General features: G+C 46.0%; 1 long non-coding RNA gene and 1 pseudogene across 1 annotated transcript; one reads left to right on the top strand and one right to left on the bottom strand.

The window, feature by feature from the left end:
• Positions 1-31,688: 31,688 nt before the first annotated feature.
• Positions 31,689-32,973, bottom strand: LOC124656424 (annotated as a pseudogene).
• Positions 32,974-46,807: 13,834 nt separating this feature from the next.
• Positions 46,808-50,055, top strand: LOC124683367. The gene is made up of 3 exons (XR_006996655.1): positions 46,808-47,024; positions 47,570-47,688; positions 49,412-50,055. It is a non-coding gene; the product is annotated as an uncharacterized LOC124683367 (long non-coding RNA).
• The last annotated feature ends 18,350 nt before the right edge of the window (positions 50,056-68,405 follow it).

Genomic DNA, 68,405 nt, shown 5'->3' with positions numbered 1-68,405 from the left:
GAAGGTTCTAGCAAAGTCTGGAAGAAACCACCAAGGAAGGTGGAGTCCACATGGGACTCCACCTCCATGGCCGGCCAACCCTAGTGGGGGAGGAGTCCCAAGTGGACTCCCCTTAGGGGGCCGGCCACCCCCATATGGGAGGTGGATCTCCCACCTCTAGTGGGAGTCCTAGCTTGGCTAGGTTTCCCCTCCTTATGGAAGGTTTTTGGTTCGGGTCTTATTCGAAGACTTGGATACCAACACTTGGGGTTCCACCTATATAATGAGGGGCATAGGGGAGGGGGCCGGCCACACCAAGACCACAAGCTGGCCGCCCCATTGAAGTGGCCGGCCACCCCCTCCCAAACCCTAGCCGCCCCCCTCTCCTCCATATCTCCCGCGTAGCTTTAGCGAAGCTCCGCCGGAGTTCTCCACCGCCACCGACACCACGCCGTCGTGCTGTCGGATTCAAGAGGAGCTACTACTTCCGCTGCCTGCTGGTACGGGGAGGTGGACGTCGTCTTCATCAACAACCGAACGTGTGACCGAGTACGGAGGTGCTGCCCGTTCGTGGCGCCGGAACCGATCGTGATCAAGATCTTCTACGCGCTTTTGCAAGCGGCAAGTGAACGTCTACCGCAGCAACAAGAGCCTCATCTTGTAGGCTTTGGAATCTCTTCAATGGTGAGACTCGATACCCCCTCGTTGCTACCGTCTTCTAGATTGCATCTTGGCTTGGATTGCGTGTTCGCGGTAGGAAATTTTTTGTTTTCTATGCAACGTTATCCTACACAATGGTTAGGTCGTCCCGTCCACTTCCTCAACACCTAACCGCCGCACAAGTGGCGGGCCGTCAATTGGGCCGTGGGCATCTACTGGGCTGGGGCCTGGCTAGGGCCTCTATCTAGTTTGGTGCGAATTTTGGCACCGAGGTATGATACATACCTCTCTCGGTTTAGAGAGCATGACTTGTTTTTGGCCTTTGGATGGACGAAAATGGTGGACTATTATTGATTTAGGGGTACCACAAAAGAACTTATAAAAAAAAGAGGTTGGAAAAGGAAATTAGTCTAGGCCGTACGATGGTGACTGAATGGAAAGGGAGCACAGATGGAAGCAAACCTGCGGAACAGGCAAGCCCCGTCCCTCGGTAGTGGGAAGTGATCGAGTGAGTATAGGATCAGGCCGTTGTGCCTAGCATGTGTGCGCGCGTTGTGTCCTATTTAAGCACTGTAATCAGTTTGGTTAAGAACAATGAGAAGAGAGGAAAATGTAGCACTTGTGGGTGCCATGGGAGTTTCACAGCAAAGTTGTTTTTGTTCTCCTTGGCGTGCGTGTCTACAGTTTGTGAGCGTGTGTGTGAGAGAAATACAAGTGAGATTGTGAGGTTGAGAGGTAGAAGAAGATAGGGGCTGCAAGGTGAATCTCCAACACTAACAAGAATAATCTCTGTCTTTTTAGAACATCGGCACAATCACTACTAACAGTACAGGAAATAGAAACTTTGCCTAGTACCAAAAATATATGGTGAAGATGGAAAAAATGACGAGACTCTCGAAAACTCTCTCCCTCTCTCGTCGCTTCTGTGGGCGACGGGATGGGAACCCTAGCCACCCCCACCTTGGGCCTCTCACCTCGTCCCCTTCCTCCTCGCCGCCGCCGGACGGCGTCACCGGGCAAAGCCCAAGCGCTGGTGGCGGCGAGGCCCTTTTCCCCCTCGCGTGGAGACGGCGGCGCGGGCTGTGGTGGCCAGTGAGGGCGGTGCTGGCGAGGGGCGCGGCGGCGCGGTCGGCGCTCCGACGGCGTGGTGGCTTCGCGGTTCTCTCGGGCGTTCCCGTGCAGGCATCTGCGGCAGCTCTGGAGTGGCGGCGGCGTCTGATATTGGGCGGCGCGGGCTCTACGCCATCAACTGGCGGCGCGGGTCAGCCTGACAGTGGTGTGGCGGAGCGGGTCGTGCTGGCTAGGGGTGGCGGCGGCCATGGCGGCGCGGCGTGGAGCAGGACGTCACGGGTCCGATCTGGGCCTGATCTGGCCAGGCGGGCTAGATCTAGGCCCGATCTGGGCCTGGCGGGCTTTCACGTTTGGGCCAACCCTGGGTTTGCAGGGAGTGCGGCCAGAGGCCATTCGGGGCAAGGAGGATCTTCGAGTGGCAGCTTCCTCGTGCTTCGCTCGGCGCACTGCCCCCAGTTTGGTCGTTGACACCCTGCAGGTGGCCGTTGGTTGATGGTTAGAGTCTGGATGCCGGGGCGGCGGCCCTGGAAACTGCGTGTCTGGCTCTCCGGCGAGCGGCGCTGCGGTGGTGGTGGCTTCTCTCCTGGGTCGTGAGGACGGCATGGAGTGAGCGGCGGGGGTTCCTGGTATTGGTGGTGCTTCGGCAATGGCGACTCCCAGATCGTGTCATGGAGGCTTGGTTTGTTGACGACCGGATGATCGTGGTTCCTTGGCATGGTGGAGCATGATTTAGGGCGAAAGCCCAGCGCTTTGGCGCCAACGGTGACGACGCCTACGGGTGTCATGTCCCTCTTGGGGGTACTGTTGTGGTCGCCTCCCCATGCCAGAGCTCCAGGTGAAAACCCTTGACCATTTGGTCTCGACGGCGGTGCCTAGCGTCGTCACCCTCTTGGGGGCGTCGTCGTGGAGCTCAGTTGCCTCTCGATCGTTCCGCGTCGTCATCGGCAGGCATGCTCGGATCCTCTCTCGATGCTCTCCAATCCTAGCGTGGGTGGACTCGACGGCATCCTATCTTTTACACGTGGCATAGTTGTCTTCGCCTCGGTACTGGTTGGGTGTTGGCAGGATCGGCGCTCCACGGCCCGGAGCGGGAGGGCAGGCGGCCCTTCCCGGCTACAACTTGGTTGGTGCGAGACGACGTTGTCCGGTGGTTTCACAAGGAGGCGGGGTTTCACCTTCTGTTGGTTGTATTGGTTGTATCATGGAGGGTATGGCGACTTCTTGTTCTTATTTCTTATTTTTGATCTGCTTTGTAAGAGGTTCCCCTCACTACTTTGTATCGGTTTTGCTATGTGTGGCTTTATTTATAAAGCGGGTCGAAAGCCTATTTCGAGGAGGATGAAAAAAATACACGACAAAGGCTTTGTGTCGTTGCCTATTCGATGGTACTCCAGAGGAGGGATCCTCATGGAGGGAAGAAGAAGTAGGGGTGAGAGGACGAGATGTCGCCTAGAGGGGGGGTGAATAGGCGTTTTTAAAAACTCTTGCGGATTTGTCTTGTAAGAATGCGGAATTAAACTATGTTTATTCTACAAGCACAAACCCTAAATATGCTAGGCTAACCTAAGTGCAACAACAACAATTAGAGCTAAGCAAGATAGGCACAATATATATATAGCACAAGTGATAGCAAGATATATGTACTTCAAGCACGATGGCTATCACAACGAAAGTAAGCTCGGGTATAGAAATAACCGAGGCACGCGGAGACGAGGATGTATTCCCGTGTTCCCTTCCTTTGCAAGAAGGTACGTGATACGTCTCCGACGTATCGATAATTTCTTATGTTCCATGCCACATTATTGATGATATCTACATGTTTTATACATACTTTATGTCATTATTATGCGTTTTCCGGAACTAACCTATTGACGAGATGCCGAAGGGCCAGTTCTCGTTTTCTGCTGTTTTTGGTTCAGGAAATCCTAGTAAGGAAATATTCTCGGAATCGGACGAAATCAACGCCCAGCATCCTATTTTTCCACGAAGCTTCCAGAACACCCGAGAGCCGCCAGAGGAGGGCCCTATGGGCCCCAGACGACAGGGTGGCATGGCCCAGGCCTTGGCCGCGCCCCCCTAGTGTGTCGTGGCCTCGTCGACCCCCCGACTCCGCCTCTTCGCCTATATAAAGGTCCCTGACCTAAAAACCACAACACGTTCGACGAAACCAGAGAAAACCTTCGAGAGCCGCCGCCATCGCGAAGCCAAGATCTGGGGGACAGGAGTCTCTGTTCCGGCACGCCGTCGGGACGGGGAAGTGCCCCCGGAAGGCTCCTCCATCGACACCACCACCATCTTCATCAACGCTGCTGTCTCCCATGAGGAGGGAGTAGTTCTCCATCGAGGCTCGGGGCTGTACCGGTAGCTATGTGGTTAATCTCTCTCCTATGTGCTTCAATACAATAATCTCATGAGATGCCTTACATGATTGAGATTCATATGATGATGCTTGTAATCTAGATGTCATTGTGCTAGTCAAGTGGATTTTACTTATGTGATCTCCGGAGACTCCTTGTCCCACGTGTGTAAAGGTGACAGTGTGTGCACCGTGTGGGTCTCTTAGGCTATATTTCACAGAATACTTATTCACTGTTATGAATGGCATAGTGAAGTGTTTATTTATATTTCTTTATGATTGCAATGTGTTTTGTATCACAATTTATCTCGTGTGCTACTCTAGTGATGTTATTAAAGTAGTTTATTCCTCCCGCACGGTGTAATGGTGACGAGTGTGTGCATCGTGTAGTACTTGGCGTAGGCTATGATTGTGATCTCTTGTAGATTATGAAGTTAACTATTGCTATGATAGTATTGATGTGATCTATTCCTCCTTTCGTAGTGTGAAGGTGACGGTGTGCATGCTATGTTAGTACTTGGTTTGGTTATGTTGATCTCGTTATGCACTCTAAGGTTATTTAAATATGAACATTGAATATTGTGGAGCTTGTTAACTCCGGCATTGAGGGTTCGTGTAATCCTACACAGTTAGTGGTGTTCATCATCCAACAAGAGGGTGTAGAGTCTAGCATCTATCTATTTATTCTGTTATGTGATCAATGTTGAGAGTGTCCACTAGTGAAAGTATGATCCCTAGGCCTTGTTTCCAAATACGCAATCATCGCTTGTTTATTGTTTCTATCGCATCTTTACTTCTGCAATATTACTACCATCAACCGCACGCCGAGCAAGCACTTTTACTGGCGCCGATACTACTTGCTCATATTCATTCATACCACTTGTATTTCACTATCTCTTCGCCGAACTAGTGCACCTATACATCCGACAAGTGTATTAGGTGTGTTGGGGACACAAGAGACTTCTTGTATCGTGATTGCAGGGGTTGCTTGAGAGGGATATCTTTGACCTCTTCCTCCCTGAGTTCGATAAACCTTGGGTGATCCACTTAAGGGAAACTTGCTGCTGTTCTACAAACCTCTGCTCTTGGAGGCCCAACACTGTCTACAAGAATAGAAGCACCCGTAGACATCAGTACGTCACGTTTGGAGGAGTGGAGGTCCCACGAAGGATTCCCCAACGCCACAAAGGCTCACCCTATTCTCCGAGCCAAACCCACGAAGGATAATGGCCCTTTCCTTATGGTTAGCTTTTCCTCCACTCCGTAGATGGCAAGCTCCAAGACCACTTCACAAGCTCCATGAAGGAGAAGCCCGGGCCTCTTCACAATATTCCTTGAAGAGATCACCGGAGCACCAACCGCCAAGCCAACTAGGAGGTCTCCCTCCAAGAGTAACAAGCTCACGGTCTCTCACTCGAACTAATCGTGGTGGAGAGCTCAACACTATGCAATGAAGCAAAGCAAGAACACTAGAGGTGTTCAAGTCCTTCACACTCAAATCCCACCAAAGCAACAAATGCTAGGATGAGATTAGAGAGGACGAACAAAGAGGAAATCAACAAATGACTCCAAGATCTAGATCCAAAGGGTTCCCCTCACTTAGAGGAGAGATGGATTGGTGGGGATTGTAGATCTAGATCTCCTCTCTTAGATCCCTCAAGAATGAGCAAGAATCATGGGGGGAATCAAGAGAGAGGGAAAGTTCTTCAAAGTCAACAATGGAGGAGAGAGAGTGGAAGAACTACTCAGCCCAAGGTGGAAGAAGGGCTATTTATAGCCCAAGAGCAAATATAACCGTTGGGAAAAAGTTGGGCTGAATCAACCGTCGAGGAGGCCGGTCAACCGGGCCTGGGGCCGGGCCGTCCGGTCCAGGGCCCGGTCAGACCGGGCCACAGACCGGACAAGCCGGTCCAAATCGGACCAGGCGTTGGGTCGTGACCGGGGCGGGTCTTTGTCGCGCGGATCCTGCGCCGGGGAGGCCGGTCCACCGCCCGGTCAGACCGGACGAGGGGCCGGACCCGGCCGGTCCAAACCGGGCCTGTGACCGGGCCATGACCGGGACACTTCTGTGTCTTACAGTACATGGCCCGGTTGGCACCAGTCCACGGGCCGGCCGGTGGGATGGCCGGTCGCGCCGGGTGAGAAACCGGGCCAGCAGGAAAAACGTGTTATACAAAAATTGTGATAACTTTTGTGTCCGGACCCCAATTGACATGAATCCAAATATGGAGACTCCTCACGGGATATTTTTAGATGTTTTTAGAGAGGAAGTCTCCCACCGTCAATGTGGTGACCCTGCATACCACTGCATGTTGTAGTATGCCAGTCGTTGATATAACATTCACGAAGTACCATTCCGCAAATATTACATCCCTCAGAGTAGTACAACAGAACATAGCAGGTCCATAACTCATTCACTTATCATTACAAGCATAGTACACATATCGCCTCGGAGCTCCTCTTGGGTCCTAAGAGGGATACTCCTGGGTTCGAGGCGAACCCAACTTAGTTTACAATATAGAAGTCTCATTAAGTTATACATTTATTCTCTCGAGCAGCTAAGTATTAAGATTTCGTGCTGCTCGGCTACTACTACTACTCGAGATGTTCAGGCTTGATCTCCTCCGGAAGCCTCCCCGGTTCCGTAGACGATGAGATAGTCTACGCCTTCGATACCTCCAGAGAGGTCTGGTTCTTCATAGCCGATGATCTCGGCTCCTTCATTGTTGTTGTAGTCCTCCTCCAGACGATTCAGACAATCTAAGCAAGGGATTTAAGAGTGGGATGAGTACGAGCGTACTCAACAAGTTCATTATAGGAAAGAAGTGTTTAATGCACTAGCTACGATATTATACCAGAAAGTCTAATACCAATGCAGGTTTTGATAAACATTTCTTCAAGAGATTGCTTTTATTTCAAAGAGCTATGTCCGTCAGCCTTCACCGGTTTACTAGAACTTCATGGAGCTCCTTTCCGGCCGCGTTCGTAGTTCCATATCCCGGAACAAGGAGTGACAGGTCACAGTTCTTTACACTCTGCAGAGGTGTGTTGCTTTACCCATAAGAGATCTTAACCTTGGTGCCAACCGGGCAGCTTTCCCGTCCACACTTCCTTCGGTGTGAGGCCCGGTATAAGGTCTAGCCAATCATGTTCCTCCGCTACCTCGAACACCCACCCTTTGTTGCATGCCCCGACCCTGGGTCCACGCCGGTCCCATTATTCCTGTAGATTTCAAGGTGGACCCCGACCACGACGACGGTCTGCTGGGCTCTACCATACACTCCTACGTCGGTAGCTGCAACCCATCATAGACCGCAATACCGTGGGGACTTAGGACTCCCCGGCCTCACCGCTTGCTCCTTCGGGCGACAAGTGTACTACGGACTATGCCGTGGGGACTTAGGACTCCCCGGCCTCACCGCTTGCCCCCTTGGATTACAAGTGTACTACGGTAAAGCGCATCCGTTGATGAACGAGAGGTGGAAACACTTTTGCCTACTCAGTCCCACTCCGGATCTTATGGTTAACACGGTTATTACGGCACAAGAATCACTGGCGACATTTGTTATTTAATCCTAGATGGATATAAACCCTTGCAATGGAACCTCCACCATATCAACACAATCCATGGTTCCATTGCCAACCACATAGTTATGAAAATAGTGGTTTTGGTTTTTTATGCAATAGTGATAATCATAGTACTTTGCAAGTAATTTGATAAAGATACTCAAATGACATGAGCAAGTGATGAACTTACCTGAACACTGCAAAGTTTTGCAGTTGGATGGTGTGGACTGACCCTTGTCCTCTGTTTCTGAAAAATAGCATCATTGTCCGATAAGGGCAATGGTTAAAGAAGCAATTATGCATGATTCAGCTTTTAGGGTTGCTTCCCCCCTTTCCGGTGTTTTATTATTTTCTATGGAAGGTTAATACTAAGAACAATTTAGGGATACTCTGTTTAGGATAAAATACAACCTTGAAATGTTGTCGAGGTGTTTTTATAGTCCAAAGACATTAATGGACTGATTTTCATTATTGAAAATATTGTGTGTGATTTAAATGATTAAATAAAACATCAAATTAAGACTTATTCTTAATTGTCTTCAAAAACCTCTTTTGATATTTTATTTAAGTAGAGAATTTTATGCTGATCAATTTTCATATTTTTAATTATTATTTTAGAGCTATTAAATATTTATTGTGCATTTCCAAAGTTTATGCATTTTAATTGAATTGTGAAATGGCAAAAATGCCCCTGGGCCCACCTGTCGGTGCAACCCAGTGGGTTAGATCGAACCGACCGGTCCGGTCCGGCTCGACCAGCCCCATTCCACCCTCTTCCTCTCACGCGCGACCAAACCCTAACCTCTCGCGTCTCTCTGGCGATCCCGCGTCGCCGCTCCCTTCGCCGGATTATCCCGGTCAACTCCGGCCATCTCCGGCGCTGAGCTGCGGTGGATCTGGTCCGCCTCACGACAGCGCATCAGATCTTCCGGCTCGATCTGCCCTTCGCCACCATCTCCGTTCGCCCCCGACGCGTTCGCCCGCTCTGTTGTGCGGTGATGCGTCGCCCATCGGCGACTTTGGTGTCGTGACGCCGCCGTGGCGTTGACGTGGTGATGGAGCGCACGCGCTTGGCGATGCTAGGCCAGGCGCGGCTTGGCGCTGCCGTGGTTGGCATGTGCCGCCGTGCCGCCATGGCACGCCGGTGCTCTGCTCCAGGTACTCGCCTCCATTAACCCCTCCTTCTTCCTTCTCTGCCATGCTCCGCCACTAGGGCTTGCTGTGCATGCGTGTGGCTACTGCTGTGTCTTTGGCTAGCTGCTGCTGTTGCTCTACTGCCATGGTTATAACTGTTCTGCGGCTGTTCTTGCTACTGGCCCTACTGGCTTTAGCCAGTGTTACCCTGGCAATGCCAGTGCTTGCTGTTCTCTCCCATTTCCTGATCTATGCCTCTATTCTAGTTGCTATGCTGGCTGGAATCCAAGTGTGATTATGTGGGATACTCTGGCATGATTACTGTGTGCAATTTCTTGCAAGTTTGCAAGTGCCAGAGCTATTGTGACTTATTCTGGTGCTCATATTTATGGTTGTGCTCAATTGGGCATGAATTGGCTTTATAATGTTTATTAATAATAAATTGGTGTGTGCTTTGCTTGTGCATCTTAATCCAGTGGCTCATCTTGCATTTGATGTGCTCTGGATACATTCATGGATTAATATTTGATTATCTGTGAAGCATCTATTTATTATATGTGAATGTTTAATTCATCAAGCTCCTGTGTGATGCCAGTGATTGATTCTAGCATGCTTGGTATGCTTTAGCGAGCTCTCGGTGATCAATTGATCTGCTCGGCTTGTTGGTTGTATGCTTGCTAGCTTCCAGTGCTTATCTGGTGCTCCCTCTGAGGTCTGTGTGACACTTGTGCTTGTGCTGATGTATGTTGATGCTTGCTCAAGCATCACCTGATGCTTGCAGTGATCCTCTGGATCATTTGCAAAGCTCTGGTGTATTGATTTCTTGTATATTCATTTATCTGTGTTATTTTTCTTGGCTAAGTGGATAAATGATGTGAACTGCTGAGCAGTAATGATCATATAGTTTGATTAAATGAAGCTAGAGGGTTGCCAACATATGTTGGATACCCTAGCTCTTACTGAACCCCCCCCTTGGGTGATGATGTGCTGGCTGGATGTGTTGGCTGTGGGTTGAGGTGGCCTTGACAGCCACTTAGTGCTGTCATGGTGGCTCCCCTTTTTCTCTGTGGCTGGTTGTGGCTTGGTAAATGCATCACTGGACAATCTTTTGTTGGATTTTCAGTGATCTTTACTGTTGACAAACAAAATAGACATCATTAAGTCTATCTGTCTGATGGTTAGCTAGCTATGGTTGTGTCTTGTAAATCTGGCTGTCTAGACAGGATCCCTCAATGATGGATTCCTTTGTTTATACCACTGTATTGATATGACCAATGTTCCCTTGATGAATTCTTTCTAGCTAGGTCACTGGTTTGCTGGCACCAAATGGCTTGGCAGCCATATGATGATACAAACAGGTTTTTCCACCTATTTTGCTTCTGTGATGCAAGTGTATGCTGATTTATGAGCAAATCAATGTTTTGCTCAGGTTCTTTTGTGTATACCTCACTCCAGCTCCAAGAAAGTGGGTGTTGGTGTAGAGGTTCAGCTGTTGGTTGAGTTCTTGGCTTGCCCTGCTCCTCCTTGCAAGCTTGATCTCTTGGTTTATTTTCTGGTGATTGGGAATAGATGAAATAGCTCTAGTTGTTCACCTGTTCTTGGTGTTCTTGGCTGTTCTTGGTGCCTGGTGACTTACCCTGCTGCTTGGTCGATGAATGAGCTAGGGTTTGTTGTGGAAAAGTTTTTATATGGTTGGCCCTTACTTCTCTGGTCGACAGCTCCACCTTTCACTTTGGGTGACTCACTGTGTATGTGTGCTGCATGCACACAGCCATGTGAGCAGGCTGTGTGTGTGTGTCTGCTGATACTCTGTACATGGCTGTGAGAGTTGGATCAGCTCGGCAGACTTGATATTATCCACTATTTCCATTCTTTTTAACCTGCCAAGTGGCTATGCCACTTGGCATAACTTTTCTTTTGTTGTGTTTTTGTGCAGGGACAATGTGATGATTAAGATGAAGATGATCATGTAGTTTAGGATGTATTTTATTTACTTGTAATTTTCTTCTTCTTTTATTAAAGCAATTCTTGTAATGTGGTGTAATATTTATTTATTTACCTCATGAATATTGTACAAACAATGTAATTTGTGTGATGATCAATAAAGCTCAAGGTTTTCTCTAATGAGCTTTAATTATTATGTGTATTATTTATACTTTATCTCTTTATTATTTTCTTAATGAATTTCCTTATAATTAATTTATGAGATATTTGTTTTTATGTTTGAATTTGAATTTCAAATTCAACTTTGAGTTGAATTCAATCATACAACTTAACTTTGAATTCAACCAAGCAACTTAAGTTTGTGATGCAAACTTCCCCCTCTCTTCTCAAAACCCTAAACTAGTTAGGTGAGATACAAGTTTGTCGCACTCTCGAAACCCTAACCCTGTAAGGTGTCGAGAGAGAAACTTGTCCCCCTTCAATGCAGTTTTATTTAAAAGCGCGAAATTTCCCCAGAATTTGCAATGCAATGCACATCCCTTTCTAAAATCTACCCCTCGATCGTCTCTAAACCTGGGACATTACAGTCAAGAAACGGTGAAGACGTCCAAACTCGAAAACGCAATAGAAGATGTATGCGGATTCCGTTTTCGATGAACTTGGGCTTGTTGTAAAGCTAGCAACAAGCTCAAGAACCTCTCACAAAGAAACACCAAGAAACAATAGGGATATGCAAAGTATGCAAAGGATTGAGCTCCCTAAGACGATGTGATCAAGTTACCCAACCGAAAGCCCCTCTTGATAGTGCGGCTATCTATCCTATAATCCGGTCTCCCAACAACCACCTTGAGACCGGTAAAAGAAAAACCTAGCAAGGCCATACCTTTGCCTTGCGCATCCCGCTTGATCTTGATGATATCTCTTTAAGCTCCACTCAAGCCGGAATGCCTTACTTGATCATCGTTACTTCGTGAAGACTCACAAATGCTCCCCCATACATTATGATGGGAAAGCTCCATTGATGTACATCTTCACATGTCCATTATCATCACATGGACGACAAGCTTCAAGAATATAATACTCTCGAGATGCTCAACTTGAACTTGTCCAACTCAACCTTGATGACGATCACCACTTGCCGTCATCCTCTCATGGGCTATATGAGATCTCACTTTTGATGCATGCCCATGCATGCCCATGGAAAGATACCATGTGACTTCACGTGGCACATTCTCCATGCTTCATGTGTTGACCAAACTTGAACAATTCTTCACTCTTTGTATTGGTCAACCTTGTATCTTCTCATGCTCTATCATACTATCTTGATCGATGATCTTGATGCCAATACACAAGGTGTATCTTTATCTTCATGGCATCCATACTTGAATCCAACACATGGAATACAAGTAGTACCTATGGAATATTCCTTCATATAAACTCAATGAAAACATTAGTCCATAGGGGTTGTCATTAATTACCAAAACAACACATAGGGGTAATATACCCTTACAAGGGGCCATCGGGCGGAGAGTCCTCTGGACGGTGTTAGGCGATTTACCCAGCTTCGGAACACCTGCACGATGACAGGGCTTACTGCTGCTTGTCTGGAATTATCTGGGCGCTTTCGCGTTGTTACAATGAGTTGTGGTTGTGCCTCTAGGGCTCCTGAGATCCGGCTTATAAAGGCGCACAGATCTAGGGTTTACAAGGAGAGTCCTAGCTGGAATACAAGGTGTCTAACTACGGAATATTACATTGCCGTGTATGTCAAGGATTCGCTTTCCCTTATGCATCGTATTGGATCCGGATACTTCATGGGTCGTCGCGGGTTGATGTCTACGGGTGCTTCTAGAAGCTTCGTCCAATTCTAAGACTCTGGGCGTTGATTTCGTCCAATTCCGAGAATATTTCCTTACTAGGATTTATGAAACCAAAAACAGCAGAAAACAGCAACTGGCCCTTCGGCATCTCGTCAATAGGTTAGTTCCGGAAAACGCATAAATATGACATAAAGTATGCATAAAACATGTAGATATCATCAATAATGTGGCATAGAACATAAGAAATTATCGATACGTCGGAGACGTATCAGCATCCCCAAGCTTAGTTCCTGCTCGTCCCGAGCAGGTAAACGATAACAAAGATAATTTACGGAGTGACATGCCATCATAACCTTGATCATACTATTGTAAGCATATGTAATGAATGCAGCGATCAAAACAATGGTAATGACATGAGTAAACAAATGAATCATAAAGCAAAGACTTTTCATGAATACTAATTTCAAGACAAGCATCAATAAGTCTTGCATAAGAGTTAACTAATAAAGCAATAAATCAAAGTAAAGCTATTGAAGCAACACAAAGGAAGATTAAGTTTCAGCGGTTGCTTTCAACTTATAACATGTATATCTCATGGATATTGTCAATGTAAAGTAATATAACAAGTGCAATATGCAAGTATGTAGGAATCAATGCACAGTTCACACAAGTGTTTGCTTCTTGAAGTGGAGAGAGATAGGTGAACTGACTCAACATAAAAGGTAAAAGAATGGCCCTTCGCAGAGGGAAGCATTGATTTCTATATTTGTGCTAGAGCTTTGGTTTTGAAAACATAAAGAGAGCATAAAAGTAAAATTTTGAGAGGTGTTTGTTGTTGTCAACGAATGGTAGTGGGCACTCTAACCCCCTTGCCAGACAAACCTTCAAAGAGCGGCTCCCATGAAGGATGTTATCTCTACCAGCAAGGTAGATCATCCCTCTTCTCTTTTGTTTACACATGTATTTTAGTTTTATTTATGGATGACACTCCTCCCAACCTTTTGCTTACACAAGCCATGGCTAACCGAATCCTCGGGTGCCTTCCAACATTCACATACCATGAAGGAGTGTCTATTTGCAAAATTAAGTTTCTTACTGATGAATCAGAGCAAAACATGTGAAGAGAATTATTAATGAAGGTTGATTAATTGGGGGTTGGGAACCCCGCGCCAGCTCTTTTTGCAAAATTATTGGATAAGCGGATGAAGCCACTAGTCCATTGGTGAAAGTTGCCCAACAAGTATGAAAGATAAACACCACATACTTCCTCATGAGCTATAAAACATTGACACAAATCGAGAGGTGATAAATTTTGAATTATTTAAAGGTAGCACTCAAGCAATTTACTTTGGAATGGCGGAGAAATACCATGTAGTAGGTAGGTATGGTGGACACAAATGGCATAGTGGTTGGCTCAAGGATTTTGGATGCATGAGAAGTATTCGCTCTCGATACAAGGCTTAGGCTAGCAAGGTTATTTGAAACAAACACAAGGATGAACCGGTGCAGCAAAACTCACATAAAAGACATATTGTAAACATTATAAGACTCTACACCGTCTTCCTTGTTGTTCAAACTCTTTACTAGAAATTATCTAGACCTTAGAGAGACCAATTATGCAAACCAAATTTTAACAAGCTCTATGTATTTCTTAATTAATGGGTGCAAAGTATATGATGCAAGAGCTTAAACATGAGAACAACAATTGCCAAGTATCAAATTATCCAAGGCATTTTATCAATTACTACATGTAGCATTTCCCGTTTCCAACCATATAACAATTAATGAAGCAGTTTCAACCTTCGCCATGAACATTAAAAGCTAAGAACACATGTGTTCATATGAACCAGCGGAGCGTGTCTCTCTCCCACACAAGCATTTATTCAAACAAAAACAAAAACAAACAGACGCTCCAAGTAAAGTACATAAGATGTGACCGAATAAAAATATAGTTTCAAGGGAGGAACCTGGTAAATTTGTCGATGAAGAAGGGGATGCCTTGGGCATCCCCAAGATTAGATGCATGAGTCTTCTTGAAATATGCAGGGATGAACCACCGGGGCAGCCCCAAGCTTAGAGCTTTCACTCTTCTTGATCACGTTGTATCATCCTCCTCTCTTGACCCTTGAGGGTTAGTGCATAATCAAAAATTCACATGTTCAGAGGTGACACAATCATTCTTAACACTTCTGGACATTGCACAAAGCTACTGGACATTAATGAAACAAAGAAATCCATCCAACATAGCAAAAGAGGCAATGCGAAATAAAAGGCAGAATGCTGTCAAAACGAACGATCCGTAAAGACGAATTTTAAAGAGGCACCAGACTTGCTCAAATGAAAATGCTCAAATTGAATGAAAGTTGCGTACATATCTGAGGATCTCTCACGTAAATTGGCATAATTTTCTGAGTTACCTACAGAGAATTAGGCCCAGATTCGTGACAGCAAGAAATCTGTTTCTGCGCAGTAATCCAAATCTAGTATGAACCTTACTATCAAAGACTTTACTTGGCACAACAATGCAATAAAACTAAGATAAGGAGAGGTTGCTACAGTAGTAACAACTTCCAAGACACAAATATAAAAAAAGGTACTGTAGTAAAATAAACACATGGGTTATCTCCCAAGAAGTGCTTTCTTTATAGCCATTAAGATGGGCTCAGCAGTTTTAATGATGCACTCCCAAGAAATAGTAGTTGAAGTAAAAGAGAGCATCAAGAAGCAAATTCAAAACAAATTTAAGCCTAACATGCTTCCTATGCATATGAATCTTGTAAATAAACAAATTCATGAAGCATAATACAAGAAGCATAGAAAGATAAAACAAGTGCAACTTCAAGATTTTCAGCAAAAAGAGAGGTGTTTTAGTAACATGAAAATTTCTACAACCATATTTTCCTCTCTCATAATAACTTTCAGTGGCATCATGAGCAAACTCAACAATATAACTATCACATAAAGCATTCTTATCATGAGTCTCATGCATAAAATAATTACTCTCCACATAGGCATAATCAATTTTATTAGTTGTAGTGGGAGCAAATTCAACAAAGTAGCTATCATTATTATTCTCATCATCAAATATAGGAGGCATATTGTAATCATAATCAAATTTATCCTCCATAACGAAGCGGTACTAAAAGACCAATATCATTATAATCATCATAAATAGGAGGCAAAGTATCGTCAAAGTAAATTTTCTCCTCAATGCTTGGGGGACTAAAAATATCATGCTCATCAAAGCCAGCTTCCCCAAGCTTAGAATTTTCCATATCATTAGCAACAATGGTGTTCAAAGCGTTCATACTAATATGTTCCATAGGTTTTTTAATTTTCGCATCAAACCATCCATGTCTTAAATCAGGAAATAGAATAAGAAGCTCATTGTTGTCCATTATGCCTAACTAGTGTAAACAAGAAACAAAAAGATGCAATTGCAGGATCTAAAGGAAATAGCTTCGAGCACACACACAACGGCGTCAGAAAAGTACTTTACCTGGGACCGTAGTATGAGTGCCTTTTACCTTTCCTCCCCGGCAACGGCGCCAGAAAAGTGCTTGATGTCTACGGGTGCTTCTAGAAGCTTCGTCCAATTCTAAGACTCTGGGCGTTGATTTCGTCCAATTCCGAGAATATTTCCTTACTAGGATTTCTGAAACCAAAAACAGCAGAAAACAGCAATCGGCCCTTCGGCATCTCGTCAATAGGTTAGTTCCGGAAAACGCATAAATATGACATAAAGTATGCATAAAACATGTAGATATCATCAATAATGTGGCATGGAACATAAGAAATTATCGATACGTCGGAGACGTATCACGGATCCGACTTCCTACAAGCACTAGTAGGAAAAGCCTCATCAGTGGCGCACGGAAATGGGATTCTGTGCCGCACGGGAGGTGCACCACAGAAACGTCGCCACAAAAATAAGGTTTCTGTGGCGCACCTGGCCGTGCGCCACAGAATTAAGTTTCTGTGGCGCACTAGGTCCGGTGCGCCACAGAAATAAGTAGTTCTGTGGCGCATGTTATATTGGTGCGCCACAGAAATAGGTGAGCCACAGAATTATGTTTTGGTGCGCCAAAGAACAATCTACAGGTATACTCGATTTTGTGCTCCCTGGTGTATTATACAGGTTTTATACTGGTTTTATACTGGTTTTATACACCGTATACATGTTATATACTGATATAATATAGACAGATATAATATGGACATATATAATCATCACATCATCATCACATTACTTAGAGCCCGATCGAGTTATACATATAGCTCCATACAACTCATAATCCATGCAAATTAATTAAGTTCTCATCATCTCTAGATACAAACGAAGTGACACCGGCCGCCGCCTACACTAGGATGAAATAGAGTACCGCCGCGATGATGGTGAGCAAGAGCGAGAGCACAAGAAAGGTCTTCATCTTGCTCTTGTTCGCTTGGTGCGCCCTCCACTTGGCAACCGCCTCGTGTCTAGTCGGGTACCCTTTGTAGCGATTGCCGGCTGAACTTGTGCACCTGTTTCTTGCACTCCTCCCACTCCTCGTACACTCCTGGAACCCGTCCCTCGAACACGACGTAGTACGTGATCTCTATGGACACAAGGCATATTAGTATATAACGCAATGGAAAGAGTTAGAGGGTTCACATGCATACATATTCACAAGAATTAAAGCAAGGAAATAATAATAAACCTAAAAGACATATAGCATCGGTATCACATAAGTAATATGGTTCAACGATAACGACTACAATAGTAATTGAAGTCCAACAACGACGACCACCGTTTCGAGCAAATTAAGCAATTTTAGTTTACAACACGGTACAAATTGTCCATCGATTCAAAGTAATGCTAGGCACACCGGCCTCGGTCAACGAGACGTCTTCTTGAGCAGCTCCGGGAACGGCTTGTACAAGTCCTTCGTCGTCCACGTCCTTCCATCACCCTGCCTATGTAGGCGTTCTTCGATATCCCTCTTAGGCAACGCTCTGACTGCGTGTAAGTGCCCCGATGCGTTGGATACATCTTGTAAAATAATTTCCGAGAGCTTTACTTGGATGCGATGGAAGTCTTCTCTAAGATCATCATCTTTGATTTCCCCCGACATTTTAATGGGGTCTCGCTTACTAGGTGGCAGAGACATCATCTCTGCATCCTCGACAAACCCTTTAAGGTGATGGAGGACATAGAAGGCCTCCTTAATGCTGCCAGCTGGCTGCTTGATACAAGGGAAGTCGATCACGTGCTTGAACCCGGGCTTTTTAGTGTCTGGCCTGATATATTGCCCATTCTTGTCGAAGGTGCCTCCATTTTTGGAGTAGCCAAGGATAGCCTCATCGAGAACACCCCTTATTCTCTTGTAGTCTTTCTTCGTCGTCGTACTCGACGAGTCGAAATACTCGGGCTAGTGACCACTTCGGATCTAGGATGATGAGTGTGCGGTATTTGTCCCTGCTCAACACATGCAATTGAAATGTAATGTTGGAAATGATCGGCAATGGAAGAAATATATAAGAAAGCATAAGTTACGACGGCCGTGAGCGGATGTGTACTTACTCGGGAAAGACAGGCAGAAGAATGGTGTTGCTCTCTTTGTACATGAGCATGAAGTTCTGGAGGTACCGCACCGCCTTGGTCCGTGTCCTTGAGCCGTCCTGGAGCTAGCTATCGCGCATGTAGTAGGGATCCGCTACCGCGATGTGGCGGGGTCTCTCTCTGTTGATCTTCATCTGAAGATTGATCGCGTATAGGCGGACCAAGTTATAGTCGAGCCGTTTCGAGTGAAATAGGTTGAAGACGTCCTCGAACGCTATGAAGAAGATATCCGTGGGGTCTTCATTGACGAAGTTCTGGTCGGACGGCACCTTGACCGAGAACGCCGGGTAATTTGGATCCTTTTCTTTAAGAAGGACGCTCTCTAGATAATTAATAGTGTGCTGCAAAGGGAGCATTGGTCCACTTGCGAGGTGTTCCATGTCCGGAGGCAGTATCGGTTTACCAGCCTCATGACACCGGGGCAAGCCATCCGGTGTAGGTGGTACCATGTCGTCGGCCCGGATCCTCTTAGGAGCAGGCTGGCTCGAAGATGCGCCCTTCTTGGGTCCTCTCTTCCTTGCCTTCTTCACCTAACCTACTGGGGGTGCTGGTGGTGGTGCTTCGGGTGCTGCTGGGGTCGGTGCTGGTGGTGCTTCTGAGGTTGCCGGGGTTGATTTGGGTGGCTCCCCGATGATCATCTTACGCAGCGTGTTAGGGCTGAAAACGGTAGCAGGCTTGACTTGAGCTGGATTGCCAGCCTCCGGAGGAGTGTCTTGAGAAAAACCCGTGAAGACCAGGCGCTGCTTCATGACTGTAGTGGGACGACCAAGTTGATCGCCGTGAGTGCGGAAGGCTTGTTCATCCATAGGAGGCATGTACATATCTTGGCTGCAGGCGCCAGTGTTGATGTAGGCATCGATGTCATCATCCTCATCTACATCGTTGCCATCAAGTGGCGCCATGTCATGGACCTTACGTGGTGGCGGTTGCGATGCCGCCGCTTGGCGTACCTTGCGTCTGGTCGACGGTCGTTCCGGTAGCGCTCCCAACAACTGTTTGTGGCGTGTGGTGGTGGCGGCGATCGTCGGTTCCTTCCGGGTGGCAGCGGTGACCGCCGGTTCCTTCAGGGTAGTGGGGGCGGCGACCGCCGTTTCCTTAAGGGTGTTGTCGGCGCTGGCGATCTTGGGCCGGATGATAGGGGAGGTGGCGCCGGTGCTTTTCTTAGCACTCGGAAGACCCCCCGACACGAATCTGGTTCTTCGGCCATTGCATAAGCCATGAGGTGCAATCCCCAAGGGACAAAACGTCGCCCTCGTCTATCCCCGGAGGTTCAAAGGAGGGGATGGCATAGCGGTACTCCGGCACTACCATTACCAACTTGACCTTCACCACGTTTTCCTCCAATGCATTGCCGTGCATAACGCGGGAAGCCATGACGATGCCGCTAGCAACTTCCACCAACTTGCCGCCGGGCTCCACCGTTTGCAGAAGTATGCACTGTTCATCATGAGTCAGGGGCGCCATGTTGAGCATCGTGAGATGGCAGTCACAAAAGGCATATATAGTTAAAGAAGATGACGCCAAGGAGTAACTAATGAGTTTACCTTCTGGATGGCGTCGATCTCGGCTACTGTCGATACAAGGGCGGCGGTTGGGGTCACCGTTCTTGTCCAAGTCTTCCTCATAGGCGTCTCCTTGCATTCCTACGATTCTCCTCTTGCCCCTCCTCACGACAACACGGTGTTATCACCAGAATTTGACCGGATCAGAGGTGGGCCGCGATTGGAGATGGGCTTGAAGGATATACATAGAAGGAATACGTGAATCGGCCTTGTGTACCAAGTTTGGGCTAATTGCCCGTGTATCTGTATTATAGTAGATCGCATCTTAATTTAGAAGTTAGAGTTTTACCCGTGCACGGTTAGGTGCACGCCTGAATTAGAAAGTCCCCTGGACTATAAATATGTATCTAGGGTTTATGAAATAAACAACAATCAACGTTCACCACAAACCAATCTCGGCGCATCGCCAACTCCCCCGTCTCGAGGGTTTCTTCCGGGTAAGCACCATGCTGCCTAGATCGCATCTTGCGATCTAGGCAGCACATGTTTATTCGTCTTCCATGCGTTGCTCGTGCTGAAGCCTTTTTGATGGCGAGCAACGTAGTTATCATAGATGTTTTAGGGTTAGCATTGTTCTTCGTATCATATGCTATCGTCGTGCAACCCTTGAGCATCTAGCCGCCCTTACGCCTATCTTGGGTGTAAGGGCGGCACCCCGCTTGATCATCGTTTAGTAGATCCGATCCGTTATGATTGCTCCTTGTTCTTCAAGGATTAGTTTAATATCTGCATTGTTAGGCCTTACAAACGGGTCGAAGGATCCAGTGGCGCGTAGGGTGTAGTTTGCTAGCCCTAGACAGGATGTTCCGAGGATCAACTTCGTGTTGGTTTTTAGGCCTTGTCTAGGGTCGGTTTACGATCACCGTGCGTGGCCGCGAGGCTCGATCACGAGTAGGATGTTCCGATTATGCGGTGAAAACCCCAAATCGTAGTAGGTCGCTTTAGCTTTATCTTGATCAAGCAGGACCACCATCCGATCGTACACCTCGTACGTATCATGGGTGGATCGGCTCTTTGAGCCGATTCACGGGACAACCCGAGAGCCGATCGAGGCTCGTATTTAACGTTTACGTGTATGCCATGCAGGAAACTAAGCGAGGCATCATCCAACACCTTCCTGACCAGGTATAGGTCAGGTGGCACGCCCTTGCATCAGCATCGGACGTGCGTGCAGAAGGCTTTGCGGGCCGTCGCTCGGAGGGACCAGGGCCAGCCGTAGTCTTGGGAGATTCCCGGCTCTACGGTGTTGCCCGTCGCTGCCCGCCGGTGGGTTTCGACCGCAACACATTCGGCACGCCCGGTGGGACAATCTTCGACATCCACCGCATCGCCATCTACATCCGAGATGGCGGAAGGCACTCCGGTCAAGTACGAGGATCCGACCGAGGAGCTCAAGAAGAAGCATGACAAGATCAAAGCGAGTCCTCGAAGCCGACCTCATCGGCTCTTTTCACGTAACCCGCTCACATGGCATCAGGTGGAAAGGGTTCTCACCTGAAGGCGCGCTCGATGGAGTGGACCTGTCCGCCCGTCGAAGAACGCACCGAGTCGCTGCGTCGAGGAGATCAACTTCATGGTGGCTCATTCGCTGCACCGCCACTCCGAGAGCCTCGGTGAACACTTTGGAGCGTGTCGCTCGCGCGTGATCCAGAAATCATGAGCCATCGGTATTCTCCGTCGGGACCAGCTCGGGGACTTACCAAGGAGAGATGCCACTCCAGTCCCGTCCACCGCTGCCGTTCGCGTTGGCAGCACCAGAAGTGCTGAATTCATCGGCATACGTCGTCTACAAGATTGGTGGTGACCCTAGTGACTACCAATTCTTACATGAGGCGCCTAAGGAGATCCCGCACGGATACACGTGCGCCTACGTGCCGGACTGCAGCAGCTGGGCGCTCTCAAACCAGGCTGCAACAGCAGGGACTTCTGGGACAGCAGGAGGAACGTCGGGAGCAGATCTTGAGAAGCAGACGTGGCTGGCTAAGTACGCCACCCCGACAAACCTCCAGAGCTCAGCTCCTGCAGTTGGCTCAGAGCCGGAAAAGCAAGCATGGTTGGCTAAGTATGCCACCCCGGCGAATCTCCAGAGTTCGACGCCTGCAGCCATCACCGCGGATCAGATTTGTACAATTCTGAAAGACCAGTTCGGCATGATGCCGAAAAGGAGGACAATCGGCTATTCCAAGCCGTACCCCAACGAGTACGAATTGATCCCGCTACCACCCAAATATCGGCTCCCTGATTTCACAAAGTTTAATGGATCGGATGGTTCCAGCTCCATCGAGCATGTGAGCCGATATTTGGCACAGCTGGGCACGATCTCGGCATCGGACGAGCTGCGTGTGAGGTTCTTCGCACAGTCCCTCACGGGATCGGCTTTCGGGTGGTACACATCGCTACCACCAAACTCAATCCGGACTTGGAAGCGGTTGGAAGAACAAGTTCCACGAGCGGTATCACTCGCGAGGCTTCCGAGGCCGGCATTGCCGATCTAGCACAAGTACGACGGAGCGCGGGAAACAGTGGCGGAATACGTCCGGCGCTTCAGGACCGTTAGGAACCAATGCTATTCGGTTCATGTAAGTGAAAAAGAAGCGATCGAGTTGGCGGTGGTGGGTCTCTCATCATCGATCAAGGACGTGGCCTCCCAAGCAGTACTACCCTTCACCGGCGCACATGGTGCGAAGGCTGTCGGCATATGAATAGCGCCACCCGGATGTTTACCGGGATAAATTCAAGCGTGCGGTGGTCCTGGTTGAGGCGGACGAAGATGAAGGTGCTACGGGAGATCAAGAGGTAGCGATGGCCGAATGGGCTCGGGGGCAAGCCCCGTGTCCCGTAAATGGGTTAAGCCACAAGGTCCTCCAAAAGGGTTTGACTTCGACGTGACCAAAGCTGAACAGGATTTTCGACCTCTTACTCAAGGAGAAGCAGCTAAAGGTACCCGAAGGCCACAAGATCCCCACGGTGCGGGAGCTGAACGGAAAGCCATACTGCAAGTGGCATAACACGTTCACCCACGCCACCAACGACCGCAGGGTGTGGCGTCGGCAAGTCCAAATGGCGATAGAACAAGGGCGGCTGATTTTCAGCCGGTACGCCATGAAGGTCGACACACACCCCTTCCCCGCCGTTAACATGGTGGAGTATACTTACCATGGAGGGTGCCACCAGATTTCTCGTGCAATATCAACATGGTAGGACCCGGGCACCACTGCGGTAAGGACGGAGATGAGGGCAAGCTGCTCTCATAGCAAGGACACAGAGGAAGCCGCTCCACGCGATCGGCTCCGTCAAGATGGCAAGCGCTACATCACAGAGGGAGAAGTAAGGAACGTAAGATATCAGCGACCTCTCTCTCATCACCTCCTCAACAAGTATGTGGGTCAATATGACCAACGCTGGCGGTACAACGACGATGATGAAAAAGATCGTCTGGCTATGGACGACATGAGACGCCGTCGGCATGATCGTGACGAGGAGAGATATGAGCGCCACGCCAAGGAAAAGTCGAGAGAGCAAGACGACGTGGATAGGCACTGGGACTGCCCCTTCTTCAGACACTGCTGGGATTCAGGAATGACCCGATTGCCCACAATCGACAACTGCCCAGAATGTAAACAAAAGAAGAAGGATGCAGCTAACGTGTCCGTGTTCAAACGTCTAGGGCCTCTCCCGCCTCGGAACAGGCATGCTGAGTCCGCTCGGGTGGAAGATCTCGAGGAACTAGAGGACGATGATGAAGAAGAAGACAAGTATCATCGGCCAAGGTGGTGCCCTGATGGGCTCAGCCGTTCCCAAAAGCGAAGGGTTCAGCGTCTACGTGGGTTGGAGGAAGCTGAAAGGTTATACCTGCACACGTTGAGGAAGGCGCGGCCTGATCTGGCCGCTAAAATTCAGCGAACCCTGGACGAAGAAGGTCGGCCACAAAGGAAAGAGTGGCGCCCCAGACAAAAGAAAGCCGACGATGAGACATCGGCTGGCACAAACATGGTGTTCATCCTTCCAACGGAGTTTAGTGCTCCAGGATTAGACGAAGCACCTGTGGCACAACTTGACTGCGGCCCACGGCCGGTCATCTTTGAGAAGCCACGAGAGAGAAGCTACAGGCATCCGAAGGCCCTGTACTTGCGAGGTTACATCAATGGGCAGCCTGTCAACAAGATGTTGGTGGACACCGGAGCGGCAGTTAACATTATGCCATACTCCATGCTACGTCGGTTGGGACGCTCTAGCTCGGATCTGATCAAGACCAATGTGACACTGAGCGATTTCAACGGCCAAGCATCTGACGCACAAGGTGTTCTGAACGTGGATCTGACCGTAGGAAGGAAAACTGTCCCTACGACGTTCTTTATTGTCGACAGCAAGAGCTCCTATGTCTGTCCTACTAGGGAGAGATTGGATCCACGCCAATCGTTGCATTCCATCCACGATGCACCAATGCCTAATACAGTGGGATGGAGATGAAGTAGAAGTCGTCCACGCAGATGATTCAGCCGAGATTTCAACGGCTGGCATGAACGTTTGGGAGACGTCAGGCCAAGAGCCACTCTCAGGCATCAATTTGGACGACTGCGAGCGCATCGACGTGACAAAGGACGGGGTTAGGCTGGTTTTATCCACCGGTCTGACCGTGTAACAACAGCAACATCTATGGACAAACATGGCGATGCCGATCCATGTGATCGGCCCCAAGGATCTATGGAGGAACATTGCAAAACCTTCATCGAGCAAGCAACATGGAGGCCGATTCCAGCAATCAGCCAAAATTATCCTCACCATACCTTCTGCCTGGGTTCAGCATTTGATCCAACAGGGAATACCTGAAGAGCCGATACCCTCAATTACTTGAAAGAATCGGCTGGGGGGCACCTAGGTGGATAAAACACGAGGATATGAAGTGGAAGTGTCTTTCAAATGCCCAGCAGCCCAAGATATTCTTTGATGATGGGTATTGAAGTATGGGGGGCCGATACATAAATCGGCCGTAAAAAATTCAAATTTTTTTTGAGCACAGCCGATGCGCAGACATCGACTTAAGGATAGAAGGCCGATGCATGGCCATCGACTCAAGAGGAACGACTGTTATAAGCAGAAGCCCAATGGAGCAGGTATCGAGTTACATGGAGAGGCTCTATTTGAAGAACTCCTCAATGGAATTGTTTGGTGGCTTAGATCCTCTCTCCAAGAACCCCCAACTGCTTTCTGCAAGTATTTGAGTCCGCAATATCAGCTGGGGCAAGTTTGAGGGATCACAACCCTGACCAATACCAAGAACAGCATGGACGTGCAGATCAGGTTAAGGATGGGTTGCATCAATCTGCCAAAGGTAAGGAGCCGATCTGATCAGCAAGACGCAGGAAGTGGGCTGGAAAAGCTCGGGGGCAACTCACCCTAAAGGTTCTCTGCTCTGGGGAGCCGATTTTGGTTGAAATCGGCTGGCTCTGCATTATGACTTGGAAGCCGATGGTGGCACATTTGGTTGGCTCACTGCTGTTCTCGCCTTGATTGAGGCTCGGGGGGCACCTGACTGCATAGATATTCTGTACTTAAGAAGCCGATTGAGATTTCGTCGGCTGGCCCTCCATCATAATCTTCTTCAAGGGGATTGCGCAGGGTTGAAGAATATCACTGAAGAGAATATCACTGAATATCTGAATATCCAGAGGTATCGGCTTCAGCATCAAGTCGTTGCAGCAGCGGTTCTGGGGCTCTCTTAAAGGCGTAGGTCTTCGACATTGTCCACCAGAACTCAAGGGCATCAGTTGGTGAAATGAAGGACTGATGCGTTAGCATCGGCTCATTGAGCATTAGCTAAGTGATGATCGGCAGAATTAGCATTAAGGAAATTGGCAAAATCAAATTGGGAGAAATTCTTCATTAATAAACAAGATTTCTTACAAAGAAATAGCCGATTGCTCAAGGAGGGAAGAACAAAAGAAGGGTCTGTTGACCAATCTGGTACTACTGGACCTACACTAGTAGATCCTATCTACGGGCCGTCACTGCCCTCGTCGTCGTCCTCGGAGCTCTCATCGGCACTACTGCCGGTGGGCTCCTCGTCGCTGCTCCCGTAGCCCTCTACGGGAGCTTCATCCTCCTCGTCATCATCGCTGTCGTCGTCGTCCCACCACATGCGGAGGCGTTTCGTCGGCGGGTAGCCCTCGAGGGAGTCGTCGTCGTCTTCCTCCTCCTCTTCTTCAGAAGAGGGGCAGCTGTCCCAGGGGAACAAATCATCCTCGCTTTCGATTCCAGGTTCCCCATCGGCGAGGAGCGGGAGATCTTCATCCCCGCTGGTCAAGGACTTGTCGTCCTCGGACCTGACGGAGGAGGCGTGGTCTTCCTGGTCCCATTCTTCTGGTGCGCGTATGTCCTCCGGCGTCTCGCGGGAGGAGGAAGACCCATAGGAAGGACCGGAAGAGGAAGAGGAGGAAGAAGACATGGTGGCGCAGGAGGGTTTTTTGGGTGCTAATGCAAAGAGGATGAGGGAGAAGCAAACTGTTTGGAACGGTTAAATAAAAGGGGATATAGTGGAGGTTCAATGCCACAGCAGTTTCCGAGGAAGTGGTGCCCAACAGAAGAAAAAATAAATTGTCAGGCCACGCGGAGAAGTGGAGGAGGCAAGGCATCATGATGAAGGATACTGCGGCAGTTCTGCTCTGCCACCACATGACCCGACGAAGAAAAAGCAGAGTGATTTTGGAAATGTCATTTCCAAAACCAGGGGGGCATGTGTTATCACCAGAATTTGACCGGATCAGAGGTGGGCCGCGATTGGAGATGGGCTTGAAGGATATACATAGAAGGAATACGTGAATCGGCCTTGTGTACCAAGTTTGGGCTAATTGCCCGTGTATCTGTATTATAGTAGATCGCATCTTAATTTAGAAGTTAGAGTTTTACCCGTGCACGGTTAGGTGCACGCCTGAATTAGAAAGTCCCCTGGACTATAAATATGTATCTAGGGTTTATGAAATAAACAACAATCAACGTTCACCACAAACCAATCTCGGCGCATCGCCAACTCCCCCGTCTCAAGGGTTTCTTCCGGGTAAGCACCATGCTGCCTAGATCGCATCTTGCGATCTAGGCAGCACTACGTTATTCGTCTTCCATGCGTTGCTCGTGCTTCGAAGCCTTTTGATGGCGAGCAACGTAGTTATCATAGATGTTTTAGGGTTAGCACTGTTCTTCGTATCATATGCTATCGTCGTGCAACCCTTGAGCATCTAGCCGCCCTTACGCCTATCTTGGGTGTAAGGGCGGCACCCCGCTTGATCATCGTTTAGTAGATCCGATCCGTTATGATTGCTCCTTGTTCTTCAAGGATTAGTTTAATATCTGCATTGTTAGGCCTTACAAACGGGTCGAAGGATCCGGTGGCGCGTAGGGTGTAGTTTGCTAGCCCTAGACAGGATGTTCCGAGGATCAACTTCGTGTTGGTTTTTAGGCCTTGTCTAGGGTCGGTTTACGATCACCGTGCGTGGCCGCGAGGCTCGATCACGAGTAGGATGTTCCGATTATGCGGTGAAAACCCCAAATCGTAGTAGGTCGCTTTAGCTTTATCTTGATCAAGCAGGACCACCATCTGATCGTACACCTCGTACGTATCATGGGTGGATCGGCTCTTTGAGCCGATTCACAAGACAACCTGAGAGCCGATCGAGGCTCGTATTTAACGTTTACGTGTATGCCATGCAGGAAACTAAGCGAGGAGGCATCCAACACCTTCCTGACCAGGTATAGGTCAGGTGGCACGCCCTTGCATCAGCATCGGACGTGCGTGCAGAAGGCTTTGCGGGCCGTCGCTCGGAGGGACCAGGGCCAGCCACAGTCCTGGGAGATTCCCGGCTCTACGGTGTTGCCCGTCGCTGCCCGCCGGTGGGTTTCTGACCGCAACACACGGCTAGGCCTCGACGGATCGGTGATGAAGAAGCATTGGTCAACTTGGCTACCGAGTACCCATGGCTCATTTTTCGCGGATCCGTTCTTCGATTTTGCATCGGGTATAACGATGGTGGTGAAATATCGGCCTTCTTTTTCGACCTTCTTGGCCCATCTCACACGAAACATTGGCACCGGCTCTCCACAGTAATTGAGCTCCCATATCTCCTCGATCCTTCCAAAAAATCTTTCCTTGACATTAGTCTCGTCATCGGCGTATGACAGCATAGTTACTCTTGAGTTTTGATTTTCACTATTTCTGTCCTTTTCCTCGGTGTAGAATCTGTAACCGTTGATGTCGTACCCCTGATAGGTCCTTACATTATGCTCGGGGCCCTGTGATAAGGTGTATATGAGTTTTTCATCTTCGGTAGAAGGCCTTTTTCTCTGTGCTTCAACCAGTTGAGTTTGCTTGAACCAACGCGTGAAGCTGGAGTTGTGCTCTTTGGTTACATCACCCATCTTCCTCGGCCGGCCCATATCGATGTAATTCTGCTCGATCATGCTTTTGTGCTCCTGCACGAAAGGTTCGATCAGTTTTAAGTGTTGTAGCGCGACCCGGTGAGCCCTGTCAAAGTCGTTGCGTCGATTGGCAATGCCGACATGGACTGAGCGGTAGCCCTCGCGGTGACCGACTCCAGCCAGCCTGCCGAGGTGCATCCTGGGGGGTAGACCAACATGATCCTCGTCGTCCTCGGTGCTTAGATAATTCTGGCAGAAGGAGATGCACTCGTAGGTTAGAAACCCCTTGGCCATGCTTGCGTCTGGACGGGCCCTATTGCGAACGTATCCTTTCATGACACCGTTCTGCCTTTCGAAAGGCATCATGCTGTGGAGGAACGTCGGGCCGAGCTGCTTGATGTCTTCAACGACATGGAGAAGGAGATGGACGCATATATCACATAATGCAGGCGGGAAGTAAATCTTGAGCTCACATAGTATCACCACGATCTCATCCTGTAGCATCTTGAGATGCCTCACGCCGATCGACTTTCTGGTGATAACGTCAAAAAAGTTGCAAAGGCCAAACAGCGTATCACGGACGTGCTCGTCCATTATGCCTCGGATCGCAACGGGAAGTATCTGCGTCATGAGAACGTGGCAATCGTGAGACTTCATCCCGGTGAACCTCTTCTTCGCTACGTCCAGATATCTGCTTATATTCCTCGAGTAACCGTGAGGAACTTTCACTCCTAGGAGGCACCTGAAAAACTGCTCAAGCTCCTCCGGACTCGTTGTGAAGCAGGCAGCGGGAAGCAGCACCGCGTTCTTCTTAGCCCTTTTGCGGAGACGTTGAGTCCCTTCCGTCTGATCATCATTCTCATCATCGTCGTCGTCAGTATCGGGGGCTTGAAGATCTTTCCTGATGCCAAAATGTTTTAGATCGTATCTTGCTTTCGGCCCATCCTTGGACTTTTCTGAGTTGCAAAGATTGCCAAGGAACTCTCGGTAACATTCTATGTAATGTGCATGACATCGAGGTTGTGGGGCGTGTGGAGGACCTTCCAGTACTCCAAGTCGTGGAAAACATATCTCGCTTTCCATACACCGAGCAGCGGCTCTGGCTTTGGTCGCTTCTTTCCCGGCGCTGGGCACTCCTTCCAATTTTTCAGAAGATCATCGATTTCTGCACCGCTCCTCGGACGTGGGGGTCCATCGGGCTCATCTTTACCATTGAACAGGTCACCGCGTATTCTCCACGGGTGATCCAAGCGAAGCCACCTTCGAGCACCTGGGTACACGGTTTTCGAGGACCCTGGATCCCTTGGTAGCTGTAGATGCGGGGTCTCGTCCATGCACTTCACACAGCCGTTGAACCCGTGGCCGACCTGGGCAGATACATATGCGTAACCAGGATAGTCCGTGACCGTCGTGATCAACGCGGCTCTCATATCGAAATAAGTTCTAGTGTAGGCGTCCCACGTACGGGGTGGCGTGTTCCACAACGTGTCTAACTCCTCTTTCAGCAGCCCGAGATACAAATGCATGTCGACACCTGGTTGTTTCGGCCCCTGAATGAGAATACTCACGTGTATGTACCTTTGCTTGGTGCACAACCAGGGGGTAGGTTGTAAGGCCATACAAACACAGGCCAGGTGCTATGCGTGCTACTCTGGTTGCCGAACGGATTGAGTCCATCAGTGCTCATACCCAGCCTGATGTTCCTTGCGTCGCCCCCGAACGTAGCAGGGAAGGCGATGTCCAGTGCTTCCCACTGTCCAGCGTCTGAAGGGTGTGTCAGCACATAGCCCATCTCCGGATCTTCTTCGGGCTTCTGCCTTTCCGCATGCCATTGCATGAGCTTTGCTTCCTTAGGGTCCACGAAATACCGCTGCAGACGGGGAGTGATAGGAAAGTACCATACCACTTTTCGAGGTACCTTCTTGTTCCCAACCTTGTACCGTCCGTGACCGCACACCGGACATGTGGTTCTGTCCTTGTACTCGCACCTATAAATCACACAATCATTAATGCAGGCGTGGTATTTTTCATGCGGTAGGTCAAGGGGGCACACGACTTTCTTGGCCTCCTCGATACTACTTGGCAATGTGTTCCCCTCCGGGAGACGATCGTGCCAGAATTTCAAGTTCTTGCTGAAGCTGGAATCGGTCCACTTGTTCTGCGTCTTCATCTGCGGGTAATCAAGCGTTACATGCAAGCGTGTATCCTGCGGATGGCACCCAGGAAAGATCGGAGTCATCCCGTCTTTCTCCATTTGCGACAGCTTGGCTCTCTCTCTAGCTGCAACCCTATCGTTGCTCGTCTCCTGGAGGAGCAGATCTTGAACATGAGAGTCCCGCAAGGCCGAAATTAGCGGGGTCGCGCCGGAATCTTCTTCTTCATCATGATGATCTTCTCCGCCGGCATCTTCTTCTTCATGATGATCTTCTCCGCCGACTTCTTCTTCATGGTGATAGTCCCCGTCGACATGATGATAGTCTTCTTCATGATGATAGTCATGTCGCTCGACATGGTCTTCATGCGCACCATTTGATGGGGCCGGCCGCGCCTGGTTGTCTTGCATGAAACCGCGCCTCAGCAGGTGCTCCTCCATAAATCAATTTTCATTTTTGGAGTGCCCAAATGGATTTTTATGAATCTATGAGAAGTGCAATATGTAGTTGTACCAAACCTATCCGCAAAAGTAGAAGACCACCTCTATACAACGGTTCACAGACGTGCTGATGAAGATATCTTTCTAGGAATTTAGGGTATTTTTGGTGGTCTCCTGCATATTTTGGAGGAAGCGAGCCAGATTTGAACTAATCGTTAACTTCCACTTGTTCTGCAAAAATCTTTTTTAGGTCTACAACAGAGGTACGATGTCATTTCTTTCCTAGCCATGAAAAACCCATTTTTTATTTTTCAAGTGTTGGAATGGTTTTTTTTTATGAAGCGTCTTCTATACTATGGTTCACATACCTACTGATGGTGCGAGATTTTAGGAAATCCATGCTGATTTCTACGGCAACATGCCGATTCCACTAGAAGCGGGCTGAACTAAGCGTCTACTTTCGGTTGTTCAGGATATTTTGAAAAAAAAAGTGTACAACGTGTTATTTTATTAGAGGTACAATGTCTGTGTAGGCGGAAAAGTTTTCCGGCGCAGCAAAAGCCACGAAAACAAAATACTATCAATCTTTATCTAGTGCCCCCAGGCACTCGTCAAAGACCCGATTCTGTCGCGTCGCCATTAAGTGTGTCCAACGTGAGCTGTTTGTAAGTGTTTTTTTTTACACTTGCAAAGCTGGGCAGTTTGCCTAGCGTTTTCTTTAGGCAAAACGGCTGTTTGCCGAGTGCCTCATCTTTGCCGAGTGTTTCCTTGGAATTTGCCGAGTTCCTAGTTTTTTGCCGACTGTTTTTCAGTTATTTTCGAACGCAAAACACTTCGCCAGTACAGAAATACGGCAATGCTGCCTATTCCAGTAGTGTAAATGGTTCAAAATAAAGCATAAACACCAAATGACGAGTAATTCTATTTTTATTACTATTTTATTTCACATTGCGTATGAAAGAAATAGATTTGTGCGTAGCTGGAATAATTGTTAATTTTTCGTGAGGTTGCTGGTGGCATGCAGCACCATGGTCTCAATAGTGAACCCGGGTCCAAATCCCATCATCACACCCCACTCGCCACCCTCTCCGTCCTCCTCCATTCGCCGCCGTTGCTCATCGAGCACGAAGATCACCGTTGCGCCAAGCATGTTCCCGTACTCTCTTAGCACAGTCCGGCTCGCCGCCAACTTCCCCGGCTCCAACCGGAGAGCCTTGTCGACGTGGTCCAAGATTGCACGGAGGCCAGGGTGCACCGTCCAGAAGAGGTCTTTCCACTCCACGGCAACTCCAAGCTGCCCGAACGCATCAGACAGACACCGTTCCACGTTCTCCGCTGCTATCGGCACCAGCTCCCGCCTCAGAATGTGCCCGTCAAGACCAGCTTCCGTGATCCGCATGGTGAGCACGTGATCGGTCCCCGGCACCACGGTCTGCGAGGCAGACACCATCTCGAAGAGCGGGCACTCGGCCGGGTAGAGCACGCCGGCGTCGGCGCCAACGATGACCGCGCCGGCGCCATCACCGAACGACGCCTGGCCGACAAGGGTGTGGGGGTAGTCCTCCTCTGGCCCGCGGAAGGCGACGATGGTGAGCTCGACGCAGGCCACTAGGACCCGCGCCCCGCGGTTGTTCTCGGCTATGTCCTTGGCCAGGCGCAGCGAAGCGGAACCGGCGGCGCAACCATTGAGCTGGAGCATCGTGCGAATGACGGACGGGCGGAGGCCGAGCAGGGAGGCCAGGCGGAGGTCGGCGCCCGGTGCGCCCGCGCACGAGCTGGTGCTGAGGATGAGGTGGGTGATGTCGGTGGCTGGACGACCCCACTTGGCTATGATGGCCTTGGCCGCGGCTGACGCCGCGAGCTCTGGAGCCGTTGCAGCCGTGATCTCCAGACGGTCGTTGAGGGACGGCTGCTGGCGGTCGAGGAAATGAGGGTGTGGCTCGAGCAGCTCCTCCGTGTGGTGAAAGAAATGCTTCTCCGTGCCTGTGCTCTGGCCTGAATGTTGATTTAGTAAATACACATATAAGTATTTTCTCATTTTCGTTTTGATCTCCATAAAGTATAAACACATTTGTAAACTTTGTGCTTACACATATTGTTGAGTTTCTGTTTGAGCTCCGTGAGGTGCTCGCTCCTGGTGACGCGGAAATAATAATCCGGGTACTCCTCCTGGGACACACAGTTGGGCGGGTTCGCCGTGCCGCTGGCCCGTCCGCGTGCTGCGAGCGCCGGATCTCAGCCACGGTGCTTCTCAGGGTACTGTTTGCCATGGCCATGATCTAGAAGCTAGCATGTACATGCAGACGGAGGGAAAATTGATGTATTAGAGTTGATTTTAAAGTATAAAAACAGTACTACCTCCATTTCATAGAATAAGCGTATTTATTTATAGAAAAGTCAAGCTAAGTAACTTTGACCAATTCAAAAAAAAAAACTGTCAAGAACCACGATAGTATGTAGATATCACATAACAATATATTGCATGATGAATCTGACGTAGTCACTCGCTTCTTTTCTCTTTCCCTTTTTCCCTTTTTTCCTTCTTTCTTCTTTTTTCTTTTTTTTTCTTTTTTTTTTCTTTTTTTCTTTCTCCTTGTTTTGGTTCTCTTTTCTGTTGGGTTTCATATCTAGCATATCTCAACTTGCTTGGGAAAAAGGCTTTGTTGCTGTTGCTGTTGCTGCTGCTGCTGTTGTTCATGAATCTAATGTTGTTGAGCTTGGATTGTACATATTAACACTTTATCCTAAGAGCTTGATCAAACTTTATGTAGTTTGACTTTAAAAATAATAATATAAACCTTATTTTTTGAAATGGAGTTAGCAATACAGTACCACGCATACAACTCATCATTCTCTCGCACCACTAGTGAGTAACACACACAAAGGCGCGCAACGCTCCCATGTGCATGTTTTCAGAATGTCTCCTTTTGTGATTAGAGAAGACGTGGGAAAATAAAATAAAGAATCCTTGGACGAATTTTTCTAAAAAAAATTACAAAAAAAAGTGAGAACACTTTGTTTTGGTCCAGTTTCTATTCGATCTTCGACCTGTAGCAGGGAGAACCGCTAACTCTGTCACAAGGCACCTGATTTTTGGATATGGGTTATCAGAAACAGAAATAGTGTGAGACTTACTAAACTGTGAGATTTTGGTTCTTTGAAACAATTTGCCCGAAAAATTGTCGTTTTGCGATAAAATTCCCATATGGGTTGTGGTTTTGTAAAACCCAGGCTCCAAAAGTTGTGGCTTTGTGAAATTTGCTCTAAAATAAAACCCCCATGGCGCATGGATAAAGACTTTTGGTGCATTAGAAGGGTGACGTAATTATTATACTTTTTGCGAATAGGGTGAAATAATACATAGCTATCTACCGTACATACAATGTAAATATATTATATATGGAAGAAAAAATTGGGGAAACAACCTAGACGATAAGAAACGAGTACAGACGGGAAAATACCAATGCCTATAAGATGAAGCGCCCAGTGCAATGATAAAGAGATGGATCGATTAGCTGGTTAGGTGCTCTAAGATTGTTTGCTTTGCGAGATGCGAGGGATTGGACTGTGTTGATAAGGGCGGGATGAGGATGCCGACGGTAGCATACATTGCATGCACCAGCCATTAGGTACTACCGATGCTCCTCTCAGAGATGCGCACACGATTAACGTTCGACAACGTACGTATAATTAATTCGATCCGCAGATGCTTGGAAACTGATTGCGAACATGCGGTAGTGCATGACCTGGTGAGAGTGAGACTTTGTAACTAGTCCCATGTGGAAGCATAGTGAGAGCAACCTAAAAAAATATGGGGTAGACTCAGGGACATCCAACTATTGGGGGACGCGGACAGGTTGGTTTGGCGTTGGACGACGGATGGACAGTATTCAGCTGGATCCTGCTATGACACCCTTTTCCAGGGGGCAATCATCTCGGGGTCCCGGAAGCTCATCCGGAAATCCCGGGTGCCACCAAGGGTGAAATTCTTTATCTGGTTGGCCTGCCTCGACAGGTGTTGGACGGGTGAGAGACTGGCACGGCGGGGGCTGCCGCACGCGCCGAGATGCCCGTTGTGTGATCAGTCTACCGAGACCATGAGGCACCTTCTTACAGGATGTTCCTTCTCCAGGACAGTGTGGTTTGAAGTCCTATCGTGGATCCGATCCACCTCAGGCCCACCCACGGCTGAGGGTGACTTCGCGGAGTGGTAGTCGCTGGTGGTGCGGACCGCCCCTCGCCAGCTGCGCAAGGGCACGTCGTCGGTTATCATGCTCACGGCATGGTGGATTTGGAAACACCGGAACGCGGCGGTCTTTGACAATGCGCGACCTTCGGTGGCATTGGTGTTTAACGACATCGCTGCCGACGCGAGGCTTTGGGTGGACGCGGGAGCCCGGGGTGTGCGCCAGCTACTCCCCTAGTCTAGGTTCTTCCTTTTTCTTGGGTCGAGTTGTACGGCGTGGTGTGTCCGTTCCTCGGACTTGTATATAAACTCTTCTTTATCTATCAATGGATCGAAACGCAAGGCTTTTGCGTTTTCGTGAAAAAAAAAGAGCAACCTAAAATTTATCACGAGCTAACACCAATTTTTCAACGAGCAGGACCCACCAAGGAATAAACAACCAGATTTATTGCAACACATGCTCCCAGCCCCCTTTTCTTAAAGAAAATTCTTAGGCCAGGTAATGAGGCATGTGATGTAAATAACACTATGCTTTTTTTTTTGGAGATCGCATCTCATCCCTCTCCTGAGTCAGCTCCCTCTCGGGCGGCTCTGGAGAAGCCCTCCCATCTCAAAACCCCCTCCGCCTCCAGCCCTGCCCAACTGGCCACTGCTGCTGCCCTCTCCAGCAGCGGTAGCGGCGCCCTCCGCGTCAAAGACGTCGGCTGGGATGGCGGGGTGTGGCTCGATAGGTTCCTTGGGAGATGGGGGAAATCCGATGGGAGCATAGGGTGGCGCGGCTTTCCGGTCGGGGTGTGAGGCCCTCCGTCGGTGTGGCGGCGACGAGGAGGTGGTGCGCCCCCAACGAGTCTTCGACGAGCTTGGCGGCGTGCTGGATAATCGGGCCGAGATCTAGGCTGAGGCCGATCTCGCTAGATGGGTTCAGCCACAGACTCTTCGGATAGCCAGCACCTGCACCCTTGTGCCTGGACTGCCTCTTTCCTCTCCGGCCAATCCTCCATGGAGGCGACTGGCGGCGAGGGGGGCTGCTTGTCTGCATGGTTGAATAAAGGTGGTTGTCCTAGGGTTTCTCATGTGTGAAGATGAAGACCTACCTGAGGCTGGGGGGCTTTCTTAATCTGGCCAGCGTGTTGAGTTCTGTAAGGCTCTAGGCGAATGTAACGGTGCATCTTATGCCTGGAGTTTGCTAGAATGGGTGGTATTCGGTCGTGCGCTTCCGTGCTTTTATTCCTGCCGTTTGGTTCTGGAGGGAGCGGCGAAGCTCTTTTCTTTCTTGCCACCATGTGACATTTTGGTCCATGGTGAAGTCAGGCGGAGAATAACATGGAGGCCGGATTGGAGGACTAGCAATGGAGGTTCGAATCTCTGCGTTGTTGAGGGAGTTGCTTGGTTTTCCAGGTTTCACGGCAGCAGTATGTAAATGGGGGTGGCATCACATGTGAAGTTCAGACTTCAGAGTCTTACCTTTCAGGGTGAAAATCCAAGGTCTGGTCTTAATTGGTAGTACCTGGGAATGGCCTTCTTGAAGACATTGATTTGAGAGCGGAGACTATCTTCAGGGTGAAAACCTAAGATCTTTGATCGGACGACGATGGTGCATGTGCATGGTTTCCTTCTTGTGCTATGCGGCGACGCCCGCACCAAAGCCAATCCGTGCGGCGGCCAATCCGTGCGGCGGCAATGCAACTTCCAAAATAATCCCACGCTTTTCCCTCTTGCTGCACCGCCGCAGCAACTGTGCACCATGTGTGACATGACATGACCCCACATACCCATGTGAGACGACGGGACTCCTGCATGGCTCGACAATCCAGCAACAAAAATAAATCCAGTGACTTTTCCTGGATCAACTAATCAAGAAATCACAGTAGTACTTGAAACCACTATAACAACTAGGAGTATAAGGTACACTTAGACTGATTGCCAGATTAGTTACATTTATACTGCCAGATTAGTTTTACTTAGCTACGAGATTAGTACGACTAATTGCCATGTTAGTTTATCTAGCTGCCAGGTTAGAGCCCACGTTAATTTTATCTAGCTGCCAGAATGGCAGTATAGCACCGATTGATTGCCGGGTTAATTTTACCACTGGTGGAAAAAGGGCCAATAGTCGCGGTTCGCAACGGCCATTAATACCGGTTGCACAACCGGTATTAAATAAGCGGGACTAAAGCCACCCCCCCTTTAGTCGCGGTTGCTTACGAACCGAGACTAAAGGCCGGTTCTTCTGGCCAACCGCGACTAAAGGCCGGCGCAGGTTTAGGGTTTTAGCCCCCCCACCCTAAATCTGGTTTCTTTTTAATTTGTATTGTTTTATTTCTTTTATGTTTTATTTTAATTTTGAAGGAGTTTCACATATTCTACGGTACGACAAACATGCATATGAATGTACAATTTCAAACAAATTTGAAATTAGAACCAAAAAGAATTCAAGAGGAATATTCAATATATATTCAATATCGGATGACCATATACAATTTTGAACAAGTTTCCATACATAATTTACTGCATCTGAAGTTCTACGTCTTCGTAATAGTGTTCTCCTTTAGGATCGATGACTTCCCTCACGAACCATCCAGCTAGTTTCTCTTGAAGTGGTCGGAAGCGAGCTTCTGGACTAAGCATCTTCCGGAGGTTATTCCTCTTGACATTGTTATCACACGGAACCCGCTCAGAGGTGTATCTCCGGATCATCTCACAAACATAGTATTCACATAGATTGGTCCCCGGTGGCTGAATATCCCCAGTCCCAGGCATTGACCTTTTAAATTGTAGCTCTTTTTTGAATTCACCGACCTTTTCATCTGTGAACCGTCTCCAAACCCTACGAGGCAAAGAAAATTAAATGAACAAGAGAGTTATTAGTTACTTGATATTAGGAAATGAACGAAATAGGCCGATCGATATAGAGCGCAAATGAATGAAAATAATTACTTCTGCATCATTCTTCTCATGTCGGCCCAAAGCTTTGCATCCAGATTCAGAGAGTCGTGGACGAGAACTGTGGAGTTGTGAAATTGAATTACTAGCAGAATCCAGTGGAACCTGCGGACACGATACATGCACAGTCATGCATAACTCATCGATTAGCCACATACCATGCATGGAGTAAACAAAAGAGAATGTGCTCAAGACAGAAACACTCACCCAAAATGGTAAGGAAATAGAATATCACTTTTGAGTTCCTGCTTTGTAAGAAACCGCCACAGGTCTTCCTCCACGTCGGCGGGGTGATTTTTTTTAACACATATCCATTAACAATTTGTGGGTCAACGAACCCAACATCATGGATGTTCCTTATTCTGCATTCCCTAAGCTTCATTCTGCATAATAGCGTACACAACAAGATAGTTAGGACAATATATATATATATATATATATATATGACATATATGAATATATATATATATATATATATATATATATATATCGTTTAAAAATTGTGAACCTTCTAGGGGAACAATACCTTTTGTTTTATATGATAGTGATCATTTCTTCAAGAGTTCTTTTTTCAAGTTAATTTGAACCCCTTCTCATTAGCATTAGCATAGTTTGTAGATATAGCTAAGGGTGAGTATAGATTTTAATTGTTTATCAGGAGATTGCATATGATACCTGATGCTTATTGTTTTTGCAGGGCCATTGTCTGAAGAAACCTGATGACAGACGTGGAGTTCTTTTGGCATCCGTCTAGTAGTTGTTCGCACACGAACACGTCACCGTGTACCCTCGACGCCGAGCGCGATGCGCGGCAGCACGCGCCGAGGGAGGCTCGCCGGAAGCGCGATACGCAAGACAGTCCAGCGAGCGCTTTTGTGACCCGAAACCCCGCTCGCCCGGGAGGGACCCCGTCAGGGCTTGCGGTGGCTATGGGCTGCCCTAGGTCGGCCTGACCGCCCCTAGGACCTCGTGGGTTCGCAGCCTCCAATCTTGAAGAACAACGAAGAACGAGAAGAAAGATACAAGGGGAGAGAGATAAAAGTAGATGAACACGAAAAAGTAGTAGATTGATTTGTTCGATTGGTGTTGTTTCAATCGGCCGTCACCCCTCATGTATATAAAGGGCGGCTGGACTTTCCGTGCAAGATGAAGGGTTGGATTCACGTCCAAAACCCTAGTTTGAGTCCAATTCGGATGGCTTGGACCGAACTTTTCAAAACTGTTCGGTTTAAAACTGGCAGTACCTTGCGTCGCAAGTTTGAGGCAGTAAACGACCTCAAATCAAAATATCGTAAACAACAAAGTTGTTCGCGTCGAAAAAACGAAGAACTTTCATGTTGACCACTTTTCCATCCGAGCTCATCTTGATCACTAAATTGAGGTCGCAAGAAAAACGATCAATTCCGACTTTCTGTCTCAGCCCCAGCCTCAGCTCGCGCCTGACCTTAGAGCCCTCTATGGTCGAGCGCCTCAAACTCGGTAATTCAGGTTTCAGCTGTATTTTGGCTCCACAAGTTGCATACTAGCTTGGATCGCGATGACTCAAAAACCAAAGTTGCTTGTTTCGACGAGACGCACAACTTTTGTTTATACCACTTCTTCATTTGAGGTCATCTTAAAGGAGCTCTAATGGAAGCCTTCATATATCGATCCTCGAGATCACCTCTGACTGCCAACATAATCGGCTATCAAGCCGGATCATGGCACAACTTGATATGGTGGACATGATGTCTCCTAAATGAGCAATATATCTGTCACGCCGAACGCCGAATTATGTTCTTGATTAGCCATCTGCCCAAAACGAGTATCAACACATGCCCCCCTGTTTTCTGGCAGAGCTTGCATGCCAGAAAATAACTTTCTCCACATTTTGCCCAGGACGATGTCAACACTCCATCGGCCATTGGTTCTCAGGACGATAATTTTATATCGGCCATTTATGTTCAGCGTGGTCGCCACCTTGGTAGAACTTCTTCAAATAATCACCTTTGAGAACAACCACTTCATCTTAATGATTGATGGATATCCCAAATACTTTCAAGTACATCTCCCATAGCGACCCTTGCATGATCTTCATCCAAGCACTTCAAAAGAATACCGTCAACTATTCAGCGATAAAGCTTATTGTCCATTAATGCACACTTAAAAGCCATCTGCCGAACAGCTATGTCCGTCCTCTTGCTAGGATCCTGCAAATATTCAACAATATGTCTTTCCAATCTTCTTGTTTACCTGCACTAGATCCTTCATTAGTGACCGAATCAATGGTATTTAATTCGGTCTTAGCTATGACAACAAGAGCAAACATGGGCTTATGAGATATATGAAAATGCCACAATTAACATGGTAGCCAGATGCTTGTTGTGCTAACTCATTTGCATTCCAAATGTCTTGCCTAGATATATGAGAAATGCAAGGTAGAAAGTATATCTAGAGATTGATCAAGATACATATTAAGTGATTCGTCGAAACATTGGTAAACCTTAGATTTTTATTATACTACTACCAACGAATCACTAGAAGCCTCAATATGTGTAGCACCTATAGCAAAAAACAGTTCTAGCACGAATAGCAAAACTTCATATTCGGCTTAAGATAATCTAAGCGGCCTAACAGAACCATTAGGAGATAAATAAACAATACCAAAGAATTGGCCATTGCTTTCAAAAAATGAAGCATCATCATACTATCTCCATGGTACTAGAGAGACAAAATCAATAAACATATTATGCTCATAATCAATACCCAGCAATGAAATTTAGAACAATTTGGCCTTTCATAGATTTACAGATTCATAAGCCAAATTGCAAAAGCATAAGCATAAGCATAATATTCAATAAACGCATACCTTGTCTCGGGTTTCAATAGGACTAGGGACGATGTTAGCACAACACATCGTCCATGATTAGATAATTCTCTCAGGGCGATAGGATAAGTATCGGCCATGTGTTGTTTGCCTCAAAGGCTTGTATAATTCATCCACCAAAGTATGTATAGCCGAAATAAACAAAATAAAACAACTCTTATTATGAACTCGAAACATTTCGGCCTCTCAGATTAGCAACAAAATTGCAACTAATCAAACGAATAACGTTTTGGTAATACCCTTTGATGATGTAAAGAATTATAATGCATCCACGGATTAAAATAAGACCATGGAGGGTAACTGATCATACCTGAGGATATGCTACATGGCATAGGCATAAATGGCATGGCTGAATAATATGTATGATGTGCTGACCGAAACCTCTTAGTATATGATAGAAAATTCTTTCTTGATCGTTTGCTAGTCTCGGTCTTTTCTTCCTTCATCCTTATCTCTATTCTTGCAATAGGAACTTGCACATCCTCCTTACTTTGAGGTCCTTCCTTAGGGACCCATGCCATGTTCTTTGTCTTTAGCTTTGCGGCACTAAGCCCTTTCAGCTTTCTCTCTTGCCAGCTTGTTAAGCCGAGTGGGCATCCCGGCTGTGATTTAGTTTTGCACATTAGCGTTTCTTCCTTAGCCTCTGGCACTTTCAACTTTACTTGTTCAGATTTGGCACTTCGAGCTCCAGCAATTACTTGCTTCATATTTTTGTCTTCTGTCGCCAAGATCAACTTGATCGGCTCTTTTTTATTCGAGATCGAATCTGAAACATCACACTTACGGTTATCCTTTTTCACTTGATAAACTTGCTTGACCGTCTCCTTCTTGTTCGTTGAGCTCCTAACCGATTCCTTTTTATTGAAACGGTCTTTGACATGTGATTGTTGTTCAGATTTTGACCTTCTTGGAGCTGCATAATTTGGGTTAGATGATCTATAGTAAGACGGATAATGTGCCCTTGGGTCATACATGTGATCCCATGATGGATATGGATAACAATCGCCATAGGGAGGTATCCATGACATTGGCATTGGTGGCCTAAAGGGAGGATACGAAGCTGTTGCATTGAACTTCTCCCATTGACAATCCCAGTCTTTAGACTTTCGCCTTGGGGGTGATCTCGATGACTTTCCAATACTTGGCCGATAAGAACTCCTTGCTTCACTCTCCTTCTTATATTTCTCCAATAACACTGTGAAAGTGACTTTAGTTTTCTTACCCTTGTGCTTATCACGGCCTTTGTCCTGTTTCGTTTTGCGTCCAGCGATCTTTGAATTTTATTGTTGCCCCCCAGTGCTTGATATCCTTGGTGTAGCTTCAATGGAACACCCAGCTTCAAGAATGTCTTTAATATGCTCTTGAATAATTTCTTTACTTGAGAGTGTGATCCCATTATCTCTAGTGTGTACCTTCTCATCATCATATGAATCGGCTAGAGGTAACTGATGCAATAACTTTTTGCCATCAAGACCAATCGAAATAGATTGGCCATCTGTTTCTGTTTCAACAAATTTTAATCGTCCTTTATTAATGGCCGATTGTACTATTTGATGGAACATGATGCAATTCTGAGTACAGTGCTCAAACGAATCATGCAACTTGCAATAGATTCGTCCTTGTACTAATGGCTCAACATTGTGATCAAGAATTCTAATATAATCACTCTTCAGCAATACATCAAAGATATGATCACACATGTTCAAACTGAAAGTTCACCTTTTATCTTCCGGCCGATCTTGCTGTGAGAACGGCTTTGCAATTAAGCAACCAAATGGTCCAGATTTTACATCACCCCATTCAGCTATGCGTTGATTTTCGCAGTCATTTTCCGATGTGTTTGAATATGGTAATATACCAGCATCGGTTTTCTCCAAAGATAATAACCTTGGCTTTAAGTTTCTGAAACCAAAATAGTTATAACACACATGTCTCACTTGCGACCAAATGTAAGCCAAGTATGAAGTAAGCAAAGCTACCCATGTAGATATAAAATTCAAATGAAATAATGTGGAAAGCCTTGGTTGCAATAAGTTTTCACTATCGGTCTCTCTAAATGGCACAACATGTTGACCGATATGCCTAGTAACCATTTTACTGCTAACAAATAATTTACAGTTCACGATTGGTCTTTTGATATTTCTTCTAAAACTATTGCTAATAGATGCATGAACAATATATTTTTGACCAAATCTGAAAATAAGTAAATTATTTGCTGGGGATACCTCTTTGAAGACGTTAGTAGAACAAGATGGTTGTATGTCATGAACAATAACTTGCCCCACCTCTGGATGATTTTCTAACGCCTTGTCTTCTTGCTGTTTTGAATTCTGTACATCTTCACTTTGATGCTCTTCATCAACCGAACATTGTTCGGCTATATTTTTCTGCTGTTTACAATCGTCGGTTTTATTGGCACATAATTCATAGGGCAGCATGTAAGCTCCCTTACATCCAGAAAAGTCAAGCATGGTTGTTTTGCATTCACCATGATCTTGCTCGATGAAGCTTGCATTTTTTGATTCAATAGAATCAGCACATGTACTTTTTGATTCGGTTTCTATAACCGAATTAACCATACTAGCTGAGTCATTCTTATTTTCTTCATGGATCTTATTACTATTCAAAGCTTCTTCTTCTTGTTTCGATATTTCAGAGGGTTCAACTTGATTGCTACATGGAGGAGAGGATTTGGATTCTTCAACCAGGGTAACATTATCCTGAGGATTCTTCTTGATCATTGCATGGAAAAATTGTAGATCTTCCTCTTCAAGTTTTTTCTTGTACGCTTTATGCTCCTCCTTGAGCCTCTTTTCAAGTGCATCAAACTCCTCCTTGCGCTTATTTTTTAGTACTTCATAGCATTGGCGTTGTTCCTCCGATAAATCATCAAACGTAATGACCTTATCGACGTTAACCTCAGCTTGACATTGTTGCGATATGATGCTTGTTTTCACTTTCGGCAATGAAGTGTTGCCGAATCTTTGTAGTTGTGAAGGACAAAACCTGACATTGCATGCTTGACGCTCTTCTTCACGCTTCTTCTTGTATGATTCATAAGCATGTATTGCTGCAAGATCACATGGATTTTCTTCTTGTTTTCGGCGAAGAGCATTAAGCTTCTTGAACTCAGCTGCAAGTTTTTCCCTACAATCATTATTACCATACGCTGCAGCACTAGACGAAGGCACCCGAGCTTCTATTGAATTTCCACTTATTCGGCTATAACCATTGTGGAGGTGTGGAGCCGAATTATGGATATCTCCAGTTGCATATGGTGCTGAAAAGTTAGTAACATAAGGTGCAACATATGATGGTTCAGGGTAATTGGCCAAATAGCTAGTAGTCGCATGTCCAATTTCCCTATCCATCGGCATGTATGCAGGTGAAACAATATAATCTGAACTATCTACCGATGAATAAAACGATGAAACACTATCTTGCAAGTTACTGAAATTTTTAACATTGGATGTTTCATATTGATTAACTGAAGTCATCATGTTGTTCATCGGCATATGAACTTCTGGGGTTGCCGATGCATGAGAAGTCGATAATTGTTGCAAGTTGCTGAAAGTATGGAGATTATTTTGCATCGGCTTTTGCACATAGTAAGACCTAGGGTTAGCCGATACAGCACATATACCAGAGGATCTAGCAACATCAATATAAGAGTTGTTTGCATCTACATAAGAAGATTGGGGATTCATGATACCGTTCTAGATTGCAGCCTCTTGATGACGCTCTTTTCGTAGCAAGAACGGGCTGGAGACCGTTCGAAGCTTCGTCCCCAGCGGAGTCGCCAAAAAGTGTGTTTGCACACGAACACGTCACCGTGTACCCTCGACGCCGAGCGCGATGCGCGACAGCACGTGCCGAGGGAGGCTCGCCGGAAGCGCGATACGCAAGACAGTCCAGCGAGCGCTTTTGTGACCCGAAACCCCGCTCGCCCGGGAGGGACCCCGTCAGGGCTTGCGGCGGCTATGGGCTGCCCTAGGTCAGCCTGACCGCCCCTAGAACCTCGTGGATTCGCAGCCTCCAATCTTGAAGAACAACGAAGAACGAGAAGAAAGATACAAGGGGAGAGAGATAAAAGTAGATGAACACGAAAAAGTAGTAGATTGATTTGTTCGATTGGTGTTGTTTCAATCGGCCGTCACCCCTCATGTATATAAAGGGCGGCTGGACTTTCCGTGCAAGATGAAGGGTTGGATTCACGTCCAAAACCCTAGTTTGAGTCCAATTCTGATGGCTTGGACCGAACTTTTCAAAACTGTTCGGTTTAAAACTGGCAGTACCTTGCGTGGCAACTTTGATGCAGTAAACAACCTCAAATCAAAATATCGTAAACAACAAAGTTGTTCATCTCGAAAAAATGAAGAACTTTCATGTTGACCACTTTTCCATCCGAGCTCATCTTGATCATTAAATTGAGGTCGCAAGAAAAACGATCAATTCCGACTTTCTGTCTCAGCCCCAGCCTCAGCTCGCGCCTGACCTTAGAGCCCTCTATGGTCGAGCGCCTCAAACTCGGTAATTCAGGTTTCAGCTATATTTTGGCTCCACAAGTTGCATACTAGCTCGGATCGCGATGACTCAAAAACTAAAGTTGCTTGTTTCGACGAGACGCACAACTTTCGTTTATATCACTTCTTCATTTGAGGTCATCTTAAAGGAGCTCTAATGGAAGCCTTCATATATCGATCCTCGAGATCACCTCTGACTGCCAACATAATCGGCTATCAAGCCGGATCATGGCACAACTTGATATGGTGGACATGATGTCTCCTAAATGAGCAATATATCTGTTACGCCGAACGCCGTATTATGTTCTTGATTAGCCATCTGCCCAAAACGAGTATCAACAGTAGTGTAAGTGGCGTTGATTCCCCTGCCAGAGCATGCAGTTTGGCCTAGTCCCCGGCGTGCCGGTGGCCTGGATTTTGTGTCGTGGATGGCGTCCTTGATTCCCTTGCGTGGAGGGCGAAGGGCATGCCCGGAAGCGATTGGGCAGCAGTATGACGTCGGCGAGAGGATTGTGTCGTGGACTGCGATAGTTATGCAGGGTGACGACGGCGAGAGGAAGGCGATTTGGAAGAGGAGATGTGGACGCTGCTGGGCGACCATGGCGAGAGGAAGGGGTGCTGGACGTCGAGAACTGCTGCTGGGCGGACGTTGCTGGGCGACCACGGCGAGAGGAAGGAGTGCTGGACGTCGAGAACTGGTGCTGGGCGGACGCTGCTGGGCGACCACGGCGAGAGGAAGGGGTGCTGGACGTCGAGAACTGATGCTGGGCGACCAGGGCGAGAGGAAGGGGTGCTGGACATCGAGAACTGCTGCTGGGCGGCACGCTGGCGAGGGCGAGAGGACGGCGCGGTGGATGTCGAGAGACGGCGAGAAGTCCTGCTGCTGCGGGGCGTTTCGAACAGTTATTTCAGCACGATCTTATTTTTTCCTGGATCAGTGGAGGCGGTTGTGATCCGCCGGTCCGCTCCCTTCAAAGATGTGAGCGATTTGAGGCATTGGATATTTGCTTTGAAAGGCTAAGATTTGTTGGATGTGATGCTCTGGCTCTTTTAAAGTAGGGGAAATATTTCCTTATTAACTTGAATGTCTAGCAGAATCCAGTGAAAACTAGCAGACACCCTGGGAGCAGAATAAGTAATTATGCATCCGGGTCCATCCACCGAGCCGGTTCATCCTGGCTCCACCGAACCTGATGGGCGAACCCAATTAGCCCCCTCCCCCGCGTCCAACATAATTTTTCCTTTTTTTTTACATCGACGGTTCCTATACTTCTATGTTCGTGGGGTTCTGGGAGCTACCGTCATTCATCAAATCCAGTAGGTGCGTGCGGGAGAAGATATCACCTAAAGGGGTGGTAGCACTAGATATGTTCTCGTGCGTGCGTGCGTGCGGTTGTGGGAATAGCCGGCGGCGAACGGCTTCAATCAGTGATTGCTGCTGGTGGTGAACAGCTTCATCTGGGATTGCTGCCGGCGGCAAACAGCGGGTGTCCTCGGCGGCTTGAATCGATTCGGGATTAGTTGCTGGACTCGGCGACGTGGTGAACGGAAGGCGGCCGGCGGCCGGCTGGGGTTCGTCCTCCGCCACAAGCGTCGCTGGCTCGAACACCCACGTTGCTGTCTGCGGCGGTTCCAGCGCGCCTCCCCACAAGGACTGCTCTGGGAGCTTCTCCTACATCTGGCGCCGGCTGCCCCCATCACCTTCTTCGTTGCCGGCATCGGGCGAGCGCCGTGTCCCTCCATCTTTGGCACGAATAAAGCCCTGCATCCCCACATCAGCTACTTGGTGGGTTTAGACGGCAAGGTTTGGTGCGTTTCTTCCTCACTTATTTCATCAGATTTTCTGGTTTCCGTACTCCATGTAGGTAGATTTGTGTAGTTGTTAGTCTTCAAACTCTGGTACACTATTTTAGGACTAATTAGCTGATATAGACTTTGTTTCACAACAACCTGAGAGGCTCGTTTTTACATGAAGCTGGTTAACAATGTCTCACAGCATCAAAGGTTCAAACAGGTTTAACCAAAGAAAATACTGAAATTTATAGCATAGATGCATTATGAATTTTGTTCCTGCTGGTCAAACTAATATTCGTACTTTGATTTGATTTGACCATATTTTGGTTAAAGCCATAATCCTTCTATGGAGTATTTTTTGCAATTGGTGCCTGAGAGTAGCTCACCAATTAGCGCTCCTTAATTACTGATGGTTGTGTTTTCAGTCATATTTTTTTGGATATATTTAGTTATTATGCTGCATCAGAGCTGTGCCGTAATTATTATTTGTGATTTAAATCATCGCAACCATGGTGAGGGACTGCTCTTGGAGATGTAATTTCCATTTTGTTATCATGTAGTTGCGTCGATGTGCTCTGTTGCTGATTTTGGTGGTGAGCACCCTGTGATTTGCGCTGGCTGCATCTTTATTTCCCCGATGTACTCTTCAGTACCGCTCCGTTTCTACCAATTTGGATGAGTAAGTGCTGGGCTTTTATTTCCAATTGTGCATTATTTTTAGTTTGCAATTGTTCAGTTTTGCTCGCAATAATTTTTGTTGCTGTAACTAATAAAGCTTGAAATAACTATTACTGCATAATTTCGTAGTTGTTGGCTTCCAGATGCTAGTGGGCATGCTAAGTTCTATGTGAAAGTATTATTACATTGCATAGTTCTATGTTGCATTTGCAAAACTGAAGTTAGCTCTATCTGTACCAAACTACCCACAGCATGTTACACAGTTCACAAAAAAATGCATGTAAGCATGTCGGAATAAAGTGCATTTCGTTAGTATTGTTCAATGATTGAATTAATGTAGCTACGAATTTTGTGGTCCATCAAATAGGGACTAGAGTTCAGCTGTACATTTTGTGTTGTCCTTATCTACTTTTAATGATCAGTCTGATACGGTGATACCTGAATACTATGGCAATATCATTGATTCTGTTATTGCACTGCAATACCAGTGGCTCTGTAATTTAGATACTGCAATATCATGATTATGTAGAACTGTTTTAGAGTGATCTTTAGGAACAGCTAATGTAATGGCAGTTGCAACTATACATTTCCTAGGGCGTTCATAGTCCTGCTTGTTGGATAATAGCAACAGTTAACTAGCCATGAATGTCTTTTCATACCCCGTTTCAGTTAAAGTGTAAATCTTGTTTGGTCTGTTTGTTTATAATCATAATCAGACCGGTATAATATGTCAGAATATCATGTTGCAACCCTAGCAAGCTTACTGTTCTGTTCCTCTACATATATACTTGAAAGAGAGAAAAATGCCATTCTTCTGCAACCGCATTGTCACACTATCTGAACCCATGTCGAATGTTTTAGTGTAACCCTGGCTTATAGTGATGAGTATGAAGAACCAACACCAACCAAAGTACTGCATGCCAAATCATTGTAATTATACTTAGTTCTCCATCAAGTAATTCTTTTTTGGGTCAACATTGTCTCTCAGTGTTTAAGTTTCTGCCATGTTGAATTAAAAACAAATACCAGTACTATTTTTCTGATGTGATCTGTAATGTCACATATTTGGATGTGTAAGTAGTGACTAGGATCATGAAATTTAGAGCATAGTTGCATCCTAAAGCCTGTTCTTGCTGGTCAGACTAATGTTTGTACTTGAGTGCATCACGTTGGCGATTGCTCTTGTGGAATGCGACTATATTGTATTGTTGGTTGATTATCGTTTCTGGTTTTATGTATCATTCATGCTCTGCAGGTTACTGCTGTAGCTCTTGATTGGGCTATTACGATATTCCTAGAATTTATTAGGACACATACTGGAGGAGTGTGCATAGTTACGGTTCCAGTTGTTGCATGAGGAGCTGAAATCTTAAATCGCTATGATGGTATATCAGAATATAGCTTTCAGCCTTCACACATAAATACTGGAACTGCACTTTACCTGGCTGCCTTTTTTTCTTGGTTGTAGCACACAATAATATAGCAGTATACATCCTTGCAGAAATTATTCATTTTCCATCGAAACTTATTATTTTCCTATTTCAGAGTTTAGTTCTAAGCAGTGAGGGTGATTTTGGTCCCTAGTCATAATCTCTTCTTTAATATCATGGTGCGTTTACATGCCATTGAGCTAATAAGTTATGTTGCTACATCATCATTGGTTCTTTTATTATGCTTTGATTTACTATGTTGAAACTGATTGATTCATAGAATTCCCATTCCAGAATGCAGTTATTTCTATCGAGCTTTCGCATTTGGCATGGTCCATCTGTGCTGTTGTGTATGTGAGGCTGCCAGAAGTTGGCACCTATGTAACTCTGGGCAGAGAACTTTGGTGCTATTGGATGTTGTGAAGGCAACAACTGGTATCAACTTCCCGGTACCTGGAGGCCGGTCTGAATGAAGAATTCATGAGAAACAGGCATCAGTAAGTTTCGGCTCATGATAACCTGACACTCCATAAGGAAATCGTCCGGTGTGGATTAAAGTGTGTTATGACATGTATGTTGCCTGTTTTTTTCCAAGAAAGATCAATGAAATCCCATATGAAGGCGGCTACATTATAAAGGTTAATGTCAGTGATGCAGGTGAGCTTAACTCACTGATGGAAGACGAGAACTACTCGAAATTCTGCGAGGAAGAAGACAGCAAGCATTGTGCAAATAATGGTGGCTTTTGAGCATTGGGAATTTGTGCTTCGACTCTTGTAGATGTTTGTCATCTGCTGATGGGCACTTTCCCGATCACCTGCTGTCTCAACCTGGGAAGGATCAAAATATGGAATAGATACTGTAGCATTTTCCTACCCAAGAAGGGCTTTGCAAGATACTAAATATGTATATGGCAGAGTTACTTTGCTGCGTGGCCATGATTTCGTCTCTAATCTTAGCTCTGTTTTGATTTACTGTTATTCAGATCTGTTGTCCTTACTGATGATGATATTAGTGTCCTCCTGATCTCTAAGAGCTCTGTAATAGGAGCAGGATACGAGGGATGCTCCGGTGCTCCCCCCTAAGTGAAGTTGAGGGGTCATATTGAGTTTTTTTTTTAAAGCGTTGGGCTAGCCCGAACCCATATCCAGCCCGTGTATACCCATATGTATGGATACGGTATATGTACGTGACGTTTTTTTAAAAAAAAGGTGATCACGTGAGCAGTTAATTAAGATCTAATCCGCTTAAAACTCGCCGATCGTCGTGCATGTGTCTTCTGTTGCCGCGATCGTCGTGAGAAGAAGTTGTACTCCTCCGTCGTCGGAAACCCTAGCGCGAGCACGAGTTGGTGGTGGTAGGGTTGATCTTCCTCTCGGGAGGGATCGATCTGCCGTCGTGCACGTCCCCTTCTGTTGCCGCGATCGCCGTGAGCATTTTACTCCTAGTTGGAACCCTAGCGCGAGCCCGACGCATCAACCGAGCTGGTGGGGGTAGGGTTCCTCTTCCTCCCGGGTGGGATCTGCCGCTGGCGCGCCGGCCGTCTCCGCCGTCGCCGTTGATCGCTCCAACCAGATAAGTGTTGGCGAGCGCGGCTAGGGTTAGGGCCGGCTCCTCTTGCCCTTGAGCGTGGCCTAGCGGCTTCTTCCTCCTCGGACGCATCGATCGACCCCTGTGGTGGGTGTAGGTTTACTCCGGCCGGCGCATCGATCGATTGGTAGGTACGTACATGATAACTCACCTCTTGTTGGGTCATTTTAACATGTGAAAGAATTTGATGCGGATGTACTGAATTTGAGATTTTTGTTGTAGCTAGGAAATGGATGAGACGATGTCTGTTGTTTGTGAGGTAGAGAATGTTCCTGGAATTGGAGTTCGTGGAGATGAGTCAGATAATTCTAGAACGGGGCTTGGTAATGAATCTTTGTCAGGGAGGGAGAATATTTTCGTTGGTTCAAGGTCAGATAATTCCATGAGCTCAAAGCATGGGATGGAAGCAATTATTAATGTAAGTGTATTTGATATATTCAATTTTTTTCATGGAAAGCAAATGCAGAAGGATAAATGTTTTAACATTGTCATGTTATCATTGAATATGTAGATGGACGACATTGACAATGATTATGAGAGAGATATTAGTGATGATGTTGAGTTGGATGAAAACAGCAATGAGGTACATGTAGTGTAATTGTTATTTGATATGCAATGAAATGAGATTACCATTACAAAGTGGGAAACAGTAATGAGGTACATTTACTTGTTGTCTTAAATTTTTGCAGGAAATATTTGGACTTGAAAATGTGTATGACTATTATGGTGAATCAGACATGGAGAATTGTTTTTATGATGAGTCAGTAGTTGGCAAATATTATGTGGAAGCAAAGCCGTCGAATAGCAAGGAGGTACGTATTGGTTAATTATTTGTGGAAACCAATTTTTTTTAATAGCCACATAAAAAAATTAGAGTTTGACTGCTATGTTTTTATGTGACAGTCCCATGTTGATGATGGTGATGACGCGAACCTCAGTCAAGCTTGTCAGGCAGAGGATACGATAGAGTTGTACATGATGATAAAGGAGATGACTTTTCCTAGTGAAGAAGCTGCATTCGAATTCTACAACAGCTATGCCAACGATAATGGATTCAGCATCAGATTGGATAAGGTCAGATATAGCAAAAAAATTACGAAACATAGGCGTTACAGGCGTTTTTTGTGTTCAAGGGAAGGTGAGCGTGATCCAAAGTTGATGACCGAAGAGGGACATAGCCGGAGGCTCAGACCACTGTCTCGATGCAACTGTGAGGCGCACATGACTGTGAAGCTGAATGAAAAACTTGGTTTCTGGTATGTTGATAGTTTTGATGACAAGCACAGTCATACGTTAGCAAGAGCGGATGAAACACCTTTTCTTTGGTCGCATAGAAAAATCAGAGATCATCAGAAGGCTGAGATCTTAGCTATGGGAGCTGCAGGTATTAGGAAGCACACCATAATGGATTCCATGATTAGCGAAGTGGATGGTCCGGCGGCGTTGGGTACGTCCGACGGGATCTGTACAACCTTTGCGGCAAGGAAAAGAGGAAACTACTTGCGAAGGGTGATGCTGCCACGACCATAGGCATTATGCTCAGCAGAAAGGAGAAGGACCCAAGTTTTTATTTCGACTATGACTTGGATGAAGAAGGACGGCTGAAGAGAATGTTCTGGTGTGACTCGCAGTCTGTACAGGACTATGAGGACTATGGAGATGTGCTTGTGTTTGACAGCACGTATAAGATGAATCGCTATCGTATGCCATTCATACCTTTTGTTGGTCTGAACAATCACCGTAGGACTACGGTTTTTGGTTGTGCCATAGTTTCAGATGAGAAAGAAGAAACTTATGTGTGGTTGCTGCAAACATTTCTGAAGGCAATGTGTCAGAAGAAGCCTTTGAGTGTAATTACGGACGCCGACTCAGCGATGATTAGGGCAATCCGCACTGTATTTCCCGATGTCTGGCACCGCATATGTTCTTGGCATGTTGAAAAAAATATGAAGATCCATCTCAGTCACAAGTCGTTGGGCGAGTTCCGGTCTATGTTGTACTATAGCACGTCCATAGCCGAATTTGAGCAGAGATGGCAGGCTTTTTTAAAAAGATGGAAGACAGAGAACACGGAAATTTGGTTGAGGAGGATGTACAGGAAGAGGCACCTGTGGGCTGCAGCTTTTCTGACAGAGGGTTTTTGGCTTGGTATGAAGAGAAACCAGCGGAGTGAAAGTCTGAATTCCTGCCTTCACCTGCACCTTGATGGAGAAATGACTTTGGTGGACATGATATTGCACTATGAGAATTGCATTACCCGCATCCGTGAGAACGAGGCGCATGATGACTGCACGGCCTCACAGACATTACCTGTGCCCGTAACAAGCTGCATTGATCTGGAGGTATTTGCTACCCACGTGTTTACGCCGGCAAACTTCTATATATTGCAGCTAGATTTGAGGTCAGTTGGCGGCATAGTGACTTTGGAAAGAAAGCTGGGATGTGGGTCTGAAACTTTTGTCGTGGCATGGCATAATAAACCAAAGAGGCAGTTCACCGTGGAATATACACCGGGAAATCCTAAAGAAACTATAAAGTGCAGCTGCAGGAGAATGATTCGAAAAGGACTCCCTTGCAAACATATATTCCATGTTCTATGTGTTCTGCAAATATCTGAAATTCCAAAGTGTTGTGTTCTTCGTCGGTTATCAAAAGACGCAAGAAATGGACTGCCTCGCTAGGCGAACGAGTGATATGTTTGGAGTAGGTTGGTCAGGTACAGCGGATAGAATTGAATATAGCAAGGTCAGTGTGTTATCCTCGCAAGCTATGCATGCAGCATGCAAATACCCAACACTTTGGGCTCAGTTACAGGACAGTTTAAAGGACGTGATAGCAAAGGCGATTGAGTACGACAAGGAGGGTACGGTGGGTGCTGTTCCGATTTGTCTAAGCTCATTAGCAGTTGAACATGTGGAGGACCGAGAAGGAAACATGGTTAAGGTCCAGGATCCTATTAAAGTATCGAGCAAAGGTACACATAATTCAGATGATGACAACCGTCCCAAGTCTAAAAATGGAAGACCTCTATCGTACGACGAGCACAAAATTAAGTGCGGGGCTTGCAAAGAGCCAGGTCACAACCGGCGCAGCAAGAAATGCAAACTTAACAACAAGTGAGTGCCTATAAGCTGTCCTACTTACATAATTCAACAAAAGTAGCATTTTATAATTAGCATGTAATTTCCAATGCAGGTAGTACAAGAACTGTTACCATTATATATGTACTGGCGGCATCAGCAGTGGACTCATGCATCATCTTATGTTGAATGGCAACTCTTATAGCTTGTACACGAAGATTTTTCCATGTTAAGTTGCATTTAATAGTGGCCTAAGTAGTGAGCATGCATGTCTGTACACTGTGATAAAATCAATAGCTTTTCAGGTCTACATGTAACTACAATCAGCACTACTAAGTCGGGTTGGAGCGACTTCTGTGTTAAGAATAACTTGGTGGCTGGCCTGTTAGTCCTGTGTTTGTTCTTTAAGATGGAGGGCATGCTTTTTTATGTCTGTTGATGTGATCGAGTGATTACTTCACGTACTTTGTTATATATTTCCAGTAAGATGTAGGGGTTTAAGTTTCAGACGATGAACCTACTGTTTGTAAAGTGGTGGATATGTTCACTCTGGTGTCTTTTGTGCTAATCTATGTAATCGTCGCGACTATTTGAACTACCTCTCTCTTTTTATGTGAAATTGTATGTTCTTTTGCTGAACTTCAATAATCATGGAAGGATTACTGTGTTTATTATGTTTTTATGAGTGATTTGTACTGAACTATGTTCTCTTTTTATGAGTCAATTAACTCAATTCTTGTAAAGCTGATTTCTACTGGGTGGCTTCTCTTTTATGTATCCTGTTTTTTTCTTCAATTTTTTCTATATTATTGTTTGCTTTCATGTTGGTTCTCTGTACTATAGTTTTATTCTTTCCTGTAATGTTTCACAATAAATCGTAATATTTTCGATTCCATTACAAATTTGTGATAACACAAAGAATTATCTTTCCTAAATGATGTTAAAATAATAAACCAACAATTTTTTTGCATGCGTGGATGTTGAGCTTTACGTGGTGGGTATAGCATGTCTTGGGCCGATAGAGTTGGCGGCCCAATTAAATATAAAGCCTAACTCGATGGGCCGTTTCTATTTAACAAAGTGTTCCCTAACTCGCCGTTAGGGTTCGTCTGTGTTGCCTATGTCTCGCCGCGGGGGTGATCGGCGGCTGCACGCGCTCGTGAACTCATCGGATAGAGCGGATCCGATGGACGGCGACCACGGATGGGCGAAGCTTACATCTGTTGTGCATTACAACAGAGGGTAGATGAAGACTGCGGCAGCACATACCCTAGTTGAGCCGGTTAGTACCTGATTATTTGCTGTTTTTTAAAAGAATTCTTCCATAACCCATAATCTGATATGATGAAATATAGGATGATGACGAAGGCATGGTTCAGTTTGTTGATGTTTTGCCGCAGTACGAGTTTGATCCATTGTACTACGGTATTGAGAAGAACACAAAGAACAGGTGTGGCCACTCGGTGTTCCCTGCTCGCCGTGTTTGCAACGACGGTTACGACACTGGAAGACGATTTTTGGGTTGTCCATATGAGGTATACTTTCAAACCATATAATTTCATGTGTGAACTTTATTTATATGCTATGTTTTCATATGATATGTTTTCTTTCAGGGAATACATACATGCGCGTATGTAGAGTGGGTTGACAAGTGAATGGAAAGGAAGAGAAAGATATGTGATAGGGCAACTATCCGAGAAGATCAACAAGGTGCAGAACGAAAATGAAGACAAAGAAAAAACCTTGAAGATACAATTGAAAATGCAGAGAAAAGTGTTGAAGTCTAAGGACAATATTATTTGCTTTCTAGCAACATTGTGTGTTGCAATGTTTGGGTTAGTAGTAGGAATAATATGCAAGCATTTCAAATAGTTGTTTTATTTGCAACATATTCAAATTAGTCAGGTGTGTAATTGGAAATGTCAAGATGAAAAAATTATTTCCAATGATGTGGTCATGTCAAAATATCATGCAAGTGTGTTTCGGTGTGTGGATGAAAAATTAAATGTGGTTTCAGATGAAATGGAAGTGTGTTTTTGTTTGTACCTGAAAAATGCTACTGTGTGTGAGTTTGTAGCTGAAAAAAGGCTACTATGCATATCCGTTCGGAACTTTAGCCCCATTTTTTGAAGCAACCTATTTTTCGACCTCCTCCAAATGTCCTCACAATTTTCACACATGGTATGTAACACAAATAAACATGGAATGTGATGATATTTTTATCATTATGAATATTTTTGAATTAGGATGTGGCGAAAAGGGTTTTATGGTGAATATCAGTCTAACTTGCACTAAAATAGATTCAAACACCTTGGATGGGGCCAATATTCTTGTAGAGTGAATGGTGCAGGCATGTGCAAGTGTGGCCTCACCCTAGCATGCCCATCTACCTGATTTACCCAAAAAATGCATGTTTCCGCTTAAAACCCTATGTTTCGGGTGTCTGGGTGCAACTAACCATGGTGTACCCCACAATATTCTTGTAAACCTTATTTTTAAATGTTTTTTATTAATAATTGATATTACATACATGGGAGCCTATAAACAAAATTTGAGGTGATTTAGAGATGGTCGAAAAATTCACTTGCTCTACGACGGACCGTTTGGTATAACTTTATCCCCATTTTTTAAGCAAGTGATTTTTTCGACCTCCTCCAAATCACCTCAAATTTTGTAGACATGGTATGTAACACAAACAATCATGGAATGTGAAGATATTTTTCATTTTTAGATATTTTGGAAGACCTATTGGATGCTCCATGGTTGGGAGGTGCCGATACTAGGGTTTTAGGGTCAAAATGGGTCTACCATGGCCTAAAACATACCCAACCACCTTGGATGGGGCCAATATTTGGCACACTTGTGCATGCTGGTGTGCCCCACCCTTTTTTAATTGCTCTTTGTAGGTTGGTTTTTGCATTCATGGTGATCCCATGGTTGGGAGGTGCCGATACTAGGGTTTTAGGGTCAAAATGGGTGTACCATGGCCTAAAACATACCCAACCACCTTGGATGGCGCCAATATTTGGCACACTTGTGCATGGTGGTGTGCCCCACCCTTTTTTAATTGCTCTTTGTAGGTTGGTTTTTACATGCATGGTGATCCCATGGTTGGGAGGTGCCGATACAAGGGTTTTAGGGTCAAAATGGGTCTACCAAGGCCTAAAACATATCCAACCACCTTGGATGGGGCCAATATTTGGCACGCTTGTGCATGGTGGTGTGCCCCACCCTTTATTAATTGCTCTTTCTAGGTTGGTTCTTGCATTCATGGTGATCCCATGGTTGGGAGGTGCCGATACTAGGGTTTTAGGGTCAAAATGGGTGTACCATGGCCTAAAACATACCCAAGCACCTTGGATGGGGCCAATATTTGGCACACTTGTGCATGCTGGTGTGCCCCACCCTTTTTTAATTGCTCTTTGTAGGTTGGTTTTTACATGCATGGTGATCCCATGGTTGGGAGGTGCCGATACAAGGGTTTTAGGGTCAAAATGGGTCTACCATGGCCTAAAACATATCCAACCACCTTGGATGGGGCCAATATTTGGCACACTTGTGCATGGTGGTGTGCCCCACCCTTTATTAATTGCTCTTTCTAGGTTGGTTCTTGCATTCATGGTGATCCCATGGTTGGGAGGTGCCGATACTAGGGTTTTAGGGTCAAAATGGGTCTACCATGGCCTAAAACATACCCAACCACCTTGGATGGGGCCAATATTTGGCACACTTGTGCATGGTGGTGTTCCCCACCCTTTTTTAATTGCTCTTTGTAGGTTGGTTTTTACATACATGGTGATCCCATGGTTGGGAGGTGCCGATACTAGGGTTTTAGGGTCAAAATGGGTCTACCATGGCCTAAAACATACCCAACCACCTTGGATGGGGCCAATATTTGGCACACCTGTGCATGCTGGTGTGCCCCACCCTTTTTTAATTGCTCTTTGTAGGTTGGTTTTTGCATTCATGGTGATCCCATGGTTGGGAGGTGCCGATACTAGGGTTTTAGGGTCAAAATGAGTCTACCATGGCCTAAAACATACCCAACCACCTTGGATGGGGCCAATATTTGGCACACTTGTGCATGGTGGTGTGCCCCACCATTTTTGGATTGCTCTTTGTAGGTTGGTTTTTGCATTCATGGTGATCCCATGGTTTGGAGGTGCCGATACAAGGGGTTTAGGGTCAAAATGGGTCTACCATGGCCAAAAACATACCCAACCACCTTGGATGGGGCCAATATTTGGCACACTTGTGAATGCTGGTGTGCCCCACCCTTTTTTAATTTCTCTTTCTAGGTTGGTTTTTGCATTCATGGTGATCCCATGGTTGGGAGGTGCCGATACTAGGGTTTTAGGGTCAAAATGGGTCTACCATGGCCTAAAACATACCCAACCACCTTGGATGGGGCCAATATTTGGCACACTTGTGCATGGTGGTGTGCCCCACCCTTTTTTAATTGCTCTTTGTAGGTTGGTTTTTACATGCATGGTGATCCCATGGTTGGGAGGTGCCGATACTAGGGTTTTAGGGTCAAAATGGGTCTACCATGGCCTAAAACATACCCAACCACCTTGGATGGGGCCAATATTTGGCACACTTGTGCATGCTGGTGTGCCCCACCCTTTTTTAATTGCTCTTTGTAGGTTGGTTTTTGCATTCATGGTGATCCCATGGTTGGGAGGTGCCGATACAAGGGTTTTAGGGTCAAAATGGGTCTACCATGGCCTAAAACATACCCAACCACCTTGGATGGGGCCAATATTTGGCACACTTGTGCATGGTGGTGTGCCCCACCATTTTTGGATTGCTCTTTGTAGGTTGGTTTTTGCATTCATGGTGATCCCATGGTTTGGAGGTGCCGATACAAGGGTTTTAGGGTCAAAATGGGTCTACCATGGCCTAAAACATACCCAACCACCTTGGATGGGGCCAATATTTGGCACACTTGTGCATGCTGGTGTGCCCCACCTTTTTTAATTTCTCTTTCTAGGTTGGTTTTTGCATTCATGGTGATCCCATGGTTGGGAGGTGCCGATACTAGGGTTTTAGGGTCAAAATGGGTCTACCATGGCCTAAAACATACCCAACCACCTTTGATGGGGCCAATATTTGGCACACTTGTGCATGGTGGTGTGCCCCACCCTTTTTTAATTTCTCTTTCTAGGTTGGTTTTTGCATTCATGGTGATCCCATGGTTGGGAGGTGCCGATACTAGGGTTTTAGGGTCAAAATGGGTCTACCATGGCCTAAAACATACCCAACCACCTTGGATGGGGCCAATATTTGGCACACTTGTGCATGCTGGTGTGCCCCACCCTTTTTAATTGCTCTTTGTAGGTTGGTTTTTGCATTCATGGTGATCCCATGGTTGGGAGGTGCCGATACAAGGGTTTTAGGGTCAAAATGGGTCTACCATGGCCTAAAACATACCCAACCACCTTGGATGGGGCCAATATTTGGCACACTTGTGCATGGTGGTGTGCCTCACCATTTTTGGATTGCTCGGTTTTTGCATTCATGGTGATCCCATGGTTTGGAGGTGCCGATACAAGGGTTTTAGGGTTAAAATGGGTCTACCATGGCCTAAAACATACCCAACCACCTTGGATGGGGCCAATATTTGGCACACTTGTGCATGCTGGTGTGCCCCACCCTTTTTTAATTTCTCTTTCTAGGTTGGTTTCTGCATTCATGGTGATCCCATGGTTGGGAGGTGCCGATACTAGGGTTTTAGGGTCAAAATGGGTCTACCATGGCCTAAAACATACCCAACCACCTTGGATGGGGCCAATATTTGGCACACTTGTGCATGGTGGTGTGCCCCACCCTTTTTTAATTTCTCTTTCTAGGTTGGTTTTTGCATTCATGGTGATCCCATGGTTGGGAGGTGCCGATACTAGGGATAAGGTGCACGCACCAATACAAACTTTTCCCCTAGAATTTGAGTAACAAAATCTTGATTATAATATATGTATATAGTATCGTTGGATTCACATTGAAAATACACTTTATAATGATACTAATCTAGTACAAATATTAATCGTGTATTTGAAGTAATGTTTGGCAAACATAAAGCTCCTAAACCGATGACTTGTAGAGCAACGTGGCAAGGGAGAGGAGGCTATGGTGACGTGTAAAGCTACCTGGCGAGGGAGCGGAGGCGTCCGCGCATATAAAAGCTTCGTCTCCCACATCTGCGGCCATTTCCCCCGTTCCCCACCTCTCCGAGAATCTCTCCGCCAAAAAACCCCTCTCCCTCTCCATCTACCTCACTCCGCCGGTAGTTTAGGTTTTCGCATCGCCGATCCAGTCGATTCGGCGGCGATGGAAGCTGCGGGAGTAGCAGTTGGCGCGGACGATCTGGAGAACTTTGCGGCCGTCGATGTTGCTGCATCGGCGGAGGCGGTTGGAGGCGAAGGCGGTGGTGGAGAGTCCAGCATGACGGCGGTCGCTGTGAGGTCCACCGTCGTCGATGCCTCCTTCATCGGGTCGGTCGTCGTCGGCCCGGTGGTCGCGGCACGGGCGGATCCGGACGCGGAGGAATCTCGCGGAGGAGGATTCGTCGTCCTTGGCGGAGAAGGCCGTGCCGGATCTGCTCGCTGCGCCGGCGTCCGGCGACGTCTCGGAGGTGAAGCCGGACTTGCATATGGAGGTAACTGCTCGTTCTGCCCCTTTTTTCCTGTGGATTAACGGGTCTACCAGGCTACCTTATCCAAACAACATCTTAATTACTTGCTCTGATAATGTTGATACTGGGTAGGTTATGCTCGGGGTTTACTCTGACGTTATCACGGTAGCAACTATGGAGCTTAACTAATGTTCTATGCTGTGCCGTGATGTTTGTTCATTTTGTTCATGTGCTGGATAGTTGCACAAGGATCTCTATTGTACAAATCAGAGGGAGTAGTTGATGTAAATGAACTATGCCTGATTACAAATGCATAACACAAGTTAGAATCTCAAATCATGATAGTGATTCTTAGTTTTTACACTAGGTCTAACCCTTTTAAGTATTTTACTTTTGCAATAGGTACTACAAATTGCATGATATGGTCCACATAACCTAGCTTATAAATTCCATATTTCGGTACTTTATTATCAAATTTATTTACTGCGCCGTAGGAAAATACAGCAACTAATAAATGTTGATCAAAATCATTTCTATTATAGAATAATAAATAAAGCATTTCTGTATGACATGATTACCATTACTTGTTTGTAATTAATAATAAAGACTTAGGAGTTAGGAGTATACATAAGATGATACAATGAAAGAATATTAAATATGATATGGATTATTGTTTCCTTTTTGATTTTTTGGTATGCAAACTATTTTGATGACTTTTTCCTTGAGGGGATTAATGTGTGGATTTATCTTTTTGGTATGCAGAGTCGGCGAAGGGTCTAGGAAGAGGAAGCGGGAGGACGTGGAACCTGTGCCTCCTCCAAACCAGCATGAGGAAGAACCTGTTACTGCTGATGCAGCAAACCAGGAGGAGGTGGTGGAACCTGTGCCTCCTCCAAACCAGCATGAGGAAGAACCTGTTACTGCAGATGCAGCAAACCAGGAGGAGGTGGTGGAACCTGTGCCTCCACCAAACCAGGAGGAGGAAGAACCTGCTGATGCTGATGCTGCAAACCAGGAGGAGGTGGTGGTGCCTGTGGATGGTCCATACCAGGACTTGGAGGAATCCGATGGCTCGCCGGAGGTGAGCAATATATTTAGTTGTGTACCCTTCCATCTATTTCATTTTGTTTGGTTTGCATCCGTAATTGTAATTTGTACACATTGTTCTTGTCTAGTATGACTCACAGGATTCTGCGGAGTCGGTTGACAGCAGGAACATGGGGTCATTCAAAAGGAAGCTCCTGGAGAAGCTGCATAATGGGGACCTGCCTTTCAAGAAGCGTGGGAAGTACTTCTGTCCATGGCACAAGTCGAAGCCGAAGGGTGGCAAGCTTGATCATCTGAGGCAGCATGCCGAGGAGCTAGCCATCTCTGGCACCTCTAGGCAGATTAGGGTAGAGCATTATGGACTGCTGATGTCTACGTTCCCCCTCCTTTCCTGTAGACAGTGTTGGGCCTCCAAGAGCAGAGGTTTGTAGAACAGCAGCAAGTTTCCCTTAAGTGGATACCCAAGGTTTATCGAACTCAGGGAGGAAGAGGTCAAAGATATCCCTCTCATGCAACCCTGCAACCACAAAGCAAGAAGTCTCTTGTGTCCCCAACACACCAAATAGGTGCACTAGTTCGGCGAAGAGATAGTGAAATACAGGTGGTATAAATAAGTATGAGCAGTAGCAACGGTGCCGGAAAAGTGCTTGGCGTGTAGTTGATGGTGGTGGTATTGCAGCAATAGTAACGCAATAGAAACAAGAAACAAGCGAGTAGTAACTCAGCGAGTAGTAACGCAAGTAGTAGTAAACAAGCGAGTAGTAACTCAGCGGTATTTAGGAACAAGGCCTAGGGATTACACTTTCACTAGTGGACACTCTCAACATTGATCACATAACAGAATAGATAAATGCATACTCTACACTTTTGTTGGATGATGAACACATTGCGTAGGATTACACGAACCCTCAATGCCGGAGTTAACAAGCTCCACAATAATGCTCATGTTTAAGTAACCTTTAGTGTAAGATAGATCAACACTACTAAACCAAGTACTAGCATAGCATGCACACTCGTCACCTTCATGCATATGTAGGAGGAATAGATCACATCAATAATATCATAGCAATAGTTAACTCCATAATCTACAAGAGATCATGATCATAGCATAAACCAAGTACTAACACGGTGCACGCACTGTCACCTTTGCACACATGCAGGGAGGAATAAACTACTTTAATAACAAATCACTAGAGTAGCACATGGATAAATTGTGATACAACATGCTGCAATCATAAAGAGATATAAATAAGCACCTCACTATGCCATTCAACAGTGAATAAGTATTCTGTGAAATCTAGCCTAAGAGACCCACACGGTGCACACACTCGTCACCTTTACACACGTGGGACGAGGAGTCTCCGGAGATCACATAAGTAAAACTCACTTGACTAGCATAATGACATCTAGATTACAAGCATCATCATATGAATCTCAATCATGTAGGGCAGCTCATGAGATTATTGTATTGAAACACATAGGAGAGAGATGAACCACATAGCTACCGGTACAGCCCCGAGCCTCGATGGAGAACTACTCCCTCCTCATGGGAGCAGCAGCGGTGATGGAGATGGCGGTGGAGATGGCAGCGGTGTCGATGGAGAAGCCTTCCGGGGCACTTCCCCGCTCCGGCAGGGTGCCGGAACAGAGATCCCGTCCCCGCATCTTGGCTTCGCGATGGCGGCGGCTCCGGCAGGTTTCCGTGGGTTTCGTCAATTGGTATCGGGTTTTCTGATCCAGGGGCTTTATATAGGCGAAGAGGCGGCGCAGGAGGGCTGACAGGGGGCCACACCATAGGGCGGCGCGGCCCCTCTCGGCCGCGCCGGCCTAGGGTTTGGTGGCCCCGTGGCCCCCTCCGGTCCTTCCCGGGTGTTCTGGATGCTTCCGATGAAAATAGGAACTTTGGCGTTGATTTCGTCCGATTCCGAGAATATTTCGTTACTAGGATTTCTGAAACCAAAAACAGCAGAAAACAGGAACCGGCACTTCGGCATCTTGTTAATAGGTTAGTTCCAGAAAATGCACGAATATGACATAAAGTGTGCATAAAACATGTAGATAACATCAATAATGTGGCATGGAACACAAGAAATTATCGATACGTTGGAGACGTATCAGCATCCCCAAGCTTAGTTCTGCTCGTCCCGAGCAGGTAAAACGATAACAAAGATAATTTCTGGAGTGGCATGCCATCATAAACTTGATCATACTATTTGTACAAGCATATGTAGAGAATGCAGCGATCAAAACAATGGATATGACATGAGTAAACAAGTGAATCATATAGCAAAGACTTTTCATGAATAGCACTTCAAGACAAGCATCAATAAGTCTTGCATAAGAGTTAACTCATAAAGAAATAATTCAAAGTAAAGGTATTGAAGCAACACAAAAGAAGATTAAGTTTCAGCGGTTGCTTTCAACTTGTAACATGTATATCTCAATGATAGTTTGTCAATGCAAAGCAATATAATAAGTGCAATATGCAAGTATGTAAGAATCAATGCACAGTTCACACAAGTGTTTGCTTCTTGAGATGGAGAGAGATAGGTGAACTGACTCAACATAAAAGTAAAAAGAATGGTCCTTCAAAGAGGAAAGCATCGATTGCTATATTTGTGCTAGAGCTTTGATTTTGAAAACATAAAGAGAGCATAAAAGTAAAGTTTTGAGAGGTGTTTGTTGTTGTCAACGAATGGTAGCGGGTACTCTAACCCCTTGCCGGACAAACCTTCAAAGAGCGGCTCCCATTTTATTTTATTTTTGGATGGCACTCCTTCCAACCTTTCTTTCACAAACCATGGCTAACCGAATCCTCGGGTGCCTGCCAACAATCTCATACCATGAAGGAGTACCTTTTTATTTTAGTTTTATTATGATGACACTCCTCCCAACCTTTGCTTACACAAGCCATGGCTAACCGAATCCTTCGGGTGCCGTCCAACAATCACATACCATGGAGGAGTGTCTATTTTTAGTTTGTTAATTTGGGACTCGGGAATCCCATTGCCAGCTCTTTTTGCAAAATTATTGGATAAGCGGATGAAGCCACTAGTCCATTGGTGAAAGTTGCCCAACAAGATTGAAAGATAAACACCACATACTTCCTCATGAGCTATAAAACATTGACACAAATAAGAGGTAATAAATTTTGAATTGTTTAAAGGTAGCACTCAAGCAATTTACTTTGGAATGGCGGAGAAATACCATGTAGTAGGTAGGTATGGTGGACACAAATGGCATAGTGTTGGCTCAAGTATTTTGGATGCATGAGAAGTATTCCCTCTCGATACAAGGTTTAGGCTAGCAAGGTTGTTTGAGGCAAACACAAGGATGAACTAGTACAGCAAAACTCACATAAAAGACATATTACAAGTATTATAAGACTATACATCGTCTTCCTTGTTGTTCAAACACTTTACTAGAAATTATCTAGACCTTAGAGAGACCAATTATGCAAACCAAATTTTAGCATGCTCTATGTATTCTTCACTAATAGGTGCAAAGTATATGATGCAAGAGCTTAAACATGAGCACAACAATTGCCAAGTATCACATTACCCAAGACATTTATAGCAATTACTACATGTATCATTTTCCAATTCCAACCATATAACAATTTAACGAAGAGGAAACTTCGCCATGAATATTATGAGCTAAGAACACATGTGTTCATATGAACCAGCGGAGCGTGTCTCTCTCCCACACAAGCATGATGTAATCCAATTTATTCAAACAAAAACAAAAACGAAAGCAAACAAACAGACGCTCCAAGAAAAAGCACATAAGATGTGATGGAATAAAAATATAGTTTCGGGGAGGAACCCGATAATGTTGTCGATGAAGAAGGGGATGCCTTGGGCATCCCCAAGCTTAGATGCTTGAGTCTTCTTGATATATGCAGGGGTGAACCACCGGGTGCATCCCCAAGCTTAGAGCTTTCACTCTCCTTGATCATAGTATATCATCCTCCTCTCTTGACCCTTGAAAACTTCCTCCACACCAAACTCGAAACAACTCATTAGAGGGTTAGTGGACAATAAAAATTAACATGTTCAGAGGTGACACAATCATTCTTAACACTTCTGGACATTGCATAAAGCTACTGGACATTAATGGATCAAAGAAATTCATCCAACATAGCAAAAGAGGCAATGCGAAATAAAAGGCAGAATCTGTCAAAACAGAACAGTCCGTAAAGATGGATTTTATTAGGCCACCAGACTTGCTCAAATGAAAATGCTCAAATTGAATGAAAGTTGCGTACATATCTGAGGATCATGCACGTAAATTGGCATAATTTTCTGAGCTTCCTGCAGGGCAGTGGGCTCAGATTCGTGACAGCAAAGAAATCTGGAACTGCGCAGTAATCCAAATCTAGTACTTACTTTTCTATCAAAGACTTTACTTGGCACAACAAAACTCAAAAGTAAGATAAGGAGAGGTTGCTACAGTAGTAAACAACTTCCAAGACACAAATATAAAACAAAGTACTGTAGCAAAATAACACATGGGTTATCTCCCAAGAAGTTCTTTCTTTTTAGCCATTAAGATGGGCTCAGCGAGTTTTAATGATGCACTCGCAAGAAATAGTAGTTGAAGCAAAAGAGAGCATCAAGAGGCAAATTCAAAACAAATTTAAGTCTAACATGCTTCCTATGCATAGGAATCTTGTAAATAAACAAGTTCATGAAGAGCAAAGTAACAAGCATAGGAAGATAAAACAAGTGTAGCATCAAAAATTTCAGCACATAGAGAGGTGTTTTAGTAACATGAAAATTTCTACAACCATATTTTCCTCTCTCATAATAACTTTCAGTAGCAACATGAGCAAACTCAACAATATAACTATCAAATGAAACATTCTTATCATGAGTCTCATGCATAAAATTATTACTCTCCACATAGGCATAATCAATTTTATTAGTTGTAGTGGGAGCAAATTCAACAAAGTAGCTATCATTATTATTCTCATCAAGTGTAGGAGGCATAGTATAATCACAACAAATTTTACTCTCAGCAGTAAGTGGCATCGAAAGACCACTATCATTATAATCATCAGAAATAGGAGGCAAAGTATCATCAAAGAAAATTTTCTCCTCAACGCTTGGGGGACTAAAAATATCATGCAAACCAGCTTCCCCAAGCTTAGAACTTTCTATATCATTATCAACAATGGTGTTCAAAGCGTTCATACTAATATTACTACCAGCATGCAAAGAAGATTTCATAGGTTTTTTAATTTTCGCATCAAACAATCCATGTTTTAAATCAGGAAATAGAATAAGAAGCTCACTCTTGTACATTTTGCCAAACTAGTGTAAACAAGAAACAACAAGATGCAATTGCAGGATCTAAAGGAAATAGCTTTGAGCACACACACAACGGCGTCGGAAAAATACTTTACCTGGGACCATAGTATGAGTGCCTTTTACCTTTCCTCCCCGGCAACGGCGCCAGAAAAGTGCTTGATGTCTACGTTCCCCCTCCTTTCCTGTAGACAGTGTTGGGCCTCCAAGAGCGAGAGGTTTGTAGAACAGCAGACAAGTTTCCCTTAAGTGGATACCCAAGGTTTATCGAACTCGGGGAGGAAGAGGTCAAAGATATCCCTCTCATGCAACCCCGCAACCACAAAGCAAGAAGTCTCTTGTGTCCCCAACACACCAAATAGGTGCACTAGTTCGGCGAAGAGATAGTGAAATACAGGTGGTATAAATAAGTATGAGAAGTAGCAACGGTGCCAGAAAAGTGCTTGGCGTGTAGTTGATGGTGGTGGTATTGCAGCAGTAGGAACGCAGTAAAACAGTAAACAAGCAGTAGTAACTCAGCAGTAGTAACGCAGTAGTAGTAAACAAGCAGTAGTAACTCAGCAGTATTTAGGAACAAGGCCTAGGGATTACACTTTCACTAGTGGACACTCTCAACATTGATCACATAACAGTAATAGATAAATGCATACTCTACACTTTTGTTGGATGATGAACACATTGCGTAGGATTACACGAACCCTCAATGCCGGAGTTAACAAGCTCCACAATAATGCTCATGTTTAAGTAACCTTTAGTGTAAGATAGATCAACACTACTAAACCAAGTACTAGCATAGCATGCACACTCGTCACCTTCATGCATATGTAGGAGGAATAGATCACATCAATAATATCATAGCAATAGTTAACTCCATAATCTACAAGAGATCATGATCATAGCATAAACCAAGTACTAACACGGTGCACGCACTGTCACCTTTGCACACATGCAGGAGGAATAAACTACTTTAATAACAAATCACTAGAGTAGCACATGGATAAATTGTGATACAACATGCTGCAATCATAAAGAGATATAAATAAGCACCTCACTATGCCATTCAACAGTGAATAAGTATTCTGTGAAATCTAGCCTAAGAGACCCACACGGTGCACACACTCGTCACCTTTACACACGTGGGACGAGGAGTCTCCGGAGATCACATAAGTAAAACTCACTTGACTAGCATAATGACATCTAGATTACAAGCATCATCATATGAATCTCAATCATGTAGGGCAGCTCATGAGATTATTGTATTGAAACACATAGGAGAGAGATGAACCACATAGCTACCGGTACAGCCCCGAGCCTCGATGGAGAACTACTCCCTCCTCATGGGAGCAGCAGCGGTGATGGAGATGGCGGTGGAGATGGCAGCGGTGTCGATGGAGAAGCCTTCCGGGGCACTTCCCCGCTCCGGCAGGGTGCCGGAACGGAGATCCTGTCCCCGGATCTTGGCTTCGCGATGGCGGCGGCTCCGGCAGGTTTCTCGTGGGTTTCGTCAATTGGTATCGGGTTTTCTGATCCAGGGGCTTTATATAGGCGAAGAGGCGGCGCAGGAGGGTCGACAGGGGGCCACACCATAGGGCGGCGCGGCCCCCCTCCGGCCGCGCCGGCCTAGGGTTTGG

Source organism: Lolium rigidum, chromosome 1 (assembly GCF_022539505.1).
Source record: "Lolium rigidum isolate FL_2022 chromosome 1, APGP_CSIRO_Lrig_0.1, whole genome shotgun sequence".
In the NCBI taxonomy this organism is placed as follows: Eukaryota; Viridiplantae; Streptophyta; class Magnoliopsida; order Poales; family Poaceae; genus Lolium; species Lolium rigidum.
The sequence above is the reverse complement of the archived record's forward strand: the minus strand, read 5'-3'. Positions and strand labels throughout refer to the sequence as shown.